This window comes from Pinus tabuliformis, chromosome 3_2 (assembly GCF_031772625.1).
Source record: "Pinus tabuliformis cultivar Carrire ecotype Pingquan chromosome 3_2, CPIR1, whole genome shotgun sequence".
Taxonomy (NCBI): domain Eukaryota; kingdom Viridiplantae; phylum Streptophyta; class Pinopsida; order Pinales; family Pinaceae; genus Pinus; species Pinus tabuliformis.
Window position 1 is genome coordinate 5,301,837 of NC_142302.1, and position 72,089 is coordinate 5,373,925.

General features: G+C 36.5%; 1 protein-coding gene across 1 annotated transcript; it reads left to right on the forward strand.

Moving 5' to 3' along the window:
• Window positions 1-22,934: 22,934 nt before the first annotated feature.
• On the forward strand, window positions 22,935-34,061 carry LOC149179533 (heat shock protein 90-1-like). The gene is made up of 5 exons (XM_089418003.1): window positions 22,935-23,346; window positions 23,564-23,705; window positions 23,839-24,119; window positions 24,226-25,341; window positions 33,615-34,061. The coding sequence occupies exons 1-5, from the start codon at window positions 23,203-23,205 to the stop codon at window positions 34,059-34,061; spliced, it is 2,130 nt and encodes a 709-aa protein (XP_089274129.1). The 5' UTR covers window positions 22,935-23,202.
• The last annotated feature ends 38,028 nt before the right edge of the window (window positions 34,062-72,089 follow it).

A 72,089-nucleotide genomic window follows, 5' to 3' on the forward strand; every position in this document is an offset into this window, starting at 1 on the left:
CAGGCTTGGGGAAAGCTTTGAAAACACTTTGTACTCATGCATAGGTTGTGAGAATTGGGAAATCTAGGATTAAGTTGATCCACTATTACATATATGTTTCTTTAAGAAAATCCAATATTTTATTTAAGTAGTGACAATAATTTTAAATGTTTTCCATATATTAAGTAGATTATATATGTTAATATTATATATAAAAGTGGATTTATATGTAAAGTAATTTCACATTTAAAATATCATATATAATTAAAGGAGCTCCCTAAGATTAGTGGACCTTGTGGACCCAAAAAATGGGAAAGGTGTTTACGTCATCTCATGTTCTTGTGCGACTCCATACATTGGTGAAACTGGACACTCAAGAAATCATAGAATTCATGAGCACGCAATTGACATCAAACATTAAGGACTCTCCACAGCTTTAGCAGAACATTTGAAAAAGAAAAAACATCATATTTTCATTGGAGAGGCAAGGGTCATTGCAAGGATTGATCATTTTCATCACCATAAGTTTGGGGAGGGCATGGAAATTGAAAGTAGGACAAGTAATTTAAATAGTGACGAAGGTTGGAATATTAGCAGGTGTTTGATCCCTTTGTATTTTAAAGTTTTTATTTTTTACTTTTTTTACTATTATTCATTTTATTATCTTTTGATATGTTAATTTTATTTTTATTTTTATTTCTCAATTTTTATCGCTTTCCCGTCATTTACTTTCTCTTGTGAACATTAAAATTTAAGTTGTTCATATATATATATATATAGATATAGTTGTAGTCTAACTTATAAATGAAATGGTTTTTTTCACAAAATTTTTTCATGTTAATTTTAATCAAAATTTGACAGATATTTTTAAAAACTTGAGTTTGAATTGTTTAATCTACATAGTTCGAGTGCCTTTGGGGTATTTTAGGGTGCTAAATCCATATATGAATTCAAAAATTTATTTTAAACAATAAAAAATCTTCAAATTGTATTGTCAGGCTTTGGTGAATTCCGGTGAAAAAAGCTATTTCATTTATATGTTACACTACCCACATATATATATATATATATATATATATATATATATATATATATTTGAAACGTATCTGATGCTTGCAATTAGAGCTTTCAATGATTTAGTGATGGCGCAATCGATGGGCTTTTCTTCTGGCTTTGCATTGAACAAATCTTGGGATGTCTGGTTTAATGATTATTTTGCATTCACTTTGCCGAGAAATGCCGACAAGCCCTCTGTACGCATTGCAGGCCAAACCTAGAAATTAATCTCCATAAGCATAAAAGGATCTGAGATTGTGTGGCGATGAAGGGCGTATGACGACGACGACGATTTCTGATGGATGATCCATGAAGGGAGCAAGGGACCGCAGTCCACCCTTCTAATATGATGTGCATCAGATCTTTATTTATACACAAAGAATGGAAAAAGTTAGGGTCTTGCAACCCTCTACAGCCGAGAAGATTGATGTCATCTTATCTACGTCCCTTACCCAGATTGTTTGATTCAGATACTATGGGCTTTCCACCACATCCTTATGGACATGAAATCCATTATGATCACTATATATGAAGGTGCTTGCTCTAATGATTGTGTTAGACAATGGAATTTTTATTTTTCAATCAATTTGTGGTACTGGATTAGATATTCATTCGTAGAGCTACATCAATGCACCCTCGGATCCCCCTTTTGCATTGCATCACTTTTTAAATTCACACCTGCGACCACTCTAGCTAGGATATTCCCATCCAATTGGGGTTTGTCTCTCTAATCGAGTCTCTGGACCTTTCACATAGGCACCACTGGCAAAGTAGACAGGCTGCATGAAACAAAGATCATCTATGATAGATCCTCCCCTACAAAGGATGATCGGACTAGATCTAAATTTTTTCTCCAGGCAACCTAGAATGAAAACTTAACTATGGCTACTAGATCCCCACTCTGCAGCTTGAGTGTCTTTCATTAGGCCCTCAAAGTAAAATTTTCTGTAGGTATTTTAACTGCCATCATATGCTTCCCTAGAACAAGGAAAACTAAAAGAAGAGAACATTGTACAAATATTCATAAAGTCCCATGCTGGAAAATCAATAACAGTCTGGGTACAGAAATCTGATATTGGTTTTCCAATTGAAGTAGAACATCATGAAAAATATTGGTTACCCACCACATCTCCAAAACTTTATCTATAATGGTAGATATCTATAGGATGAACGAAGTCTACAAGAATACAGCATTCATTCGGCAGTCACCATCATCTTAAATCTTTGACTAATGGGTGGAGCAACAGGATCACGTAAGTCAAAGACAGCAGGTGAGATTACTTGATCTAGTTTAACAAAGGGTACATTACGAAACCAAGAACAGAACAAGAGTGATCTCTCCTACATAAAAGTTCTATAAGGGGAACAAAAAACTACAAAAAATACAGAACAAACACTCAACACTCCCAGTCCCTACATAGTAGAACAAGTGAATTGTGTCCCAGAACTGGTCATGGAGATTCCAGAAACAAACATCTCTGTGTAGCCTTTGCAACACCTACAATCATCTACAGATTTATCAGCTTCTACCCAAAACCGATGGATATTTGTCATTGGTATTCACAAATTGGACAACAAACTGTGAAATTCACCTTTGCTCCAAAGGTTTCTTCATCGTAAACTTTGCATCATTGGAGGTTCGAGAAATAGTACTTCAGAAAGGCCCATGGTTCTTGGGATCAAAAGGACTTTTCATTACCCCATAGTTCCCATAATTTGATACAAACACCATGATTGTATCAAAATTTCTTATGTGGGTTAGACTTCATAAGCATCCCCTACACTTTTGGCATGAACAAGTGCTAGAAGGCACTAGAAATATTTTAGGACCATATATAAAGATAGACAAACAAAGACTGGAGGAACAAATCTATACTTTTGCTTGAATATGCATAGAATTGGACCTTAGTATAGGCCTACCAGATCACATACAGTTGATACACAACAAGGAAAGGTGGGCTCAGTTCCTAGATTTCAAGATACAACCTTTAGATGTAGAACATGCCGAAAAATAGGACATCTACAAAACATGTGCCCTTAAGCCAAGAAAGAATCACGAAGAAACAAGAAGTCGAGAAAGTAGCCCAAAGGATGGAAATTTATCCCAAATGAGTTAGATGAGGAAGAGGATGATGAAAAGGCTCACATTCCTGCTTAGAATACTCAAGAAAAAGAAGGAAAGGATGAACGAATACAAGAACAAACTGAACTACAAGTCACTTCAACACAACTAGCAAGGATACCTAAAGCAAAGGATACTAGCGGTTTCAAATGTCCTCATGCATTAGAAAATTTTGATTCAGACAAGGAAACATCAAGAATAGAATAAGGATATAAGCTCACCATTGTATCCTCCATACCATCTCAACGAGAATGGTGAAAGGTGGAAAAAAGAAATGGAGAAAAGATTCTCCCCACTATTTATTATTTTGTATGAACTCATGATCATGAGTCATTGACTAGATGATGAAAAGATTTCAAGCATCTGTAATATGTAATTTTTTTTCACTAATAAAATTACGATTTTTCCTTGGGAAAATATATATATATTTATATGTTTTGTAAGTTTGACCAATTGTTATTTTTATTTATTTTCAAGTTTTAGAATTATTTGTTTTATTTGAGATATTTATATCATTAGAATTTTACTTTTGACTAATTCAATATTAACATCTATTTATTTATACTAGAATAATTTTAATAAATAATATTTTCTTAGTCACACTAACTATTATATTATAATGTTAAAAAAAAGTTTAATCTATTTAACTTGCTGCCAAGATTGGTTCTTCATCTTGCCTTGGCAATGAACCACACTAGATGGTTCGAAAAGCATCAACAAATTGTTTCTAATGTGATTTTTACGGAAAAACTCTCAACATTCTTAATATGGATCACATGAGCATGAATTTAGATATAAAATGTGATTGTTAAAATTAACTTTGTAAATTGTTTTCAAAAGTTACACATTAGTTAAAAGTGAAACATGGGTTTGACACACTTACTTAGAAATGAAATTTTCATAAATATTGAGATTTTATATCTGTACTATTATGAGACTCGGTGGAATATATATATATATATATATATATATATATATATATATATATATATATATTGAAATTTTCATAAATATTGAGATTTGATGTGTGTACTATTTTTCATAAATGTTGAGTGGGCCTAATGGTTAAAAGCATGTGTTTCCTCCGAAGAGGTCATGGGTTCAAAACCAGAGGGGAGTAGAGTATGTATGCCTTCGTAGACTTAGCAGTCATATCGTTGCACGGAGGTGATTCCCTTGTCCAAAAAACAATGGGGTCTCCTACACCAATTTGGTGTTTGGCTTCGTCATGACCTTAAAATTGGATAATAATAATAATAATTGAGATTTTATGTGTGTCCTATTATGATACTTGGTGGCATATAAATTTTTTCTTATTTTTACACCGAAGGTGTTTTTATTGTTGGGATGGGCTGGGCAAACAATGTTCATCCCAACCAATCCCATCTCTTCATTTTCGTTGTTCTATCAAGTAAAAAATTGAAGTGTAAACATCACTATCGTTGTTCCATCATCATCTCTATCACTATTTCGGTCGGCTTCGTCCTCGCCTGTAATTTCGTGTTCCCGTTGGCTTTGTCCTTGCCTATAATTTCATGTGCTCGAGATCAATATTTTCTATGCCTGAAGGTTGTGGAAGGTCAATGAAAAACCATTGTTCTCCGAGCATGTATGGATGTTGAAGTGGTTCTTCCATGGAAGACAAAGTAGTTATGGCGTGGAAGGACATGGACATGGAGGTTTCTGAGCTAGGGATCTTCACTAATTCACAAGCCTACTAAGTATGAAGCTATATCACTTTGGTGATATGCAGGTTTACATAACATGAATATTGGAGCTAGAACCATTTGGTGGGGCATAGAGGTTTCAATTGATTAGGAACCAGAGATGGATGGAGCTATTAGGAGCTCCAAATATACATAAAGATTCACTCAAAACTTACTATCGACATGCAGGATTCTAAGCAGAGGAAATTGACTTATTCACAGGCCTACTAAGTATGAATTAATATCCTTTTGGTAATATGCAGGTTTGGAGAAGAAGATGTTTTGATTGGGCTTTCAAAGCAACTGGAACCATCCAGCGGGACAGAGACATTTCCACTCATCATGTTACTAGTTTTGGCCTGGTTATTTTTCGTCAATTGAGTGGGTTTTAGAAGCCGAATTACCATGGCAGGAATTTATTATATAGGAGCCAGAGATGGATATAGCGGGTAGGAGCTCCAAACATACATAAATATCTATTCATAACTTACCTAAGGTTGATTGTTGTCCTTCTTTTTATCTTGTATTCAATGTGATATATTTTTCAGCACTAAGGAAGCGGGAATGCAGGGCTTCCAGAAGAGGTTATTAATCTCTATTTAATAGTGAGAGGAAATCATTACATCCTGTATCTGGGGGGCTAAATTATCAAAGAAACAAGATTCAGGAAGGATTACTTAGTAGAATTATCACAATTGTTGACTTTGGGATATATTCATATGTTATTCTCACACTTGTTGTGTGGACATCTATCTTGAGAGTTCATCCCTTGAGATTTGGATTCACCTTACACAATCATGGGGTCTCTCTCATTCTCTTTTGGAAGATGCCTATTATGGACTAGATGCTTTTCAATTTCTCACACGTCTATAAAAGGTTCCAGCTAACTCTAATCCTCCCTCTAGTATCTATTCAGCCCCTTATTTTGTCACCCCTCATGTTTTTACCTCTAATGACCTCCTTAGCGACATTTGTATGGGTATTATATCTCTAGGTATGGATGCTCTGCTCTCTCCTCCTAACACTAGCATACATCTTCCTCCATTGGTTGCTGACTTGGATCCCCTTACTTCATCTTTGCAGCATTCTCCTTTGGGGACTTTGGCTCCCCCCACATTTGCTTTTCAGTTTATGTCTTCCTCTAATGACAGTCCCATCTTGTCGAATTGAGATCTGGACACTCTTTCCTACTCTAATACTTTTTTTAACATTTTTTTACTACATGATATCACCCCACCTAAGATTGCTCCCACTTGGAACAAAATTCAGTCAGGGATTCAATGCATTTTAGAGCGCTTGAACAGGTTTTTGTTGAAATAACACCTCGTTGTGGGTATTGTGGATCTTAACTCTTCTTCCATTCCTTCTTTCACCTCAGATCACCTCCCAATTCTACTCACTTGGGCTAGGGAATCTTGCCATAAGGCTCCCCCTTAAAATTCAACAAAACATGGCTGGTGCATAAATATTTTGCGGATATTGTCCATCGAGTATGGAAGGACCCTATTTTTTAGCAGAGTACAAATTATATGTAAACAATTTGCTGCAAACCTAAAATCTTAAGGAGAGAGATTTGAAAGTGGGGTATGACTCAGACAAAAGTTGAATCACAAAGTCAAATTAAATTAGTCGCTCTGAGTGTTCTCTTCAATACGAATGATCCATCTTTCTCCTTTGAACTTCGCAAACAAAAATTTTGGAGCTAGAAGCCAAGAAAATATTAATTTACAAAACATAAGAAGAGGCTTAGCGTCTACAAAAATTTGGGCACTGTGGGTAGCAGATGGAGATAAGAGCTCTAAATTTTTCCATAGATTTGGCTCTATGAGGAGGCAAGTGAATGCCATTTGGAACATCTGTGATGAAGTGGATACATTATACACTTCCCGATCAGGCATTAAACATGTTCATGTTTCTTGCAGGGTCTTTCCTTTGCCAAATATATCTCGTTCCAAGCTCAAATGGACTTCATTAATAAATTTCCTATGTTGATACAAGAGTCTGAGAATGATAATTTGAGCAGATTGGTCTCGAGGGAGGAATCACATAATTTTCTCCTTGCATGTGACAATGAAAAAAATCCTTGGACTTGACGGGTGGGGGGTGGAACTGTATATTAATTTATTCGAGCTTATGTCCTTGGAACTCCTAGCCGTGGCTAAAAACTCTAGGGTCAAGGGATACATCACTAGAACCATTAATGCAACATTTATCACATTAATTCCTAAAAATAAGCTTCCTATTACTTTTAAGGACTATCGTCCCATCTCCCTCTACAACTCTATCTTTAAAATGATCTCTAAGCTTATTTCCTTGTAGCCTTAAAATTTATCTGACAGACAACATTTCACGAGAGAAATTTGGGTTTCTTGAGGGGAGACATATTCAAGATGTTGTGACCATTGTGTAGGAATGCCTACATTCCATTAAGGCAAGGAACCACACAACATTTCTAGTCAACATTCATTTAAACAACTCTCTCAACGACACTGACTGGGAATTCTTATGATTGATTTTACATAACATCGATTTTTCTCAAGTGAACATCAATTAGATTATAGCATGTCTAATTACAACCAATTTTTCTTTTATTATCAATGACCTCCCGAATTCCTTTTTTAAAGCCTCCAAAGTTTTGTGACAAGGATGTGCATTATCACCCTTACTATTTCTTCTCATCATGGAAACACTTAGCAGAAATATATCTGATTAGAGAGAAAGAGGATTGATTAAGGATATTGAGATGACTCGACAAATCAACACATCCCACTTGATGTTTGTCGACAATCTCCTTTTTGGTGGAGTGATATATGTTCCCAAATGGGATTACTTCCATATTATCCTTTTGTCCTTTGGCTCTTCATCGGGCCTTATCTTGAATAAGGGGAAATCTGAATTGATTTTTTCACATTTGGAAGATGATGTGACTTCGCAGATATGTGATATTTTTTGAATCGCACCTCTGCCATTGGATTTTGGTTTTGTTTACATTAGGTTTTAACATAAATACTAATCATTATTTGAACTTAGATTGGGGCTGGATTATTTAGAAATTTGAGCACAAATTGGTGATTTGGTAATACCACGGGGGATTAACTGAGTGAACCTCTGACATATCACGTGCGTTCGTGGCATATTAAACAATACCCTTAATTTGACTACATATTGGAAAATCCCTCTAAAAATCACATTATTTAACAGCCTACCAATATGAACCCAATACATCTTCCCAATTTAGAAAACCCCTACTTTCACTAGATATTGTAGGTATCCATTTTTTCATTAAATTTTTTTATACCCCTTTATATTTTTTCATTAACTTTAAGTTCGCTTTTTTATATTTTCCAATATAAAAACCCTTTACCCCCTATATATCCCCCAATATATTATGTCATTTTTTCCTCAATAAATATCCCCCAATATGAATGCACGTGGTATGATATTGATTCCCCAGTGAAGCCCCCGTGGGTCATACAAGTGGCTTACAATTAGAGGTAGACTTATTCTGATAAGATCTATCTTGCAGTACCTATCGGTCTACAGGATGCATTTATATATGATGTCGATGGAAATCATACACAAGATAGATGCAACTATGGGAAGATTTTTGGCGACTGACAATAATCAAATTGGGAAAATCCATCTGATTCGCTTGCTCCTAATTGCTAAAATTGTTGAAAAGTGGTGCTGCGAGTAATGGACATGCTCTCTTTCAATAGGCTATTAATCTACAAGAGTTTATGGAGAGACCTGTCTGGTAAGGGCATCTAGTCATAGATAATTAGAGGTAAGTATTTGGATTATAAGGAATATGATGTCTGGATCAAAGATGGCTTAGAATTTGCACATACCTCCTCCTTCATCTAGCGTAGCATGATGAGGAAGTTACATTGGTTGTTTGGGGGGCCTTTTTGGGAGGTTGGGAACGGCACAAAAGTCGAAGTTCGCTTGGATGCAATCTAGGGATTATAGGGAAATCATTTTTTTATCTATTCCTATTCTCCAACATCTTCACGGAAGAGGTATGTTTTTCTCTCTCATATTGTTAAAAGCATGGGTACACAGTTGTTTATGAGAAGAAAACAATAGGGGTTTATACTGACACAACCTGTGAAATTAATGGTTATGCAACATTTTCCCTTCGTGAACATTATTCACATGTCAAAAAATATGGGGTTGAATTTGATAAAGCGGTACAGCCTCTGACAAAAATTATGGTTCCATTAGCTCAGAAAAATGTTTCTCTTATGGCGAAGTCTCTGTTAGAGCTTTTGGATGAGGAGAGCTTGCGTAAAGACACAGATCTTCCTTCTCACGAGTGGTCATATGATCATATTTCACTTTTGGTAGAACTCTGATGTAGGCCCAGGCCTCCTGGCTAGCATAACACTACCAGCAATGATGGTCAATTGCCTTGCCCAAGAAGAACATTAAATTTTTTCAGTTTGAGGGATTTAAGTGAGTTGTCACTTCACCTATGTGCAATGTGTTCATGGTTTCCGGTTTGTATTCTGCAATTCACTTTTCATCCCTTCCTTCTCATTTTGTCATCATGAATATGGTAGTTTGTAACATGAAGAACTGTTAGCTACATTTTTCTTGAGTGTTTTGGATCCCTATAAATTGAAAGGATAATATGATAGAGGATGGGGTTCGAAAAAAAATTTAGTTGTAATGTAGCAATTAGAATTGGTCAAAATTATTTACATCTATGACACACATTTGTTTTACACTCAAACATTTAGCAATGGAATAGAATTGGGGGTTTCTTGAGGTTTTTCCATCCAAAAAATTGTAAGTTAGGAAATTAAAAAGAAAAATTAATATGGTTTTATTTTTTGGCTTTTTCTAAATTGTTTTTTATTTTTATTTTTTCCAACATTATTTTCTTTAAAATAAATTTGTCAATCATATATACAATTAAGAAAAAAATTATAATTAAAAGATACAATTTTTATTATAATCAAAATGATATATAGAACACTCTTATGCGACGAAGAGTCGGGCTGTCTGAGGATGGAGTCATTGATGAGGAACCTGACTCGACCGCAGCCTAACATGGGGTAGAGCCTTTGCAGTATAGTTGGTACATGCCTTCGCTAGACTAGGCCCTTCCCCAGTAGGCACTTGGCTCCACTCCCTTACACTCCTCCCATTCGATATGTGCCTTCCTTACTCCCCACAACCTTGACTGAAACCCTACCGTTTATCGGATATTCGTAGCTATTGATCCCCTCATGTGATGATTAATCTAGAAAACTGTTGTAGCTGGCGTAACCCCCAGGGCAACAATGGAGACTGAGGTAATAGACTACTTTGAGAACCCCCTCAAAGGTATATCCATTTTTGGCAGGAACAGTAGCTCTAAGGTATTCTTCCCTTTTAGCAGAGAGTTAACCGAAGTCATTGCTTCACTTCTGCCACTCACGAGTCCATCCAGTGCAGTCATCAATCTGTCTAAAGTTCCATCCTCTTGGCCGCCTTGTGACATTCCTCTCCTGACATGGATCTCCCTACATTTCATGGCCAGGAACATAGGCCCTGATCCAACGGTAGGCTCTTCTTGACTCTCATCCCTTCAAGCATTTGTCACCTCGCATTACCCCTCACAGTCTCACCAGGGAGTGTCTCCTCCCCTTCTAACTCCCATCATCTCGTGCTCAGCTCCTGTTCCCCCCTATGACTATTACAAGAATGCCCCCCTTCTCCCGGATGCCTTCCCTACTGGACCTAACCTAACTCCCCCAAACCCTAACCCTAATCCTATTAACCCTAATTTCAACGGAGCTCAAGGGTGCATAGAAACCACAGAGCCGAGACCTAGAAAGAGGTTAAGGTGTGTTAAACCCAAGTCGTAATAGCTTTTCATTGACTGGGAGGAGGACTTCTAGTGGAAAGATACCATGGACATGGATGCGACAGTCCTAATGGGCAGAGTTAGGGGACAAAATTACTCTACGACAAGACTAAAGCAATGGGTTGCGGAAATATGTGGCCAGCATCTGGTTGATCTGCCTTTCGTACAGATCTTTGTCCATGGATAGTTTTCTCTATGTTTTGCGCAAGCAGAATGTACAAATTGGGTATTTTCCTCCTTCTAACATATTGAGCAAGCCCCAGTATTGCTAAGGAGGTGGAGTTTGCTATTTGACCCAAACAAAGAACAACTTGGGGCTGGGCCAATTTGGGTTCATCTCCTCGGTCTACTACTCCATTTCTAGACTAAGGACATCTTCAGGAGAATTGGGAACTCCCTAGGCACCTTCTTAGATTATGATAGATCATACCTCTCCACTAGGGTTATGGTTTACGCATGGATCTAGGTAAATTTAGAAATTAGAGGAGGGTCGTAGGAGCAAGTCACCCTGCATTGGACGAATTACAATCTTACCTAGATTCTTGACTATGAGGGGGTCCCCTTTCATTGCAGACAATGCCATAGAGTTGGTAACCTTTATAAATATTGCCCTCGTCTAGGGAAATCAAACACTAGGAACACAGGGAAGTCATCACCTACAATGAAAGCTCAAACATAGGTAGATCACTCAGAGGAGGTAGAGCATATAAACGCTAAAGCAACTCGATCCAGGTCGGTCTCGACAAAACTGAAGAAGTGGGGGAAAACACCCCTCCAGCCTCCTTCACCTCCACTGACCAGTTCTAAGGCAGCCGCTGGAGCCGCGCTATATTTGGGTGTGTCAAATTATGATCCTTTCTCTGCAACATTTACTATTTCTTCGGCATATAATGATTAAGCTATGGGACCACAGTAGAGCCCTGTTACCTTGCAATCCCACCCCAATCACCTTGAATGTTCCCTGATTGCCCCTCTGCCTACTATATCATGTACCCCACCTTCCTTTCCAGAGGAGGTGTCATGTTACTTGAAACCTGGAATTGGTCCCATCTCCCATCGATACCACCTTCGCTCACATTCTTGGTTATAGGCACCATATGCTATAGGCATTGGACTAGTACCTTCCCCCACCTCTTCAAAACTCCCTCGAGGTAGACCATCTTCCCTATCAAAATCTAAACATCAGATAGGGATGGATATTGCCACGGGTAAACAACTTACTCTTGACAGGGTCCTTAGAGCACATAATCCCCAGGATCCATCGCCACCATGAAGGTCATCTCTTTCAACTGCAGAGGGATGTTAGGCCCAAGAAAAAACTAGCACTGGGAAGGCTCCTCCAGACTTAGCTAACTGATATAGTCTTTCTACAGGAAACACTGGGCACTGCCGATGCTATTTCCCCTCTCCTGGAATCCATGCTTCTAGGATGGTATTCTCAAGCCACAGATGTAAAGGGCTACTCTAGTGGCATTTCCCTAGGATATAATCCACACTCAATAAATTTTATTAGCACGTGGGGCGGCATTGGATTTATAACGGTGGATAACTTCCCTACTGAACTAGGAACTGATATCAAATTGATAAATATCTACAGGCTCGATCGCTTGCTCATCACGGAGGGATTCCTAGAGAGAGGATATACATACTGTCAGTGGGTTGGCTCGGGAGGATTATCAGACCACTTGCTGATATACCTTGATATTCGGGGAGATATAATTAAACCAAGATCCCCCTTCAATTTCAACTCCACTTGCTTGAAGGATAATTCCTATATCCGCCTTGTCACAGACTTTTGGAAGGCCAACCCACCTGCTGATAGAAGGAACACCACTGATGGTTTCATTGACAACCTAAAAGAACTAAAGAAGCTATCAAAGATTTGGGCTCATAACAAGAGGATACAAGAAGAATAAAATCTAAGAGACACTGAATTAGAAATTGTTGATATGGAAGATGAAACTGGGGGACTCTTCCCATCAAATGATCATAAGGATGAGCTCACCACCTTAATAACCATGAGGGGAAACATCCTTAAAGAAAGGGAGGAAACTTGGAGATTGAGAAGTAGAGCAATATGGCTGAAGGAGGGATATGACAACTCAAAATTCTTCCATAAATTTTCAAATGGAAGAAAGGAAATCAACACTATCTGGAAACTGAAAAATGAGCAGGGTATTGTGGTGGACATCTTCCCTCATTTGGCAACTCTCGCCACCTTACATTTCAAACAAGTCTATGAGGCTCCTCCCATTGCCATCCCAGTAGAGGTCATTAGAGTATCACAACTTTTCCCTCGATTCGTCGATCAGGAGGATGCTATGGATCTAAATATAGGAGTTTCTCTTAGGGAATTGGAGGCCACCCTAAAATGGTTTAAGAGAGATAAGAGCCCCAGTCCAGATGGTTTGTTGGTGGAGTTTTATTGGGATTTTTTTGATATCCTAGGAGATGATTTACTCAAGGCCATCAAGGAATGTAGGATATCTGGGCAAATGCATGGGGCCATGAATTCCACTTTCATTGCCCTCATCCACAAATCAGGCAATCCGTTAACTTTCAATGGTTTCTAGCCCATATCCCTGTGCAACTACATATACAAAATCATCTCCAAAATCATTGCAAATAGCCTCCATCCCATTCTTTCCACCCACATCTCCTTGGCACAATTTTCCTTCCTGCAAGATTGACAGATACATGAAGCTATAGGAATGGCCCAAGAAGTATTTCACTCAATGTAGACAAAGAAGATCAAACGTATGATTCTCAAACTTGATTTATCTAAGGAATTTGATTGCGTAAGCTGGTTATATATCAGAATTCTCCTGACACATTTAGGATTTCCTGTGGGCGTTATAAAATGGATAATGTGTTGCATCACTAATATATCCTTTAGTGTCCTAATAAATGGTGTTGCTTCTCCTTTCTTTCACTCTGAAAGACGACTTATGCAAGGATGTCCCTTATCACCCCTACTCTTCCTACTAGTTATGGAAGGGCTCAACATACTAATTAAGGATATGCACCTCAAAGGCAAGCTCACGGGAATTAGGATCACAGACAGATGCATGATAATACACCTCATCTTTGTGGATGATGTGTTAATATTCCTCAATTGGGGATTAGAATATCTGACTACTATAGTGCACTCTATCAACCCATTCCAAACTGAAACTCACATGACTATTAATGACTCAAAATCCACCATTACTGTATCTGACTTCTCACCACATGAGATCTAGTTCACACTACAAAGGTTTCCTTTCACCCTGTTCCAGCGGGAAGAAGGCCTTTGGTACCTGGGATACAGGCTGAAGCTACTTGGCTAAAAAATAGTTTATTGGAAATGGTTGATCTCTAAACTAGAAAGGAGACTTAATATATGGTATCACAAGTATCTCTCCAGAGCCAGAAGACTAGTACTGATCAAATCTATTCTTGAGGCCACCTCGATATACTGGATGTCACTAGCTTAGATCCTAAGGGGCATCCTTACAAGAATACAAAATATCTATTGTAGATTCCTTTATAAAGGAAAACAAATAGGGAGTATTTTTGCATGGGAAAAATGGGGTCTATTGTCCATACCAAAGAAATGGGGAGGCTGGGGCATTAAAAAATTGGAAGATTTCTCCACAGCACTAGTGACCAAGTTAGGATGGCAATTAATCACTTCTAGTAGTCTCCGGACCAAAGTAACCTCGTCAAAATACATTGATTCATTAAGGTTGATGGATTGGCTGAGACAAACAAGCTGGAAAAAAACAAGGATCTCAAACATTTGGAAAGCGGTACTGAAATCATTGTCACTGATCCGTGACGGGCTTACCTGGAATATTCATGATTGGACATCTATTTGTATCTGCCTTGACCCTTGGATAGGATGCAGGAATGCAAATTTATTACCAGAAGGACTAATACAACACCTCAAAGAGTCTGGCATCACCCACATCAGTCACATTGCTGACCAGGGGAGATCTACCTTCCTACACCAAGCTTGTAAATCTACCCATAGCCTGCACTTATCACATCAATGGTACCATCTCTGGACAACATACACAGCGGCTCTAACTGAATCTCATATCCGAATCTTGGAAGGGGAGGCTGAGATTATATGGGAAATTGAAAAAAATGGTTGTTACTCTCCCAAAGATGGATATCTTCACCTCGCCAATAGACATAGACCACAACATATTGATACATGGTTGAAAGGTATGTGGAAGCTCAAAGTGCCCCCTAGAACAACACTACTCATGTGGTCAATTCTAAAAAACAAAACCTCGACCGGAGACAACCTGATCAAGAGAGGTCAACATGGGCCGTTTTGGTGTTGTCTATGCAAAGACAGTTCAGAAATAGTGGATCACATGTTTCTCACTTGCCCCATCACTATTGATGTCTGGAATACTACACTCTAACATACCCCTACACCTAACTCATGGAGAGGTCAAGCTATCAGGGAGGTTTGGGCCAATTGGTGGACAACAACATCCCTTTCGAATGCAAGGAACCTCCCCCTCCTCATTAGCTGGGAAATTTGGATTGCTGGGAACCGCATCATCTTTCTGGATATCGCCCCTCACTAGCCCTCCATCTCAGCTCGAATCCTAGCTGACTACAGTAATATACCTGAAGATGATGATAACACACCACCTAGACATATCATTCCTAAAACCATTGATCATTCCCAAACTTGGGCTTATTTTGATGGATTAGTGCAAGAGGCAGGATGTGGGGGGGGTGGCGTACTTTACTTAACTGACTCCCATTACTATCACATACAAATAGGACTTTGAGGAGGCACAAACAACTATGTAGAAGTCATCACAACCAAACATCTCATTCATTTTGCTATTGAAAAAAATTGCAGGAATCTACACTCGTTTGGTGACTCAAAAATTGTTTGCAACTAGATGAAAAAAACATCAACATGTCATGAGTACACTCTGCAACAAATTTTGAATGAGGTTCATAGATATATATCATCTTTTGATAGTTTTTCATGTCGTCATATCTACAGGGAACGAAACTCACTCGCTAACCAACTTTCCAAAGAGGCAGCAATCCGGCCATGCGACATTTAGATGATATAGGAACAAAGAGATGGGGAGCACTACCAGTATTACCAATGCCCTTATATGGACCATGTTGCGCAAGCTCACCAAGAGCCTGATATCATATGATATGTGACCTTTTTCCTGTTTGTATTTATCTTTCTTATATATCTACAGATTCATGTTACAGAAAATACTCTCTGTGTAGAGTAATTTAAATTTTGAGAACTAAACAGTACATATCTAAGGAAATGTCTCCATGCGTGGAGAACACACACACACACACACACATATATATATATATCTGCTTTAATATTTTGAAAGGCTTACAGTCTTTTAAAACTACATATGCACACAACATCTAAAACATGTAATTTTCCTTAATATTAATGAAAATTATGATTCTTCAAAGGGGAAAAAATCAAAATCATATACAAAATTGATGCCAATAAACTCTTGGTTTGATTTAATAAATCATATATAATTTTTTTGTGGATATAACTCATTAGTTTGATACAATAATCCATAGATTTTAATGGAAGAAAATGGCACTGTCACTTCAAATTTCATCTTCTTAGAATATCTTTACTAACCTACTTTATCATAAGTTGATTTTCTTTATATAATTGTATTTGTATTAAATTAAACAAAATGACAATTTTAATCAAATATCCTACCTAATTTGTTAGAAAAAACAACCCAAAAAGGGTATTTTATTAGTTCTTAAATGTACATATAGCATTCATTTCAAATTCAACGATATACTCTTATGTATAGGTAATAAAAATGAAAAATTATATTTTTATTATTAAAAAAATGAAAACTTATATTTTTAGATATTTAATAGGAGTAAACGGTTACTGAGTTATGGATTATTAGAGGATGCATGATGGTGTAGTTTTCATAAATAGTAAAAAAAATTGCATCAGTATTGAGTAATGGTTATCTTGAATATTAATTTAAATTTAACAATAAAAGAGTTTTTTATTATGTGAAACTAAGTAAAGAATAATGTTAGAGAGTAATGGTTATCTTGAACATTAATTTAAATTTAACAATAAAAGAGTTTTTTATTATGTGAAACTAAGTAAAGAATAATTTTAGAGATGAATATTTTTATGTAAAAAAAATAAAATAAAAATTAGATTAAATATGATGTCTCATACCTTTTAACTTAGTATCACATACAATTGATAAATATATCATAGAAAGATAAGCCATATAGAGCATATGCTTAGACACTTTATGACTGTCTCGAGTCTTTATTAGATCTATTATTTACATTTTTCTTATCATTTTAATGGTTTATATATTAAAGATTTGTAATTATATTTTAATTTTCATTTAATTTTACATTAAATTTACATAGAGATAAAAGATGAGAGAGAGAGAGAGAGAGAGAGAGAGAGAGAGAGAGAGAGAGAGAGTGAGTTCTTATTCCATTAAGAGATTATTTCTAAGTTGGGAAAGAATTCATTTAATCTTTAATCTGGAATTGACATGTAATATATTTTAATACATGTGTTACAAATCCAAATATGAAGAAGCATGTGTTAGCATTTAAATGTGGAGAATATGAACCATAAATAAATAAATATTTCAATGTTAGCTATACATATATTATTCAAATCCTCGTCGTTAAAACCACATTTTCTATTGAGAAGTGATGAGCTCAATACAATGGATACTCTTGTTGATGAGCACTGAGTCGACCTTGTCCACGTTAGAAATAAGATCTGCAAAACTACTATGGCATGTTCCACTGAACAATAGACTTTATGAAGCTAAGTTCCTTAAAGAGAACCACATTGTGGGGAGTAAACAGGACAATAAACTGTGGTTGCAGAGCCTGAATGTATAGAATGTAAACTAGGTATTCAGTTTCTTCCTCTTCTACCAATTACAAAGCCCTTGTTCTCTTATTTGGAGTATGTCATGGAGTTAGTGGATTGGGAGAGAAAAAATGGAGATGTTGACATTGAAGATGGGTGGAAGGGATTTATATTTTTGTTCAAAGGAGTATATGATACAATAGCTTCCCTCCAAAAGGCCTAGTCTCTCACCGAATATAGAGATGGTGAATCTATAAAGAATTTGTTGTGGTTGATGTACACAAGAGGTTGATCATTGTCACTATTACAGACTCATATTTGAGTATACTAATTTTCATAGTCGTGTATGGTTTTACTGTGTTTGTCTTCTTTGGATTTTTTTTAAAGTTGGAATGTCACAAATATTTTTTTCATCAAGCACCATCATTGTTTACAATACAGTATATATGATTTTGTGACATTCGAAACCCTTAATCCATTGACTTGGATTAGATTACAGTATTACTTCTTAATCAAAACTAGAAAACCATGGGTCAAAACAACATGTGCCATGGAATTTCTAAAAGAAAAAACCTTTTCTTAAAAATTGCTAACATGGACTTACAAAACTAGTTAAACATAAGCATTGTGTAACATCCCCAAATAGATGGTGTAACCAAAGTGATCAATAAGTTCTTAGAAACCTATTTTTGATTGAAAAACCACGCCACTGGGCGTAATGGCTTCTCCTAGCACAATGGTGGTACAATACCACTTATCATGGAGCTATCAAAACAACAACATATGAAGTTGTTTATGGCCGAAAACCCTTGTTAGTAACCTCCTATTTTCTAAGCATCTCCAAGGACTAGACAATGGATAATACACTTCATAACAAAGAAGGTGTTCTCTACAAATTTAAAGAAAATTTGCTTATGGCTCAAAATAGAATGAAACCACAAGTAGATTAGCATCTCTCCAAATTTTCTTTTGTAAAAGGGGATTAGGTGTTTCTTTACCTACAACCTTATAATCAACCACCAAGCAAAGGAAATAACCCCCAAAAATTAGCACCAAAATTCCATGGACCCTATAAAATCATACAATGTGTTTGAAAAAATCCTATATCTTACCTCTTCTAGCAGACTCTAAGTTTTTTCCTACCTTCGCTGTGTCTCACATGAAGAAGGTCATCATATGAAAGTGCAAGGGGTGCACTAATGTATTAAAAAAATATGAAAAGGACTCAATTTGGTTATTATTCGTAGTAGCGTTGAATACTAAACAATGTCAATTGCACCAATACATGATTCAAGTAGTAATGTAGTGGAAAGATATGTAGCTTGGATATGCAACATGGAAATCGATAACAATTCTACAGCACTTTCCTCATCTCTAGCGTTGACAAAAATGTTTCTTTTGAGGGGCGAGGATATTTTCATGTCTTATCCTAATCGCTATAACTTAAACTACTTAGAAGTCAATCAATTGATGTATGAAAACATCCACTTTGAATAATGTCCATTAGACAACAGTTGATAGTTATTTAATATAAAAGGGTTCACTTTATAAGGACAAATGAGTAGTTGGTACCCAATAATGATAGGTCAACAAGTATTTATGGTTTTCTATTAAGAATCTATTTAACAAGAATAAAAGTCTATGAAATGTTGTCTTATGTTGTTATATATGGAGTTTCGCTTAGTGAAAGGTTTCCCCACTTTAATAGGAAAGTAAAAATTATTTTATTTCTTCAAGTTATCATAATATAAAGGTATATTTCTTGTATTTTTTCTTAATCAACATAATAAACCAACAATTTCCTCATTGCTCAAAGAATTAAATAAGGATTTTTATAAATTGTGTGGCCATTTAGCTATTTATCTATGTAATTTTCCATCTGTCATCTTACTCTTGCATTAACCATATGTTGCAATGGAAATTTTCCATCAACAAGTAAGAAACCACTGAAGTGGAAGCTTCTTCTTTGTACTCCAACATTTCTTTATGTGTTTCTTGTGATATGAACATTAGCCTCATTCATGTAGTAGTGTTTACCAGAGTAGTGGAATATCACAGGATGACTCGTTTTGCAGCCCGGGGAACTTGTTGCTAGGCTCAATGACCCCAACATAGATTGAACATGTGCCTGCACAGGAACCTAGAAATGGCAGCACTAAGCGGCGGTGAAAAATAAGATAGACGGGCAGGAAACACTGCTCATAATAAACCAAAAATTTCCTCAATACTCAAATAATTAAATAAGGAGTTGTATAAATTTCTATGGTCACTTAGCTATTTATTTATGTAATATTCCATTTGTCATCTTACTCTTGCAATACCTAGATGTTGCAATGGAAAATTTTCATCAGCAAGTAAGAAACCACTAAAGTAGAAGCTTCCTCTTCGTACTCCAACATTTTTTTTTTCTTTTCTTATGATATGACCATAAGCCTCATTCATGTAGTAGGGTTGACTAGAGTAGTGGAATATCACATGAGGGCTTGTTTTGCAGCCCGGGGAACTTGTTGGTAGGCCGTAGGACCTCAACATAGACTGAACATGTGCCCTGACAAGAACCGAGCACTGGCGGTGCTGAGTCAGTTGCTCAGGGACAATGTTGCTCTAATTGTAGTTTTGGAGGAAAAGGACACTAACCATATATCGATGCCCTTGCACCGGGAAAAAGTCAACTTATTTGTGTGGCTAATACACACAAATGGAAATCTAGATCTTAAGGATGTCAATCTCTGGCAGGTTCATACTCTTCTTAAAGGACTAGAGAAAATAGTTGTCAGTGTAGACATACCTATGTTAGTCTGTGGTATTTCAACTCAATTCCTGCAAGTGGCCCCCATGCTCTTCTTGCGACAGGAAAAGTTGAATCCTCACATCCAGACTTAACAAAAAATCCCCTTGGTATATTATGTTATGCACGCAAGTTTTTTTACCAACTACCTCTTGTTAGTGTTTATTATTCCTTTGCAAGAATGGTGGGAATAACACAAGGTTTAGACCATCAACAAAGAAGGATGGACATTGCAACAAATGAACCTTTATTCGCCAACTGTACCAAACATTTTTTTGAAACTCTTGACTATATTTTGTATACAACGGATTCACTTATGGCAGATTACCTATTAGAGCTTTTGGATGAGTAGAGCTTCTGCAAAGACATAGGTCTTCCTTCTCGTGAGTGGTCATATGATCATATTGCACTTTTGGCAGAACTTTGTTGTAGGCACAAGGCTCATGGCTAGCATAACAATTCCAAAAATGATGGTCCATTGCCTTGTCGAAGAAGAACATAAAAATTTGTCAGTTTCAGGGATATAAGTGAGTTGTCACTTCTCCTATGTACAATGTGTTCATGGTTTTCGTTTTGTATTCTGCAATTAACATTTTATCCCTTCCTTGTCATTTTGTCATCGTGAAGATGGTAGTTGGTAACATGAAACATTGTTAGCTACATTTTCCTTGAGTGTTTCGTATCCCTATAAATTGCAAGGATAATATGATAGAGGATGGGGTTCGAGAAACATTTTAGTGGTAATGTAGCAATAAGAATTGGTCAAAATTATCTACATGTGTGAAACACATTTGTTTTACACGCAAACATTTAGCAACGGAAGAGTATTGGGGGTTTCTTTGAGGTTTTTCCTTCTAAAAAAATGGAAGTTAGGAAATTAAAAAGAAAAATTAATGTGGTTTTATTTTTTGGCTTTTGCTAAATTGTTTTTCGTTTTTATTTTTTACAACTTTGTTTTATTTTAGAGCACTTTGTCAATCATATATACAATTAAGAAAAAAAATTCTAATTAAAAGATATAGTTGTTACAATAATCAAAATCATATATAAAGTTGTTTCCAATAAACTCTTGGTTTGATTTAATAAATCATATATAATGTTGTTGTGGATATAACTCATTAGTTTGATATAATAATCCATAGATTTTAATGGAAGCAAATGGCACTATCACTTCAAATTCCACCTGCCTAGAATATAATTACTAACCTACTTTATGATAAGTTGATTTTCTTTATATAATAATATTTGTATTAAAATAAACAAAATGACAATTTTAATCAAATATCCTACCTAATTTGTTAACAGAAACAACCCAAAAAAGCTATTTTATTAGTGTTTAAATGTACATATATCATTCATTTCAAATTCAACACTAAACTTGTATTTTTAGATATTTAATAGGAGTAAGGTTTGTCAACACTTTGTACTCATACATAGGTTGTGAGCAATGGGAAATCTAGGATTAAGTTGATCCACTATTACATATACATTTTTTAAAGAAAATCCTTGGCATGGACGAAATCAAAATCGACCATCCTTACTAAATTTGTTGTGGCTACACATGTATGACACTTGATTGATTATTTATAGTCCACTTTGCAATAAGGTTAGCATTATCTGGTAGAGATATTTTCCATTCATTGAATCCACTTTATCTCAATGCAATACATGCTATACCAAGTTGGAGTCATACAATTTATCTATCTCAATTTTTTTTTTCATATAATCATTTTATAATATTTTTTCTTTTAAAAAAAGAGTTCTTATATTTAGTGATTTAGTTTTTTAAGACTATCTTCTCAAATCTTTTATTCCTTTGATGTTTCTTTGAACCTTTAGGGACAATTTCTAGTTTAGTTTTAAAATAATTTGTATCCCTTGTCCCACCCACAAACAAGGGGTCTCATACACCAATTTGATGTCTTGCTTAACCGTGACCTTAAAATTGGATAATAATAACAATAATTGAGATTTGATGTGTGTACTATTATGACACTTGGTAACATATAGATTTTTATTTTTAAAATAATTTTTATTTCTAACAAATTTTATTTTAAAATAAAAATTCAAATTTCAAAAATTATTTTTTATTCTAAAAATATTTAGTTTAATATTTTTTGTTTTACCTTTTTTCTTTTTAATTTTCAAATCTAATTAAGAGTCAAAACATTTTCCCCATAATCTAGTATAAAAATAACATTTTGAAAAATTAGATTCCTCTCCAAAATAAATTTATATTAATCTGTACCAATTCTTATCATAAACCTATTAATATATATTACTAAATTAATATTAATATATATTAATAAGTCCCCAAGGTTAATTCCACTGGATCGAGTCCTAATTGTTGAGTACCTTACGGATGGGGAGGGGGGAAGGTCAATTCTCTTCCATGCCCTTAAAATTAAGCAGTGCTATCATGAAAAAAAAAATTAACCTATAGGGCACACCACGACCCTATTTATAGGGCAAACCAGGTTGTCAAATACGTGAACTCTTGCGAAGCCCCGAGATTGGCCAAAGGTTTCTAGAGACATCCAAAGCCTCACTCGACGTTCATAGATGGGAACGATCATGGAGTCGTAGAATCAGATATAATAAGGTTGTTAGGCTTCATCGCTTGGCTGAGGAAACCATTAGAAGTACGCCTTGGCAAAGTTTTGTGCGAAAGATTGATATCGGCGGAGTTTCTGATATATCTTAGAAGAGATTTCTGCATTTGCTCTAGGTTTCGGGGATCTGAAAGTGTTGAATACTTGTCTGGTTCACTGTTTTATTCTATTTTGATTCGTTGCAATTCCAATTCCAATGGCGGACGTGAACATGCAGAGCGGCGAGGTGGAGGCCTTCGCTTTCCAGGCTGAAATTAATCAGCTGCTCAGCCTCATCATCAACACTTTCTACAGCAACAAGGAGATTTTCCTCCGGGAGCTCATCAGCAATTCGTCCGATGTAAGTATGAAATTTAAGATTTATTAATTTTGAACTTCCATTCCCTTCCCATCCAAAGTATAGGGTTATATTTTCAGAGAATTAGGTGGGGCTCGAAGCTTTGATTACAGGGGAGTAAAATAGGATGAATCAGCAATTCATCTGAGCAAATTAGGTTCATCAATAATCACATGCCAATATATTAAATGCTGATTATTGTTTGTGGCAATGGCTGCAGGCGCTGGACAAAATTCGGTTCGAAGGACTGACGGATAAGAGCAAGCTCGATGCTCAGCCGGAGCTCTTCATTCGGCTTGTGCCTGACAAGGTTAACAAGTCCCTCACTATTATTGACAGCGGAATAGGCATGACTAAAGCGGGTAACTACACTAGAATTCTGATATATGATTCTTATGATCGTATGCTTATGTTTAGTTTAATCAATCTTGAGATTATATTACAGTGGCTGTTTTGTGTGAAATTTTCTGATTTGCAATGCAATGCAATGCATAGATTTGGTGAACAATTTGGGAACCATTGCGAGATCGGGGACCAAGGAGTTCATGGAGGCTCTACAGGCCGGGGCGGATGTGAGCATGATCGGTCAGTTCGGCGTGGGTTTCTACTCAGCCTACCTTGTGGCTGAAAAAGTGATTGTTACCACTAAGCACAACGACGATGAGCAATACGTTTGGGAATCCCAGGCTGGGGGGTCGTTTACTGTTACTAGAGACGTTAACGGAGAGCCCCTGGGCAGGGGAACTAAAATTACTCTGTTTCTCAAGGAAGGCCAGGTACTATAAGCATGCCCTGTTCTAATATGTTTCATCAATTTGTTTCTTTTAACATTTCCTGTGCATATATTTAAATTTAAGGGCATGGCTTGGTTGGGGATGGCAGCTGGAGTACCTGGAGGAGCGGCGGCTGAAGGATCTGGTCAAGAAGCATTCCGAGTTCATTAGCTACCCCATCTATTTGTGGACTGAGAAGACTACCGAAAAGGAGGTAAGCGACGACGAAGAGGAGGCAGAGGAGAAGAAGGAAGATGAAGATGAAGGGGATATCGAGGAAGTGGAGGATGACAAGGATAAAGGGCAGAAGAAAAAGAAGGTGAAGGAAGTGTCACATGAATGGAGTGTGGTAAACAAGCAAAAGCCCATTTGGATGAGGAAGCCAGAGGAGATTAGTAAGGAAGAATATGCGTCTTTCTACAAGAGTCTCACCAATGATTGGGAGGACCACCTGGGTGTGAAGCATTTCTGTGTGGAGGGTCAGTTGGAGTTCAAGGCTATTCTCTTTGTTCCCAAGAGGGCACCGTTCGATCTGTTTGACACAAGGAAGAAGCTTAACAACATTAAGCTGTACGTGAGAAGGGTTTTCATAATGGACAACTGTGAAGAACTTATTCCCGAATACCTGGGTTTTGTGAAAGGTGTGGTGGACTCTGACGATCTGCCCCTCAATATCTCTAGGGAAATGCTGCAGCAGAACAAGATTCTGAAGGTAATTAGGAAGAATTTGGTAAAGAAGTGTATTGAAATGTTCAACGAGATCGCTGAGAACAAAGAGGAGTATGCCAAGTTCTATGAGGCGTTTTCAAAGAACTTGAAATTGGGGATACATGAAGACAGCCAGAACAGGGCTAAGCTCGCGGATTTGCTGAGATATCACTCGACGAAGAGTGGAGACGAGATGACGAGCCTCAAGGACTATGTGACCCGAATGAAAGAGGGGCAGAAGGACATGTATTATATCACCGGCGAGAGCAAGAAGGCAGTGGAGAATTCTCCGTTCCTGGAGAGACTGAAGAGGAAGGGTTATGAGGTCCTGTTCATGGTGGATGTCGTCGATGAGTACGCAGTAGGTCAGCTCAAGGAGTATGACGGGAAGAAGCTTGTTTCTGCTACGAAAGAAGGGCTGAAGCTGGAGGAGACAGAGACAGAGGAGGAGAAGAAAAAGAGGGAAGAGAAGAAAACCGCATTTGAGAGCCTGTGCAAAGTGATGAAGGACATCTTGGTGATGGATTTACATTATGGGTTTTCCTAATTACTTTAAACCCTTAACCAAGATCTACTTCTTTGTAAGAAATCAAAATCAATGCACAGCGGAACTTACTTTCCATCTTCAAGGGCTCCTGGTATTGACTTGAGTTGTTGGCTCTTGAATCCTTCCAAGAACTTGCAATCCTTTTCTCTGGCTATCCTAAATGACAGAGTACCTAGTCTTCAATGGAGCAGACAATTTTTCTGAGTGATAGCAAGCCTTGGAGACTCAGCCCTTTTATAGCAGTGCAAAACCCCAATCCTAGGGCATCCTAAAATTTAGCTGAAACAAGTCTGTCAAGAAATCTGAAATTTCAGATTTTGAAATCAATCAATCAATCAATCTGATTTCCTTATTCAGCTCAAATTTTTTTACTGCTATAATTTTTAATCAATTATAATCGGTCCATTAACAATTGTAATTGATTAACATTATTCTATATGTATTTGTATCCAAATTCTTATTTAAATACGTATGATGCCATAATTTAATTAATCACATTATTTGGCATATTTTAATCATTACATAAATGTAATCTCGCTGACAGTATTTGACATTATAATCACAATGCACGTATGTCCAACTTAATATTTGTAATTAGACGTCTCTAAATCCAACAATCTCCCACATGGACAAGTGCAACCTTTTGATTATATATCCTTAACTTTATTGCATGCAACTTTTCTGTCTTTACTTATCGTATTTCTTAAACAATTCCATCCATCAATTATGCTAACAAAGGACTTAAGCGGCATTTGTCACATTTATTCGCAACTAAACTGACATAAATCACGCTGCCAACATAACTGAATGACATGAATCTGATTTGGACATATAGTTTAGAAATTTCACGCAAGTGTGATTAGACGTGCCTATTTCTAATTGAGTCACCTTTACTTTACTTTATGAGGCCAAAAATTTAAACTTTAAAGAAAGAAATAATGAAACTAAAACTGAATGCAATTTGTATATATCATCAAAATTGTTTACAATTGCATTACATAGAACATCAAAAAACAGAACTTAAAACATATTCAGACTCCCACATTTTTTTTTCTAGTTATCCTAAACAGATATTACACCCATACAAGCAACATGTTGGTGAAACTTCTTGGGTGGTAATCCTTTAGTAAGAGGATCCGCAATCATGGAGTCTGTACCTATGTGTTTTATACATAATTCATTATTCTGCACTCTCTCTTTTACAACCAAAAACTTAATGTCAATGTACTTCGACTTTGACGAACTTCGGTTGTTGGTTGCGTATAACACTGCTGAATTGTTGTCACATAATAATTTGAGTGGTTTCTCAATAGAATCCACAATTTTCAGACTTGTGACGAAGTTCTTCAGCCATACGCCATGATTAGATGCTTCAAAACATGCAACGAATTCAGCTGCCATAGTGGAGGAGGCTACCAATGACTGTTTAGCGCTCTTCCATGACACAGCGCCACCTGCCATCATAAAGATGTATCCTGATGTTGACTTCATGCTGTCGACACATCCTCCAAAATCAAAATCGGTGTATCCAATGACCTCGAGCTGTTCCGATCTCCGATACGTGAGCATATAGTCCCTTGTTCTCTTTAGGTATCTCAACACTCGCTTGGCTGCCTTCCAGTGTTCCATACCTGGGTTACTCAAATATCTCCCTAGCATTCCGGTAATGAACGCAATATCCGGACGCGTGCATACTTGTGCATACATGATGCTACCCACGGCTGAGGCATAGGGAATATCTTTCATGAGGTTTTTATCTAAGTCAGTTTGGGGACATTGTTTCAGACTAAACTTATCTCCTTTTGATATAGGGGTATCTCCTGGTTTGCTGTTTTGCATGCCAAATCTTGTTAGAATCTTATCGATATAGTTCCTCTGGGATAACCTCAGAATACCTTGAGATCTATCTCTAAGTATTTCAATCCCTAGAACAAATGATGCATCACCAAGATCTTTCATTTCAAAGTTCTTAAATAAAAAATTCTTAGTTTGATGCAACATGTCCTTGTTGTTACTGGCAAGCAATATGTCATCTACATATAAAACCAAGAAAATAAATTTACTCCCACAGAACTTAAGGTATATACATTCATCTACTATGTTAGACTCAAAACCAAATGAGCTAATAACTTGGTGAAACTTATAATACCATTGTCGAGATGCTTGTTTTAGCCCATAGATAGATTTCTTAAGTCTGCAAACCATAGACCCTGCATCACTTGATACAAAGTTTTCTGGCTGCTTCATATAGATCGTTTCATCAATGTCACCATTGAGAAACGCCGTCTTTACATCCATCTGATGAAGTTCTAAATCATAATGTGCTACAAGCGCCAATATAATCCTTAAAGAGTCTTTCGATGAAACTGGAGAGAAAGTCTCTTTATAATCAATGCCTTCTTTCTGTGTGAAACCTTTCGCAACAAGACGTGCCTTGTATTTTTCAACATTGCCTTTAGAATCCCGCTTAGTCTTAAATATCCATTTGCAACCAACGGGTTTCTTGTCTTTAGGCAACGGAACGATATCCCAAACGTCATTGTCATACATAGATTTCATCTCTTCATTCATGGCATTAATCGACATTTGAGAGTTAGAGCTTTCCACGGCTTGTTTGATATTAACAGGATCATTTTCAAACATGCCAATGTCAAACTCATGTTCTTGAAGATATGCATAATCCTTTGATTGTGTAGATCTTTTCTCTCTAGTAGATCTCCTAATTGGCACAGGCTCTAGATTTTCTTGAGGTTCATTTACAACTTGATCTTCAACAGGAGGAAGAACATCATTACCAACTTCTGACTCTCCCACAGGCCCTAGGCCATCAACATTTGTCATGTCAATGTGAGGGTTTGGGTTGGGTTCAGGTCCATTTGTGTTCTCTATTCCCTGTTGAGTTTCTAACTGAGTTGTTTGGGATGATGAAGTTTGCACATTGTCAAAAGATGTATTTCTAAACGCAATCGGAATTTGAACAAAACTAGGACTTTGGTCCATAGTCTCATTCGCATTCGTCTCTTCTTCTTCAAAAATACTATCTTTTGTCATATCTCCCCCCACAAACTCATTATCCTCAAAAAATTTTGCACTTCCTGACTCGAAAACTGTATGTTCTGTTGGATTATAGAATTTGAACCCCCTAGATCGTTCAGAATAGCCTATAAAGTAACAACTAACGGTTCTTTCGTCCAGTTTCTTTTTGCTTGGCTTATAAGGCCTAGCTTCACATGGACATCCCCAAACTCTCAAATGATTCAAGCTAGGCTTGCGCCCAACCCATAACTCGTAAGGGGTCTTGTTAGCTGCTTTAGTGGGCACTCTATTAAGTATGTATGCTGCAGTCTTTAAGGCTTCTCCCCACAAATTCTCAGGTAGAGTTGTACGAGCAATCATACTTCTCACCATGTCTTTAAGGGTGCGATTTCGTCGCTCAGCAACACCATTCATTGCAGGCGAACCTGGCAACGTATACTGAGGCACAATTCCGCATTCCTCTAAGTATTTTGCAAAGGGACCTTGACGTTGTTCTCCTGATCCATCATAACGACTGTAGTATTCACCACCATGATCAGAACGAATGGACTTTATACGTTTGTTAAGTTGTAACTCAACTTCCGTTTTGAACTTTATGAACACATCTAATGCTTCTGCCTTTTCTTTTATTAAGTAAATATGACCATATCTTGAATAATCATCTATGAATGTGATAAAGTAACGGTCACCATTTCTTGTAGCCTTTGGAAAAGGACCACAGATATCCGTATGAATCAATTCTAAGACATCATTACACCTTTTTGCATCATACTTACGTTTATTAGTTTGTTTTCCCTTTATACAATTTACACAATCACTTAAGTTTGTAAAATCTAAAGGTTGGAGAATTTCATTAGACACAAGACGTTCTATCCTTTTCATAGAGATATGTCCTAATCGCTTGTGCCATAATGTTGCAGATTTCTCGCAAGTTAATTTACGTTTTCTATTATCTATATGCAGTGCCTCTGAATGTGAAGTGTCTATATCTAGAAAATAAAGATTATCATAAGAAGACAGGATACCAGAAGCAAGAAGCTTAGAATCTTGACACAAACTGAAATTTCCATTACCAAATGAACATACATAACCATTTTTGTCCAAATAAGATATAGAAATTAGGTTCCTTCTGAAAGATGGAACCACTAAAGCATCAAAACTTAAATAAAATCCTGTCTTACATAATAATCTAAATTTTCCTATGCTTTCCACTTCTACTTTATTGCCATTTCCTACGTAAACGTAGCGCTCTGCCTCACTTGGCTTGCGATGGCTTAGGCAACCCTGCAGTGACATACTGATGTTAGTCGTTGCACCTGAATCTATCCACCAAGTATATCTAGATACAGAACTTAAATTAACTTCAGAACAAACCAAAGCAAGAGACATACCTTTCTTTGCCAACCATGCATGATAGTTGGTGCAAAATTTCTTTGTATGTCCTGGCGCTTTGCAGAAAAAACAGTTCCTTTCTCCTGCTTTCGCAGCAGTATCTTCCTTCTTGCTTTTCTGCGCGGCATTGTTTGCAGCTACCTTGGTAGGTCCCTTTTCCTTGGCAGTAAACTTGCGCTTCTTGCCTTTACCCTTAGGATTAGATGTTACTACATGAGCACTTTCTCCCTTAGTCATTTTCTGTCTCTCTTCCTCCTGCACCAACCGAGCCTCAAACTCAGGTAATGTCCATGTCTCTTTTTGACAATTATAAGTCATCTTGAATTGACTAAAGTTAGACGGGAGAGACAGAAAAATGAACTCAATGAGAACCTCATCAGAGATGTCATAATTATGCCCTTTCAAGGCACGTTGAAGTCTTGTCATCTCAATAACATGCTCTCTAACCCCTTCTTTTCCCTTGTATTTTATTGTTGCCAACTTCACAAAGAGTGTACTCACATCAGTCTTTTTACTCTTTGTGAATTTTTCTTCAAGGGCCTTAAGGTATTCAATAGCGCCTGTCTCTGTATCAGGTATGATGCCTCGAAAAGTCTCATGGATCGTTTGCTTCATCACCATTATGCACATGCGATCTAAATGCTCCCATCTAGCAATATCAGCCTTCTCTTGAGGAGTTACCTCACTCTCTTTATTAGGCTTGGGGCGATCAAATCTCAGTGCTGTGTCCAATTGCATGATCCCTGAGACTAATTTCAGCTTTTCCTCCCACTGTTTGAAATTGTTCCCCATGAGGGGCTTAATCTGACTTAGGATTAACATTATGTTTGGATCTGAAAAATTCAAGAACAAGGAAATAATTTAGATACGATGCATCACGATTTAATCATAATTCTAAAATCTATCTAAAGGCATGTGTAAAACTATTTGCTCAATTAAAACTTTAGCCAAAACACCATTCAGTAATGAAACACCTTTGGGTGCAATCATTACCTTCAGGCAACCCTTATGCACCAAACAACTTAGCAGGCGCCAACCCTCCTTTGGGAAAGCTAACACCCACGTCCATTGCCAGCACGTTACTTCAACTTGTCATGAGTCATCCTTGCAATCGTCTTACAGAGAGCGGTTCGTTTGCGAACATCAATGCTTGACTCATGCGAAAACAACACATGTATACCAAACACCGTCTTTAGTTAGATTCAAAAAATTATGTCTAAAACCTAATCTAGGACATACCTATAGAATCTACTCGTCCTATATAGAATACAGTATCTTATAACACTTTTAAATTTAATATGTCAACTATATTCATCAAAAATAATTATTAGGTTTTAGTAAAACTTTAGCAGTTTCTACAATGATTACCTTTTAGAAATGCTTCAATAATTTATTTAGAGAATACTAAATAATTTTATGGTTGCCATGATTAGCATCATTGTGATAAAATCCGAATTTAGTATTATATCAATAATTAACGTTAATACAAATTTTATGCCATAATTAGCATTATTGTGATAAAATCCGAATTTGGTATTATATCAGTAATTAACGTTAATACAAATTTTTATGCCATAATTGTGATCAATTTAGAATTCAGTATTATACCCTTTAATTGGTGTTAATACCAATTTTAAATAATATCTAAATCCTAATAATTAGCCTAAATATAGCATAGTAATTATAGTAATTATAGTAATTATAATTATTATAACCTAAATTACAATCATGGTAAATTTCATTGTACGGAATTAGATAAAGCGTCTTCCATAGTAAATTCAACTCTACACTGACAGAAATACAACAAATGATTCCTTACAAACCGCTAAAGTATTTTAGCTGCAATAAAATATCTCTGTGCAGAATGAGCTAAAAGAAAAGAAAAAAACTTCCATATGTGGGTTGTTTGAAGTGGCATTAATTGATTTATGAACTTAGCCTTGCAAGTACTAAAGCCCTTAACAACTAAAATGCGAGCTGTGGAAATGAGAACATGAAAGAAATTTAACTGGATACCGCCAAAAGAGATCTGGATGAGTTTCCATCATGAACTGTGGGGCCTATGTACTGTATAAACATGCCACGACTCAGCTAGATTTATTATATTACATTGTCAATCAACACGCTTTAGGTGATTCAAGATACAGGTGCTTTCTTCTTGGCATCTTTCTTAAGCTTTGTCAAAAAATGGGGTATACTGTATGCATAAAAAGAAAGTAAGAAGCAATTGGGGCCTGAATCTGCCATAGGTGTTCACTGTCAATAGCCTTATGTGCAGTTCCACCGCTGCAGACAGCGACGTAAATAGGCCATTGATGCAACGAAAAACTTCATGAATGCAACGAGGAATGCATGAAGCAACTAATTTATCATTAATTATAATCATAATCACCGAAATGAATAATGAGATGTTGAAGAGGTTGATCGTCTATAGTAAATAACAAATAGCCAGGTCAACTGTATTTCAAAGTGTTTCTTAGACCGAAGTTGCAACCACACCCTTGTATCCATCCAACTTTAATACTGAGTTATCTGTAATGCGCTTCAGAATTGTCTTCCTTTTGAAATAATGAAAAAAAAATAACTTTCCAGTATTAATTATTATCAAAGTTCTTAAAGATATATTTACTGCTCCATGAAGAATATACGCAGCTCACAAAGCAAATACTACCCAAAACATGGCATGATGGCATAACCTGGTTATGGCTCTTCCAAGGCAGCAGTAACAAATTGAATCATAAAAATAAATGCCGAGTTTAATAATTTAAGATCTTTCCTATCCGTGTGACACTCCACACTTCAAACATGGCAACTAAACCCCAAATTTAAATTTTGACTTTGATATGAAATGAGAATTGTAAACAGAGCGGGCGTTCCTCATGAGACTCCCACAGTCAAACAATTCCAGCAGGTTGGCAGTAAGAATAGGAGGAAGTCTTTCCAGCACAACGCTAAAGTTCACAGACTCAGTGCGTTACAAACCTAAGGATGAAGACAAATCGCCGACTTGGATTTTCAGTCACTCAGTATCTCGCCCAGATGAAGACAGAAAAACAGCGAAGGGTCTATTTTAATACAAACCCTGAAATAATAATTTCTCTTCAAAGAAATTATCGGGAGAGACAGTTCTTACATGAAGCTAGGCTCCGATACCAATTGATGGATTTACATTATGGGTTTTCCTAATTACTTTAAACCCTTAACCAAGATCTACTTCTTTGTAAGAAATCAAAATCAATGCACAGCGGAACTTACTTTCCATCTTCAAGGGCTCCTGGTATTGACTTGAGTTGTTGGCTCTTGAATCCTTCCAAGAACTTGCAATCCTTTTCTCTGGCTATCCTAAATGACAGAGTACCTAGTCTTCAATGGAGCAGACAATTTTTCTGAGTGATAGCAAGCCTTGGAGACTCGGCCCTTTTATAGCAGTGCAAAACCCCAATCCTAGGGCATCCTAAAATTTAGCTGAAACAAGTCTGTCAAGAAATCTGAAATTTCAGATTTTGAAATCAATCAATCAATCAATCTGATTTCCTTATTCAGCTCAAATTTTTTTACTGCTATAATTTTTAATCAATTATAATCGGTCCATTAACAATTGTAATTGATTAACATTATTCTATATGTATTTGTATCCAAATCCTTATTTAAATACGTATGATGCCATAATTTAATTAATCACATTATTTGGCATATTTTAATCATTACATAAATGTAATCTCGCTGACAGTATTTGACATTATAATCACAATGCACGTATGTCCAACTTAATATTTGTAATTAGACGTCTCTAAATCCAACACTTGGGTGACAAGGTGGAGAAGGTAGTGGTTTCGGATCGCATAGTGGACTCCCCTTGTTGTCTGGTGACGGGCGAGTATGGATGGACGGCGAACATGGAGAGAATAATGAAGGCCCAGGCCCTCCGCGACACCTCCATGTCGTCCTACATGTCCAGCAAGAAAACGATGGAGATCAACCCTGAGAACGCCATCATGGAGGAGCTGAGAAAGAGAGCCGAGATGGACAATCATGACAAATCGGTGAAGGATCTCGTGATGCTCTTGTACGAGACCGCCCTGCTCACCTCGGGGTTCAGTTTAGAAGACCCAAACACTTTCGCTGCCAGAATTCACAGGATGCTGAAGCTCGGCCTCAGCATCGAGGACGATGCCACAGGTGAGCTGGATGCAGACATGCCGCCTGTGGAAGAGGACGACGCCTCCGTTCAGGAGGAGAGCAAGATGGAGGAGGTCGACTAAGTCTCCCATTGACTCGTATAAAAAAGAAATCAAATTTTCCGGGAGAGGTTTCTTTTCTTTTGGTGGTCTTGTTCAATGCGTGTCACTGTGTATGCGCCGTTTGTTGTGTTGCATACCAAGTCCGTTTCACAAATTAGAATTTGTTATTTTCTTTCTAGTCATGGGCTGATTTAGAATTCCTTGCTTCAGATTAGAATTATTAGTTTTTGAAACACTAACTTGGTGAGGGATAATGATGAAAAGTATAATGATGGTGTTAAAGAAATGAAAGGAAGGAATGGTTGGCCTTAGCCATACGACATGCTTATGTCTTTTTAGAGAATGTCAATACTGATAGCGATTTTAACAAGTTTATTCATAGTTAGTTTAGAATTTCTTCTATTGACAATTATGGTAGTATTAAGTAGAAGTAGTGTGTTTTTAGTTTTAGGGTGCCACATTTCTTTGATGTTTGTTGTATATGATGTTTGGTGTGCGGTATGTGGTGAACATCATTTTTTACTCTTGTATTTTCACATTGTTTATGCTCAATTCATGAGTTCAAGGTTGAGGGTGTTTTTTATCATAGATTTTATAGTTTGCTATCACATTTTGATTAAATTGCATATTAAATATTTGTTTACTTTGTATTTATTTATGTTAAATCATCAATCAAGTTGGAGTCGCTAGAGATCCTTGCTATGAGTAGGATTGTTGTTGCAAAAAGCACTATAGATCCATGATGTAAATCACTACACACATGTTATGTATCACTACAAGTCCTTGTCATAGATTGCTATAGGGTTATTGCTACAGATCAACTTTGTTAGTAAAAAACAGAGAAATAAATACATGATAAACACATCACAACAATAATACATGGACACGAATACCATATTTTACCTTAGAAACCCTTGTGAGAAAAGTAGCAGAAAATAAAAGATCCACTATTCTTCATGGTTTAAATGCATAAATGCCTTCACTTAAAAGTAGCCAAGCCGACCAACTTCTAGGCTTAGCCAAGTGAGCCTTTTTCTCAACTCAAACCTACTATAATGGAGAATCTGTTCAATTTTAAAAGGTTTCATCACATGTAATCCATGTCCTTTAATACCACAGGCCACCAAAATGATGTACCTAGACCTAACAAACTTGAATTTTTCATGGAGTCTTGAATTTACACTAACATTCCCCCCTTTAAATTTGAGAAGTCAAATATTCATGCTCGTTTCCCTTATCACTTAGGTCTATTTGAGATTTTATTGGTAGGGATATGGAAGCCTAACTATGGCTTATAGTTGTGTGCCCAAGTATATGTAATTTACAAATTTCATCTCCAAGTAATTTTTATTTTTTTAATTGTTGTTTGGAAACCATTTTTTCATTCTTTCACATCTACACATTTTCTCACACTAGTTGTTCTCATCAAATTTCGCTTTTGTGGTTGCATTTCACCTTTTTGGACCTCTATGCCCTCTCAATCTTCACATATGCAGTTCAAATCCCAATTAGGGATTATCTATGTTATCTTCAACCTCAACATACATGTGTTGGCAATTGCAACCATCGCATCCTTCCAAAAGCCACAATTTCCTAGCTTTGATAAACACATCACAAAAATAATACAATGGACATGAACACCATATTTTAGTTAGGAAATTCTTGTGGGAAAACTAAATATGAATAATAGATCTATAATGCCCCATGGCTTAAAATCATCCATGCCAAGCCAACCAACAATAGTCTAGCCAAGTAAAACCCTTGCTCAACTTAGGCCCATTACAATGAAGAACCCCCAAGATTTTAAAAAGCTTCATCACGTGTAATCCACAAGATCTAATAGCATGGGCCACCGAAACCCTATTCCTAATGTTCGAAGAATTCTTGTTATTGATGTCAAAGGGATCACCAACTCAAGGAGTCATATGCGTATGGGTTGTGCCTACTTTCACAGAATACAAGGCAGACAAAAAGTAAAAAAATAAAAAAATTGTCTACTGTTTTTTCCTCCCTTTCTTCTTTTCCACCTTACGCCAACCTCTAGTGTTGGGAGTGGCCGTTACAAAGGAAAGCTGATTTTCACTGAGAGTATCTTTGTCAAAATCGGATCCTTCTGATCCATGGGTTTGATTGATACCCGTTATTTTCATCCGTGTTAATTGAGATGTTTTACGCTGTGTTTGGCTGCTGGAATCTTCCTCCTCTTTTAGTGAGCTCTTCTGGTTCTTTTGATCCTCTCTTTCTGCTTGGAATGCTGCTATTTCTGTTGTTTCTACTTCTTCCTCCAAAGGCATTGTGCACTGTCATCCTTTTGGTTGTTTCTGTTGGGGTTGTGCATCACGAACTCAAGAAGTCAATAACACGAGCGTGTAAAGGACTTCAAGCCCTTTTCATTGAGTATTTAATCACCTTCTAACTCCTATTCATTAATAAGATATTGAATTTACAAGTTGGAAACCCATACTTTCGTCAAGCATACATGAGTGACCCACATGAGTACAAGTTGGCCTTTTGCATTTATGTAGGCCCTTAGTCTAGGGTGTTTAGCCGAGTACTTACCTTTATTTTGGTTAATGATAAGTTCAGAATCCCCATGTATTGAAATCCTTTTAGCTCCCGACCTCTTCAAATTTTTCAATTCTAAAAGCAGTGTTTCATATTCAGCTATATTATTTGTACATTGGAAGTTAAGCTTCTAAGAATGTCCCTTCGCTATACTTGTTTGTGAGTTTGACATCCAAACACCTGCCCCTACTCCTTCCTTGATCACAACCCCATCAAAATCCATGTTACAAAGGTATTCTCCCTCTTCATCTTGTTTCCTAGTATCTAATTTTATCTCCTCTGTCTTGGTCAATTCAACATCCAAGTGTGACACATCCTCGTCTACACATTCATCATTATACAAAATAAAGGAGTCCATATTTGAATGCACATAACACATGGGATAATTATTTAGTTTGTCTTGGCTTCTCACCATATATTTCATTAATGTTTCCCTCCATAAACTTCTATGCTGACCAAAAATGGGAATGGTAGAATAGGTCATGTGCATCTACAACATACCGTGTAAGTTTGCTCCTCATGATATTGATAGCAGCATTTCATACTTGGGAGGTATGTTTGCCACTACAATATCCATTACCACACTCTTTGCTGGTATTTGGATCAGAGTAACACATAAATATTTGATGAGACCTAAGCATCTCAATTTGCTCGAACCAAAAGAATATAAATCTTTGTAGGGACATGTTATGTCAAATCTTAGCTTCTCCATGATGGCTGTAGGCATAAGATTGTGTGAAGCACCAGAATCAAGCATAGCATTGTGTAGAATTTTGTCACGAATGTTCAAACTAATATAGAAAGGTGGCACACTACCATCCTGAGACTTCCCTTCAACTTCAGGCCCAAACAATAACTCTGGTTAGTCATCAGTTAAGTTGATTGTGTTTGTCCCTTCCCTTATCTTCAGAGCCTTCATGACATGAGATCTAGATGCATTTGTGTTAATTAATTCAGTCACAGGAATAGAAATTTTTACCTTGGCTGATTCATTTTCAATACTGAAAGATGTATGAGGTTTATCTATTTATTTGATATTTACATCCTATTTTTTAGAAGTCTCCTTTTGAGAATCATCCTTTGACTGGCTAGTGGAAGGGGTGTCACTCTGAATTTTCCTGGGAGGATTTTCAGCAGCCTTTTTACTCCTCAAATTGTATTATCTGTGCACCTCCATGATAGCATTTTCGTATCCTTGTTAATAATCATCTGACTCTGAAGGGATGACTTTTGGTTGTGATAGCAAGAATAGATCTTGTTCCTCTTTAGTTAAGAAAATGTGGTCAATTTTACTTTCCTTAAATAAGTTTTTCATTTTATTCAAGATCCTCTGGTATCTCATCTTTTTCATAATTCTCTTGGAAAGGACGTCTAATTTGTTGCTGATCAATTTTTCCTCTCTATTCTCTTTGTTTAATTTGAGGTTGATTTTTCCTAAAATTAGGATTTATAATTGGAGGACCACCTTTATTTTCCCTTGGAGGAGCCTTGTCAGTTATACTTATATTTTCCATCATTCTTTCCATGGTTTTAACGAAGGTATTCAACTTAGCACATGATGAAGAAGAAGCAGGTTCTTCTTTAATAATGACTCTCCTCTCAATCTTTAACCTAGCTATGTTTTCCAACAAGTTTGCCTCCACACCGACTTCATTCCTTTGCATCTCCTCAAGGATAACATGATTTCTCTCCCTCCATTGGTAAGACATCTCTGGATCAAAACCATCTGGAAATTTGATCAGAGCTAGTCCTAGTGGGGGTTGTACTGCAATTGCGATAGAATTGGAAATATTATTGGATCTAGTGCAATAGTCTTAGACTGTTTCACTAGGGGCTCCATTTATATTCTCATATTCATCCAAGATTTGGAGAGGATTCTTCTTTATTTCCCATATTTTGAGGAATGTTTGATGAAATTGTATGAGGTTTGGGATAGAGGTAGCTGGTAATGCCTTAAACCATTTCTTAACTTCTCCTATGAGACTTTGAGAAAATAGTCTCATCTTCACATCATCATCATCAATTTCTTGAAAATCTAAATAATCATTCATTTTGTCTATATGTTGTTGAGTAGTGATTGGCCCTGTGCCATCAAATTGAGGTAGTCAGATATGATAATCTTGTGGGATGGCATTTAGTCTTATAGGTAGGACTAGGAGGGCATAACGAGTTGCCATGATAGGTAATTGGGAATGAGAAGATGACAAAACTACAATAGGTGTGGATATGGGGGGTATTAAAGGGGGAGGGGTTGTACTTTGTTGAGTCGATGTAGTGGTGGTAGGGATAGTAGATGAAATGGGTACAATGGTAATAGCGGGAGTTACTGGAGGAGCCGTAGTAATAGGGGGAATCATTGTAGAGGAAGAAGTTGAAGAATTAGGTGGTTGATGAATAATAACTTTGTGCACAACCTGATCTAATTTGGTCACCAAAACTTCAATCTTATTAAACTATTTTACAACATCTTCATTAGAGTCTAGATTAACAAGTTGATGCTCTGAGACATAAGGTTTCAAAATACTTTCATCAAAAACTATCTTAGGTACAAAAGTGTCTGACTTGGTATGAAAAAGGCTATGCTGAACAGGTAAGTAAAATTCAATATCCTCAAAAGTTTAAAAAAATTTAGGGAGAGAATTAACTCCAGGCAATGGATTATTACTTTCTTGGCTCTCAGTAAGACTGCTCTTTTTGATAAGTTTTTCAGGATTATCTACAACTTTAGGAGGTTTAGGATTTGGATGAGCTCTAGTGTATATCGTTCTAGGAGCTAAATCTGTAATATATTATTTATAGATAGAAATATGTACAAAATTTAGGTGGAAAACACCCTTAGTAACATCTATTTCACAACCACACACTTGAAATAACCTTTCAGCTCTAAAATAATTTTTTACCAGGGAAAAATTCAATTTATATCAGATTTTTGTGAAGTCCCCAGTATGGTTTCCATAATGTTTTGACTTTGTAAATTCCCAAGGGTGTGAGAGAAACCCAGAGGTAACAACAAAACCACTTTGGATGTGGGGATCTATCCCTTCCAACTTCAAATAGGGATCTCTCTATATGATTTAGAATTGTTTACAAAAATAGTACAACAATATATGAAAACTAAAACTACTGAATCTCTCTCGAACTGACTTCGAGGATTTTGTTGATGGCTTGGCCTAAAAAAATTGTTTCTTTGTTGCTAAACATGAATACCTATTTACTCAAGAATTTGACATAATTTACCCCATCTGCCTTCATCTGGGGTGGAGAATTTGATTAACTTTCTGTAGGCTTCATCCATCTCATTATATTTATGGAAAGTATGCTTAATTATAAACACATGTTTTATTTTTTGTTTGATAAGTAAGTCGAACTTCAAACCTTCCATGAAGGCTTCACCTGTAATGGTTCTTTATGTTGGAAAATTTAGATTTAACTCTTCCTATGGAATATAGATTTTGTTGATAATTATCTAGCTGAACTAATTTATCTCCAATTCCCTTTAAACTAGAAGCCCCTTTTGGTGCAGTACATTGGACTTCTTGTGGAATTTTTGAATACTAGACTCCAAATTATGACATTTATTCTCTAACAGTAATATTACATTCCTTTTTGTGATAAATATTCTTACCTCAAGTATTGTTTCAATTCTTTCTGTAATCTAATATTCTTCATGTTCTTATTTTGTATTTGAATTCAAGGTTCTTATTAAGGAACTAGCTTCAACTAGCTTCTGACCCGCACTTTCCTTTATCCCTTCGATGTCCTCTTTTGATTTATGGACAAATTCCTCTTGCTCGAAAATAATTTCAGTGGAAGGTCAAATTTCAGACATAGCTTCATTAATTTCTTCCCAAAAGTTCTCATTTTCCTGTGCAATTGTATATGCCATGACATATCATTTTCTAAAACTTCAATTCTCTAATTTAATCTATGAGTCTTTTGAAGCTCTAACACATACATATTATCAATTTTTAATTTCAGCACTGGGAGGGTTTTAAGCTAAGCTTTCAACTTTTCAATCTCTTGCCCTCTGTTGTTGATGTACCTGCAACTGGAACTGTTGGGAGAGGAATGACTGATAATTTAGTTGACTTCTCTTTCTCTTTTAGCAACTTTTCTATTTCGGTCTCCATTTGTTTAATCTATCCATTATGTTCAATAACAATTTTAAACATATCTTATTTCTCCTTCTCTAGTTGACCAAATTCCTTTGTTTGTGGATTTTCAGTTGATGGAAGTCTGAGTTGTTTCTTCAGGGATTTAATGTCAACATTTTTTATTTTAATGATCTCCTCAACAGCTTTTACATTACTAGGATCATATCCCAGTTTAATGACTAAATCCTGTAAAGACATTGTCTTAGTGTTTTTACCTAAAGAAGACATTTTCTCTAATTTTAATTGAGACTAAATATTGTTGACTTAATCGTGATGTTTGGATGCTGCCATTGCTGAGTTTGTCAGGGTAGAATATGAAATTTCACTTGTTTTCTTATGCAAACCCATGTGATCAATAGGATGGATTTGATTAATGTTAAAATAAAAGATATGCGTCTTGTATTCATCTGTACTTTTACGAAAAGGAACTTGAGCTTCAAGGACTGCTATCTGCATTTTCCCTTCCTCGGTGTCAAAAGAAGAGAGAAGTTTGTGTTGTGATGAAGTTGTCTACTTGGTTCAACTTGATCATGGACCAATTCTCCTTATTGAGTTGTTTCCAATGGTTCTTGAGAAGCTGAAGATGATGGTGACCCTATGAAAATGTCATCCAGTCGAGGAATAGTAGAAGTATAAGGACCTGTCAAAACTATTGTAGACTGAACATTTTCTTCTTGTGAAAACTCCTCTACTGGATTGGTTTTCTGCCTCTTTTTATATATTTAGAATTATTTCCCGTGAATTTCTGAGACTGAAGGGGAAACATCCTCCCTTGGTATTTTATACGTTTTTCCTGTGGCACTGGTGTCTGTGATGTCATAGTAGAAAGTACATGTTCTTTTGGCTCCTGCAATGTGTCTTCATGCAATTGATTTTGATTCATATATTGCTCAATTTTAGGTCTTGTAGTATGAGTGTGAGGAGTAGTTTTATGCTCTACTCTCAACATTTATATTACTCCCAAAGGATCATATGACCAAGTGAAACTGAGTTTAAATTTCATCTGTTTGAGCAAAAGAACTGCTTCTTTTGTTGTTGTCCTGGTATTACAAATGAAAGGTCCAACCTGTGGTTTGATTTTGAATTGATATTTCCTTTTGGCTGCCACAAAGTGGAGATCATCCACATTTATCATTTTCCTAATATACTCTAATGCAGAAATTCTTATAGGAACAAATTTAGGCAATTTATATGGAGGAAATTTGCATCCATACACCCTAATCTTAGTGTAATTTTGAAGGATCTAGTGATGCTCTTATATGGGAGCTCTACTTACCTCCGGGTTTAGCCTGGAGGAGCTAAACACATTCCCTGTCAGAATTCACAGGATGCTGAAGCTCACCCTTAGCATCAAGGATGATGCCACCGATGAGCTAGATGCAGACATGTCGCCTCTAGAAAACAAGGATGCCTGTGATCAGGAGGAGAGCAAGATGGAGGAGGTCGACTAAGTCTCCCATTAACTCGCATAAGAAAGAAAACAAAATTTCCGAGAGATGTTTCTTTTCTTTTGGTCTTGTACAATGTGTGTCGCTGTCTATGCGTTGATTGTTGTGTTGCATACCAAGTCTATTTCACAAATTAGAATTCTTTATTTTCTTTCTAGTCGTGGATTGATTTAGAATTCCTAGCTTCAGTTTAGAATTATTAGTTTTCGAAAAACTAACTTGGTTAGGGATAATGAAAAGTATAATGATGGTGTTAAAGAAATGCATATGGTTTAAGTTGGTTAACGTCTTGGATTTAGAAGGAATCCCTGGCCTTAGCCATATCACATGGTTACATTTTCTTAGAGATAAGGTCACTAGTGATAGCGATTTTAACAAGTTTATTGATAATTAGTATAGAATTTCTTCCGTTGACAATTATGGTAGTATTATTTAGAAGTAGTGTGTTTTTAGTTTTAGAGTGTGACATTTCTTTGATGTTTTTTGTATCTGATGTTTAGTGTGTTTGATGTGCAATATGTGATGAACATTATTTTTTACTCTTGTATTTTCACACTATTTATGCTCAATACAGGAGTTCAAGGTTGAAGGTGTTTTTTATCATAGATTTTATAGTTTCCTTTCACATTTTGATTAAATTGTATATTAAATATTTGTTTACTTTGTGTTTATTTATGTTAAATAATCAATCAAGTTGGAGTTGCTAGAGATCCTTGGTATGAGTAGGATTGTTGTTGCAAAAAGCACTATAGATCTATGATGTAAATCACTACACACATGTCATGGAACAACACAATTCCTTGTCATAGATTGCTATAGGGTTATTGCTACATATCAATTTTATTAGTAAAAAACAGAGAAATAGCTACATGATAAACACATTACAACAATAATACATGGACTCGTATACCATATTTTACCTTAGAAACCCTTGTGAGAAAAGTAGCAGCAAATAATAGATCTACTATTCTTCATGGTTTAAATGCATAAATGCCTTGACTTAAAAGTAGCCAAGCCGGCCACCTCCATGGCTTAGCCAAGTGAGCCTTTTTCTGAACTCAAGCCCATTACAATGGAGAATCCATTAAATCTTTAAAGGTTTCATCACATGTAATCCATGGTCTTTAATACCACAGGCCACCAAAATGATGTACGTGGACCTACCAACTTTGAATTTTTCATGGAGTCAAATTTACACTAACATTCTCCCCTTTAAATTTGAGAAGTGAAATATGCATGCTCATTTCCCTGGTCACTTAGGTCTATTTGAGATTTTATTGTTAATGGTATGGAAGACTAACTACGTCTTATAGTTGTATGCCCATGTGTATGTAATTTACAAATTTCACCTCCAAGTAATTTTTTTTTTTTAATTGTTGTCGGAAAACCATTTTGTCATTCTTTCACATCTACACATTTTCTCACACTAGTTGTTCTCACCAGATTTCACCTATGTGGTTGCATTTCACCTTGTTGGACCTCTATGTCCTCTCGATCTTCACATACATAGTTCAAATTCCAGTTAGGGATTATCTATGTTAGCTTCAACCTTAACATACATGCGTTGGCAATTGCAACCATCACCTCCTTCCATAAGCCACAATTGCTTAGATTTGATGCGACTCTTAGTAAAAATGAGAGAAATAAATACATGATAAACACATCACAAAACTAATACAATGGACATGAAGACCATATTTTAGTTAGGAAATGCTTGTGGGAAAACCAACTACGAATAATACATCTATAATGCCCCATGGCTTAAAAGCATCCATGCCAAGAAAACCAACATTAGCCTAGCCAAGTGAACCCTTTGCTCAACTTAGGCCCATTATAATGGAGAATCCCCAACATTTTAAAAAGCTTCATCAAATGTAATGCACAACATCTAATAGCATGGGCCACTGAAACCGTATTCCTTATGCTGGAAAAATAATTGTTATTGATGTCAAAGGGATCACCAAATCAAGAAGTCAATAACATGAGAGTGTAGAGGACTTCACGCCCTTTTCATTGAGTATTTAATCACCTTCTAACTCCTATTCATTAATAAGATATTGAATTTACAAGTTGGAAACCCATATTTTCGTCAAGCCTACATGAGTGGGCCTACATGAGTACAAGTTGGCCTTATGCATTTCTGTAGGCCCTTATTCTAGGGTGTTTAGCCGAGTACTCACCTTTAATTTGGTTAATGTTGAGTTCAAAATCCCCATGTACTGAAATCCTTTTAACTCCCAACCTCTTCAAAATTTTCAGTCCTAAAAGCAGTGCTTCATATTCAGCTATATTATTTGTACATTGGAAGTTAAGCTTCTAAGAATGTCCCTTTGCTATACTTGTTTGTGAGTTTGAGATCCAAACACCTGCCCCTACTCCTTCCTTCCTCACAACCCCATCAAATTCAATGTTCCAAAGGGCTTCTCCCTCTTTATCTTGTTTCCTAGTATCTAATTTTATCTCCTCTCTCTTGGTCAATTCAGCATCCAGGTGTGACACATCCTCATCTACACATTCATCGTTATACAAAATAAAGGAGTCCATATTTGAATGCACATAATACATGGAGTAATTATTTAGTTTGTCTTGGCTGCTCACCATATATTTCATAAATTTTTCCTTACATAAACTTCTATTCTGACCAAAAACGGGAATGGTAAAATAGGTCATGTCCATTTGCAATGTACCCTGTAAGTTTGCTCCCCATGATATTGATAGCAGCATTCCATACTTGGGAGGTATGTCTGCCACTACAATATCCATTACCACACTCTTTGCTGGTATTTGGACCAGAGTAATACATAAATTTTTGATGAGACCTAAGCATTTCACTTTGCTCGAATCAAAATAATATAAATCTTTGAAGGGTCTTATTATGTCTAATCCTAGCTTCTCCATGATGCCTCTAGGCATAAGATTGTGCGAAGCACCAGAATCAAGCATAGCATTGTGTAGAATTTTGTCACATATGCCCAAACTGATATAGAAAGGTGGCAGACTACCATCCTGAGACTTCCCTTCATCTTCAGGCCCAAACAATAACTCAGGTTAGTCATCAGTTCAGTTGATTGTGTCTGTCCCTTCCCCTATCTTAAGAGCCTTCATGACTTGAGATCTAGATGCATTTGTGTTAATAAATTCAGTCATAGGAATATAAATTTTTACCTTGGCTAGTTCATTTTCAATACTGAAAGATGTATGAGGTTTATCTATTTATTTGATATTTACATCTATTTTTTAGATGTCTTCTTTTGACAATCATCCTTTGATTGGCTAGTAGAAGGGGTGTCACTCTGAATTTTCTTGGGAGGATTTTCAACAGCCTTTTTTCTCCTCAAATTGTATTGTCTATGCACCTCCATGATAGCATTTTGGTATCCTTGTTAATAATCATCTGACTCTGAAGGGATGAATTCTGGTTGTGATAGCAAGAACAGATCTTGCTCCTCTTTAGTTAAGAAAATGTGGTCAATTTCACATTCCTCAAATATGTTTACTTCATTTTCTCCAACATCCTTTGGTAGCTCAACTTTTGCATAATTCTCTTGGAAAGGAGGTCTAATTTGTTGCTGATCAATTTTGCCTCTCTATTCTCTCTGTTTAATTTGAGGTTCATTTTCCAAAAATTAGGATTTATAATTGGAGGACTACCTCTATTTTCCCTTGGAGGAGCCTTGTCAGTGAAAATTATCCTTTCCACCATTCTTTCCATGGTTTTAACTAAAGTATCCAACGTAGCACATGATGAAGAAGAAGCAAGTTCTTCTTTAATAGTGACTCTCCTCTAAATGTTTAACCTAGCTCTATTTGCCAACAAGTTTGCCTCCACAATGATTGCATTCCTATGCATCTCCTCAAGGATAACATGATTTCTCTCCCTTAATTGGTGAGACATGTCTGCATCAAAACCATTTGGAAATTTCATTAGAGCTAGTCCTAGTAGGGGTTGTATTGCAGTTGGGATAGAATTTGAAATGTTATTGAACCTAGTGCAATAGTGTTGCACTGCTTCACTAGGGGCTCCATTTATACTCTTATATTTAGCCAAGATTTGGACAAGATTCTTCTTTACTTCACATATTCTGAGGAATGTTTGGCGAAATTGTGTGAGGTATGGGATAGAGGCAGCTAGAAATGCCTTAAACCATTTCTTAAGTTCTCCTGTGATACTTTTGGAAAATAGTCTCATCTTCACATCATCATCATCAATTTCTTGCAAATCTAAATAATCATTCATCTTCTCTAAATGTTGTTTAGTAGTGATTCACCCCATTCCATCAAATTGAGGTATTCAGATCTGATAATCTCGTCGCATGGCATTAAGTTTTCCAGGTAGGACCAGGGGGCATAAAAAGTTGCCATGATAGGTAATTCAAAATTAGAAGATGATAAAATTACAATAGGTGTGGATATGGGGGGTATTAAAGGGGGAGGGGTTGTACTTTGTTGAGTCGATGTAGTGGTGGTAAGGATAGTATATGAAATGGGTATAGTGATAATAGGGGGAATTACTGGAGGAGTAGTAGTAATAGGGGGAATCACCGTAGAGGAAGAAGCTGAAGAATTTGGTGCTTGATGAACAACAACTTTGTACAGAACCTGATCTAATTTGGTTACCAAAACTTCAATCTTATTAAATTATTTTACAACATCTTCATCAAAGTCTAGATTAACATGTTGATGCTTTGAGATATAAGGTTTCAAAATACTTTCATAGAAAACTATCTTTGGTACAAAAGTGTTTGACTTGGTACAAAAAAAGCTATGCTCAGAAGGTAAGTCAAATTCAATATCCTCAATAGTTAAGAAACTTTTAGGGAGAGAATTAACTCTAGGAAATGGATTATTACTTTCTTGGCTCTCAGTAAGACTCCTCTTTCCGATAAGTTTTTCAGGATTATCTACAACTTTTGGTGGTTTAGGATCTAGATGAGCTCTAGTGTATATCATTCTAGGAGCTAAATCTATAATATATTATTTACAAATAGAAATATGTACAAAATTTAGGTGGAAAACACCCTTAATAACATCTATTTCACAACCACATACTTGAAATATCCTTTGATCTCTGAAATAAATATTTACCAGGGAAAACTTCAATTTCTATCAGATTTATGTGAAGTCCCTAGTATGGTAACCATAATGTTTTGACTTTATAAATTCCCAAGGGTGTGAGAGAAACCTAGAGATAACCAAAAGACCAATTTGGATGTTGGGATCTATACCTTCCAACTTCAAAGAGGGATCTCTCTATATGATTTAGAATTGTTGTCTTGAGATATTAGGCTATTTATTCAGTTCTGAGTTTGGTTTTTTCAAAGATTTAGTTGAAACTACAAGGAAAGTCCATTCAGAAATGGAGGCATAATTCTTAGGGTGATCAAATACAAGAATTCTAGAACAAATGTAATAGGGCAAGGTAGGCAAGCTTTTATATCTTTAGAGCATTTATGGAATGAATGGGATGAAAAGATTCAGATTCAGTTAAACATAGAGCATACTAGGATGAATTCTATATTTAATATTAGAGTGAAAACATAGATATTGTTTATAAGCCAAGGCATGGTGTATTTAAAAAAATTCAACCCTTAATCTTCTTTAAACAATAGAGACAAAAATAACATATTGAAAACTGGAAAATAATCATTTTACAAGAGAGGAAATTTCACTAATTGTCTGACACAGGAATCCTAGAGCAAGCTTTCTATATTAATGCAAATGATCACTTCATTACATGCACATCCTTACATCAAATATTTTCTTTCTTGATACAAGTTCCAACCCTTTTTACATCAAAATATGAAGTATTTATACAAATTTATAAAAATATATTGATTTAAAATATCAATACATTTGTACAAAATATCCTAAAATATTGTTTACAAAAATAGTACAGGAATATAGTAAAACTAAAACTACCGAATCTCTCTAGAACTGACTTCGAGGATTCTAGTGGAACCATGTCAGTTAAAATTATCGTTTCCATCATTCTTTCCATGGTTTTAACTAAGGTTTCAACTTAGCACATGATGAAGAAGTAGTTTCTTCTTTAATAGTGACTCTCCTCTCAACCTTTAACCTAGCTATGTTTGCCAGCAAGTTTTCCTCCACACTGACTGCATTCCTCTGCATCTCCTCAACGATAACATGATTTCTCTCCCTCAATTGGTAAGGCATCTTTGGATCAAAACCATCTGGAAATTTGATCAGAGCTAGTCCTAGTAGGGGTTCTATTGCAGTTGGGATAGAATTGGAAATATTATTGGATCTAGTGCAATAGCCTTGGACTGTTTCACTAGGGCCTCCATTTATACTCTCACATTCAGCCAAGATTTGGAGAGTATTCTTCTTTACTTCCCATATTCTGAGGAATGTTTGGTGAAATTGTGTGAGATCTGGGATAGAGGCAGCTAGTAATGCCTTAAACCATTTCTTAACTTCTCTTGTGACACTTTGGGAAAATAGTCTCATCTTCACATCATCATCATTAATTTCTTGCAAATCTAAATAATCATTCATTTTTTCTATATGTTGTTGACTATTGATTGGCCCCGTGCCATCAAATTGAGGTAGTTAGATCTGATAATGTTATGGGATGGCATTCAGTTTTTTAGGTAGGACTAGGGAGCATAACGAGTTGCCATGATAGGTAATTGGGAATAAGAAGATGGAAAAACTACAATAGGTGTGGATATGGCGGGTATTAAAGGGGGAGGGGTTGTACTCTGTTGAGTCAATGTAGTGGTGGTAGGGATAGTAGATGAAATGGGTACAATGGTAATAGCGGAATTACTGGAGGAGCCGTAGTAATAAGGGGAATCAACATAAATGAAGAAGCTGAAGAATTAGGTGGTTGATGAATAACAACTTTGTGCACAACCTGATCTAATTTGGTCACCAAAATTTCAATCTTATTAAACTATTTTACGATATCTTCATTAGAGTCTAGATTAACAAGTTGATGCTCTGAGATATAAGGTTTCAAAATACTTTCATCAAAAACTATCTTAGGTACAAAAGTGTCTGACTTGGTACAAAAAGGAATATGCTGAACAAGGAAGTAAAGTTCAATATCATCAAAAGTTAAAAAAATTTCAGGGAGAGAATTAACTCCGGGCAATGGATTATTACTTTCTTGGCTCTTTGTAAGACTCCTTTTTTGCATTTCATCATTTTTTACATTCACCTACGACCAATCTGGCCAGGATATCCCATCCAATTGGGGTTCATCTCTCTGATCGAGTCTCTAGACATTTCACATAGGCACCACCAGTAAAGTAGGTAGGCTACATGAAACAAAAATGATCTATGATAGATCCTCCCCTATAAAGGATGATCGGACTAGATCTAAAAAATTTCTCCAGGCAACCTAGAATGAAAACAAAACTATGGCTACTAGATCCCTACTTTGCAGCTTGACCATCTTTCATCAGGCCTTGAAGGTAAACTTTGCTGCATGTATTTGAACTACCATCATATGCTTCCCTAGATCAAGGAAAACTAAAAGAAGAGAGCATTGTACAAATATTCATAAAGTCTCATGCTGGAAAATCAACAACAGTCTGGGTACAAAAATCTGACATTGGTTTTTCAATTGAAGTAGAACATCATGAAAAATATTGGTTACCCACCACATCTACAAAACTTTATCTATAATGGTAGACATCTATAGGATGAACAAAGTCTACAAGAATAAAACATTCATTCGGTGGTCACAGTCATCTTAAATCTTCGACTAAGGGGTTGAGGAACAGGATCATGTTAGTCGAAGAAAGCAGGTGGGATTACTGGATCTAGTTTAACAAAGGGTACATTACGAAACCAAGAATAGAACAAGAGTGATCTCTCCTACAAAAAAATTCTATAAGGGGAACCAAAAAATACAAAAAATATAGAACAAACACTCAACACTCCCAGTCCCTACATAGAGAAACAAGTGAACTGTGTCCCAGAACTAGTCATTGAGATTCCAGAAACAAACAATCTCTACATAGCCTTTGCAACCCACGCCATCATCTGCATATTTATCAACTTCTACCCAAAACCAATGGATATTTGTCATTGGCATTCACAAATTGGACAACAAACTATGAAATTCACCTTTGCTCCAAAGGTTTCTTCATAGTAAAGTTTGCATCATTGGAGGTTTGAGAAATAATACTTCAGGAATGCCCATGGTTCTTGGGATCAAAAGGAATTTTAATTACCCCATGGTTCCCAGAATTTGATACAAACACCATGATTGTATCAAAATTTCCGATGTGGGTTAGACTTCATAAGCTTCCCCTACACTTTTAGCATGAACAAGTGCTAGAAGGCACTGGAAATATTTTAGGACCATATATAAAGATAGACAGACAAAGACTGGAGGAAAAAATCTATACTTTTGCTTGAATATATATAGAATTGGACCTTAGTATAGGCCTGCCAGATCGCATACAATTGATACACAACAAGCAAAACGGGACTCAGTTCCTAGATTTTGAGAACATAGCCTTTAGATGCAGAACATGCCGAAAAATCAGACATCTACAAAACACGTGCCGTTAACCCAAGAAAGAATCACGAAGAAACAAGAAGTCGGGAAAGTAGCCCAAAGGATAGAAATTTATCCCAAATGAGTCCGATGAGGAAGAGGATGATAAAAAGGCTCACATTCCCGCTTAGAATACTCAAGGAAAAGAAGGGAAGGATGATATAATACAAGAACAAACTGAACTACAGGTCACTTCAAAACAACTAGCAAGGATACCTGAAGCAAAGGATACTAGCGGTTTCAAACATCCTCATGCATCAAAAAATTTTGATTAGAAAAAGGAAACTTCAAGAACAGAATAAGGATATAAGCTCACCATGTATCCTACACACCATCTCAAGCAGAATGGCAAAAGGTGGAAAAAAAGAAATGGAGAAAATTTTAATCTTTTCTCCCCACGATTTATTATTTTGTATGAACTTGTGATCATGAGTTGTTGACTAGATGATGAAAATATTTCAAGCATCTGTAATATGTAACTTTGTTTTCACTAATAAAATTATGATTTTTCCTTGGGATATATATATATATATATATATATATATATATATATATATATATATATATATATATATATATATATATATATATATATATGTAAGTTTTACCAATTGTTATTTTTATTTATTTTCAAGTTTTTAGAATTATTTGTTTTATTGTTTTGATTATTTCAGTTTCACACACACAAACATACACACACACACACATTTTAATTCATTGTTTTATGGTTTTTATGTTTTACGTTCATTCTAAATATTATATTTATTTGAGATATTTATATCATAACAATTTTACTTTTGACTAATTCAATATTAACATCTACTTCTTCATACTAAAATAATTTTAATAAATAAAATTTTCTTAGTCACACTAACTATTATATTATAACGATTAAAGAAAAAACGTTTAATCTATTAACTTGATGCCCAGATCAGTTCTTCATCTTGCCCTGGCAACAAACCACACTAGATGGTTTGAAAAACATCGAAAAGTTGTTTCTAATGTGATTTTTATGGAAAAACTCTCAAAATTCTTAATATGGATCACATGAGCACAAATTTAGATATAAAATGTTATTGTTAAAATTAACTTTGTACATTGTTTTCAAAAGTTACACATTAGTTAAAAGTGAAACATGGGTTTGACACAATTACTTAGAAATGAAATTTTCATAAATATTGAGATTTGATGTGTACTATTTTTCAGAAATATTGAGATTTTATATCTGTACTATTATGAGACTCGGTGGAATATATATAATGAAATTTTCATAAATATGGAGATTTGATGTGTGTACTATTTTTCATAAATATTCACTGGGCCTAATGGTTAAGAACATGTTTTTCCTCCTAAGAGGTCATGGGTTCGAAACCAAAGGGGGGTAGAGTATGTATGCCTTTGTAGACTTAGCAGTCATATCGTTGTGCGGAGATGATTCCCTTGTCCAAAAAACAATGGGGTTTCCTGCACCAATTTGGTGTTTGGCTTGGTTGTGACCTTAAAATTGGATAATAATAATAAGAATTGAGATTTGATGTGTGTCCTATTATGATACTTGGTGGCATATATATTTTTTCTTATTTTTAGACTGAAGGTGTTTTTATTGTCGGGTTGGGCTAGGCAAACAATGTTCATCCCAACCAGTCCCATCTCTTCAATTTTTTTGTTCTATCAAGTAAAAAATTGACAAGTGTAAACATTTCTATCATTGTTCCATCATCATCTCTATCACTATTCTAGTTGACTTCGTCCTCGCCTGTAATTTCATGTTCCCGTTGGCTTTGTCCTTGGCTATAATTTCGTGTGCTTGAGGTCAATATTTTCTATGCCTAAAGGTTATGGAAGGTCAGTGAAAACCCATTGTTCTCCGAGCATGTATGGATGTTGAAGTGGTGCTTCCATGGAAGGCAAAGGAGTTATGGCGTGGAAGGACATGGACATGGATTTTTCTGAGCCGAGGATCTTGACTAATTCACAGGCCTACTGAGTATGAAGCTATCTCACTTTGGTGATATGCAGGTTTACGTAACATGAAGTTTGGAGCTAGAACCATCTGGCGGGACATAAAGGCTTCAATTGATTAGGAGTCAGAGATGGATGGAGCTATTAGGAGCTCCAAATATACATAAAGATTCACTCAAAACTTACTATCGACATGGAGGATTCTATGCGGAGGAAATTGACTGATTCATAGGCCTATTGAGTACGAATTAATATCCTTTTGGTAATGTACAAGTTTATAGAAGAAGATGTTTTGATTGGGCTTTCGATGCAGCTGGAACCATCCAGCTGGATAGAGAGGTTTCCACTGATCAGGTTACTGGTTTGGCTTGTTTATTTTTTGTCAATTGAGTGCGTGTTAGAAGCTGAATTACCATGGCGGGACTTGATTATATAGGAGCCAGAGATGGATAGAGTTGGTAGGAGCTCCAAACATAAATAGAAATTTATTCATAACTTACCTAAGGTTGATTGTTGTCCTTCTTTTTCTCTTGTATTCAATGTGATCTATTTTTCAACACTAAGGAAGCGAGAACGCATGGCTTCCAAAAGAGGTTATTAATCTCTATTTAATAGTGAGAACTAGTTATTACGTCCTGTATCTAGGAGGCTGAATTATCAAAGGAACAAGCTTCAATAAGGATTACTTAGTAGAATTGTCGCAATTGTTGACTTTGGGATATATTCAGATGTTGTTCTCACACTCGTTGTGTGGACATCTATCTTGAGAGTTCAACCCTTGAGATTCAGATTCACCTTACACTGTCATGGGGTCTCTCTCATTCTCTTTTGGCAGATGCCTATGATGGGCTGGATGATTTTCAATTTCTCACAAGTCTGTAAAGGTTCCAGGTAACTTTGATCCTCCCTCTAGTATCTATTCAACCTCTGATTTTGTCACCCCTCATTTTTTTCCCTCTAATGACCTCCTTAGTGACATTTGTATGGGTATTATATCTCTAGGTATGGATACTTTTCCCCCTCCCCCTAACACTAGTGTACATCTTCCTCTATTGGTTGTTGACTTGGATACCCTTACTTCATATTTAAGACATTCTCCTTTGGGGACTTGCGCTCCCCCCACATCTGCTTTCCAGTTTTGTAGGTTTTAACCTCGTACAGAAATTACCTGCATATGAATTCTAAAACACATGAAATAAACAATGTGAGACCGTAACACATAAAACAAATATACACAAAGGTTTTCCACTGGATCCCAAAACCAGGACTACCAGCTTGATTTTTCATTATGTTCCTTTCAATGTTACAATACATATTTATACATGCAGAAACATCCAATACCATGGACCGAAAAACATCGCTTCCAATACCATGGACCGAAAGCCATCACGTCCAATACCATGGACCAAAAAACCATCGCGTCCAAAAAACATGTGCGAAAATCATGCACAAAACCATAGGTGTGTCCGTCCAACCTAACATAGGGTCCAAAACCAAAATTTTCTGGGGCGCTGCCCTGAACCTCATAAAGTGGGGTTACAGGTGCCCTTCAAACCCCTTGTTAACTACGTGGAAAGAATATAACACAACCCAACATTCTCCCACTTGTTGTCTTCTTTCCATAGGGGGCCACAAAAGAGCTTGGTCATTTTCCTAGCCCTGAAATGCCCATTGTCTCTCTACACCAACAGAACTTCTCAGAGCTAACAGATTTTGTCAAAGCATCTACATTATTCTTCAAAGTGTCCACCTTTACCAGCAACACCTTTTTGTCTTCTATCATATCCCTCACAAAGTGATACTGAACATCAATGTGCTTTGTCTTTGAATGATATGCAGGGTTCTTTGCCAAGATAATTGTACTTTGGCTGTCACAGTCTATCCTTATAGATTCATGTACTAACCCCATACTTGAACACAATATTTGCAACCAAACTGCTTCCTTGCTTGCATGAGTGGCTGCCATGTATTCTGCCTCTGTAGTTGATAGTGCCACTGCAAATTGTTTCTTACTCATCCAACTGACTACACCTCCAAATAGGTTAAACACATATCCACTTGTAGATCTTCTCTGATCCATATCTCTAGCCCAATCTGCATCAACAAAGCCACAAATATCCAACACTCTGTCCAATCCTGGTCTTCCTTGCTAGCATAGACCATAATCACTAGTGCCACTCAAATACCTGAAAACCTGCTTCACTACTGTCTAATGCTCCTTTCCTAGTTTTGACATAAACTTGCTCAATACTCCCACTGCATGTGCAATGTCTAGTATAGTACAAACCATTGCATACATCAAGCTACCGACTGCACTTGCATATGAAACATGGGACATGTCCTCTTCCTCTTCTTGTGTCTTGGGACACTATTCAGCAGATAACCTCACACTTACAGGAATTGGAACCTTCACCGATTTACTATCCTGCATATTAAACCTCTGCAGTATTGTCTCGACATACTTCCTTTGGTTTAACCGGAGCTTCCTCTTTGCTCGATCTCTTTTAATTTCCATGCCCAAAATATAGTTTGCAGCACCAAGATCTTTCATGTTGAATTTGAAGGACAATTGGGTCTTCAAATCCTTGATAATTTCTTTGTCATTTCCAACCAGCAACATATCACCCACATATAAGACCAGATAAATAACATGGTCACCAATTAATTTAAAATACACACAGTGATCTGCTTTGCTTCTCGTGAATCCAAGTCCCCATATAAATGTATGAAATTTCTGATACCACATCCTTGGTGATTGTTTTAACCCATATAGAGACTTCTTTAACTTGCATACCAATTCTTTCTTACCCTTCGCTGCAAAGCCTTCATGTTGCTTCATGTAGATTTCCTCTTCTAAATCCCCGTGAAGAAATGTTGTCTTCACATCCATCTGTTCTACCTCAAAATCAAAAGCAGCAAAAACAGATAAAAGTAATCAAATAGAAGTTACCTTGGCAACAGGAGAAAAAATATCACCAAAATCAATTCCCCGCACCTGGGAATAATCTTTTGCTACCAACCGAGCTTTGTATTTCTCCACATTTCCTTCTACATTTATCTTCTTTTTGAACACCCATTTGCTGCCAATGGGTTTCCTTCTAGCCGGCAACTCCACCAGATCCCAAGCCTCACTTTTGTGCAAAGATGCCATTTCATCAACCATGGCCTATTTCCAAAGTTTTCCATCCTCTGAATCTACTGCTTCCTTCACAGTTCTGGGATCATCGTCAGTAATAGATAAAGTAAAATTTGAATAGGAATCATATGGACTATACATTTCTGGCTACCTTCTTTCTCGAACTGATCTTCTCACAGCCGTAGTTTGTGGCTCTTCATCTTCTGATTCCTCCTTTGTTGTAGAGTCTGATTCTTCCTCCTTTAGCTCGAACTCTATCTTCTCAGGTTCCTTTGGTTGGAATTCATGTTTAATAACATCTTTTAACTCTCTAAACACCACTCGACTGTACACAACCTTCCGTGTGACTGGGTTCTGTTGTGGCCAGCAACAACCCCCCTTTTTATTTAGTGTTATTCCTAATACTAAATAAGTGGGGACTCTTAGTTAAAAAATCTAAGAAATCAAAGTTATGCTTAAATTTCCTTTTCAAATAAACTTACCATCATAAGCTTAGGAAAACCCACTTGAAAAATCTAAAAAATCTAAGTTTTATGATAAGGTAAGACACAAATCCCTCCTTAGGAAATATCGCATCGCAAAAAGATGACAGAAGACCACCTTACAACCATAATTCCAACATTGCAAGATTGCAATACGTGATAATATCGCATCGCATGCAGCAAATAGAATTTACATTGAAAACATTTTAATTTGCCGATATGCGACGACGCCGATCGCAAATCGCATTTCACAGAAAACAAAATAACAAAGATTGTCATATATAATGTTCCTGCGATCTGCGATATTGCGATATTGCGATCTTGCGATACAATGACAATGCGATAATGCGATACCACGAGTGAGCAACTTTGCGCTGTTATCATTTCGCGATGTTGTGGTTTGCGATATTGCGAAGCAAATCGCAAAATCACTTCATCGCAGATCTTTCGAGCTTGTTATTCAAGAAAAGCATTTTCCCAAAACTGACACCTAGTTATGCACTTTAATGCTAATAAATGAGGTAGTTGCCAATTATTAATGGAATATAGGTTCGTGCTTATCAAAAAATCATCTCATGTAAGGTGGTATATTTGATGTGTCTCTGGCATTTAAAACTTTCCCATCACCCTTCCTTGTTATTTTTTTCACTTCACTTGTGAATTGTAGGAACGAAGAATAGAGGACGATACAAAGCAATACGCAGGATAAAATGGGAAAGAAAAGCAAAGCTCCGAGCTCTGAAGAAAAGGAAATGGCACCCTTATATACAGAAACGGCCTATAATAGAGACGCGGGAATTACTACGTGGGAAGGCATGTATATTCTTCTTGAAGAGGAGAATCCCAGAGTAATGGAAGTTGTTGCTACCACGGGCTCAAATAGTTCTTCTGAGGCATCTATCATAGAGCTAGCTTGCTCATTCTTACACCGGATAGCAGCGAGACCTAAAATTCTACCATACAAAGACTTGGTTAAGTGGATACTGGACAACATAGATATCATAAATAGACAGTTTAAGACTTAGGGTCAAGAGCTTGCAGAAATATTATTTTCACAAAATTTGAACTTTATATCACCTAAAAGGAAAAGGCGCAAAAGGTGAAAAACGCATCAAGGAAATCAGATCATGAAACGGAGGTAGTTTCCGATGCGCGATTAGCGCTAATCGCACATCGCTCAGAAAGTTTTCTAAAAAAGGAAAGCTGCTAATTGCTCAGTCACCTGCAAGCCCCGAAAATTGCAAGAAGGAAACGATAGAGACAGATTGGAAACAGAAGGCAAAAGAAAAGGTAGAAGCAATCCAAGTGTTAACCAAGTTAAACTGGGATTATTATTGGGCATACTTGGTAAAGCCACATAGCCAATGGATGACTCTTAAGTGTATCATCAATTCAACCGAAAATATGGCGCTAGCTCTCGTCTATTCTGTTTTCTCAGCTTAGCTAAAATCGAAAGTCGGCCACCCGACTCTTCTCCAACAGATGCTGCATGTGTGCGATTTCAAGGACGAAATACATAAGTAGTTTTAATTTTAGATTCAATTTTAGTTTTAATTTTGTTTTATTTTCTTGAAATGAGGACGGTCATTTAAACCGCATCCTACTTTTTTGTAATAATTTATTTTTAGATTTAGTTAGTAGTATTTAAACCCTTCTCATGCATTTAGAGAAGGGTCCTGAAATTTATCAAAAACTTATCCCCAGAACATGCACTTCTGTACCCTCTGAGGAGGTTTTGATGAATGAATGGAACAAGATTTATTGATGTTTGCATTTGATATCTGCTACTGATGTTGCACTTTTGTACTCTTAGTGGATGTTAGATCAAGAAGAGATAAATCGTTATCGCTTAAAGCTCATGAGTAGGACTAGTTATAAATGGTATTTATATCTCTTAACTATTTCTGCCTTGTGTTAGAGTGATTTTCATGTTCAGTTATTTATATATTAATGTATGAATGCTTGAGTTATCATTTGGCACTTTTGTACAGTGATAGCTATTTATTTATGCTTAGTGTATGAATGGCTTACTATGCGATATGTTTTTCACAACTGTTTCGTCTAACCTTTTATACGAAGTGGTTCATCTTTATTGAATTCTTTTCTCATAACAGTTGAATGATCTTTATTACCAGTTTTTATTTGAAATCATTTTAGATCGCATAAAGGAAAGATTACACCCCGGGTTAGCATAGATTTAGATATTTTTGCTTATTAGAATATAATTTCCTTATTATTAGATTAGAATTAGAGTAGAAGTATTTCATTTAGAAACTGTTAGATCAGAAATATCAATATTTCTCACACACACAAAAATTGGGAAACTGGTCCCATATCCCTAGTCGGACCCGCTATACCAAACGGAAAAGGAGTTGCCAACCAAGGTCCGGATCGGGCGAGTATCCTTGTTTTAGAACCGATTTTTGGGGCTTCAACATATTTGGCGCTAGAAAAAGGGCCAAGAACTATGAATGGCAAGAAAATCTAAATCTAAATACCATTCTGAGAGTAAATCGCCCTTACCATCTCCCCCGACTTCTCTGTTGCATTTAGAATCTTTAAATCCAGAGTTAGAAGTCATTGGAGCAATAGCCGCTGCTACAAACCCTAACTTTTCAGAACAATCTATTATTGAACCTCCTGAAGTTGAATCTTTAATTCACAAACTTTAGTAATTTTCTATATCTCCTCAAAAATCTGATAAATCTCAAGGCAACGTGACTTCGCAATATAACCCTGCTCATCCTCTTACTAGGTTAAAGAGCGAAAAGTTTGGTGTTCAGCCAACAGAATTACCTCTATCTACTAGGAAGAGAGCAAGAAAGTCTCCTAAATGATCCGATAGCGAGACTGTTTCATCATCATCATCCATCTCAAACTCTTCACCGGGAAGTCAACCATCCACTCCTCCACTTCAGATCATTGTCCATCAGCCTACTGGAACTTCCCAAACTCCTTCTCAACCATCTGGAATCATAATATCCTCATCCTCTCAGCCACAGGGATCATCTTCCGCACTTTCCTCTGTTAGTAGTTCAGCGATGGCCCAATCTCCATGGAATAACCCAGGGGCAATCTTAATGTCTGCACCCTTGAGTCAGTTACCAGCCCATCCTGAAAAATGGTTGCCTAAGTTTAATCCTGAGGCAGGCATGCTAGCAGAAGAACATATAAATAACTTTATGTTATCTATAAATGTCAATGGAGTTGTTAATGAAGATGCTGTTGTTCGACTTTTTCCTTATACTCAGCAAGGAATAGCCAGATCATGGTATTTCTCATTACCATCTGGATCTATGACTAGTTCGAACATCTTCCAAGAACAATTCCTGACCAAGTTTGGTGATGACAGGTCTACAGCGACACTGATCAATGACTTGTCTAACCTTAGGGCTGAGTCAAGAGAACCTATCAAAGATTTCAATTTACATTTCAACAAAATCTTAAACAAAATTCCTACTGCTGCTCAGCCTAGTGAAGAAGTGTGAAGTGAATGGTACATTACTGCTTTACCATCAAACTTAGCAATCTTTGTTGATAGGGCTAACAAAACAACCTTAGTTGAAAATATGAAAGAAGCGATAGCAGTAGAGAAATGTATTATGGCCTTAGAAAAGAAAAACGCGATGGAAGAACGAAAATCTAAGAAGGTCTCTTTCAAAGAAGATCCCAAGAAAAAACAACCAAAAGATCCATTCGATTTAGAGGGATTACAAAAAGTTTTGAAGACCATGTCTAACGAAATGGTCGACATTAAGAAACAAGTGGCAGAAACTTTTTCTAAAAAGCCATACAGGTCTTTTAAAAGAAATCCTTCAACCGATTCTAAACCCCCTAACGCTATTTCAAATGCTGAATCAGAAGAAGAAGAAGAGGAAAATGCTACTGAAGAACACACCGATGAAGAAGAAGTTGTAGAGTTACAAGGTATGTGGGATTTCATCCTCCCAGATGAACAGGATCAAGAGGCATTCCCGGTTAGTACTCGCAACAGAAATCAACTTGATCCTCCTCAACCTACACCTAAGCCAAAGAGCACAAGCTCGATGACTAAGGATAAAGTCGCAGCCAAGAAAACATCACCTAAAGAGACTCAAACCAGCCCAGTCCAAACAGACACATCAACTCCATCTAAAACGCTAATCGTTTCGGATGAAATGGAGTATAACATCGTGGAAGATATGAAAAGGACTAGGGCCAATATTACTCATTTTGAATTGAGCAAGTTAAAACACCAGCAGAAAGTACTTTTGAAAGAATTACATGTTGTACCAGTTGCACCTCTACCAGCTGCCGTAATCTCTCAAGCTTCCCATGATATGGGAAGACCTCCAACTAATGAGATGAATAAAGTTGATCCAAATGATATCGCATTAATTGAAGGAAGATTGAGATCGCATACTCCCCCATTTCTCCTTACTTATGAAATCTTCAATAAAAACGTGCATAATTTCTTAGTCGATTCTGGAGCTTCATCAAATATCTTACCAAGATCAATTCGTGCAAAATTGAACGTTCAACCACAGAAATCGGCTGTGCGCATAGTTCAGCTAGATCGAGCACAAGTCGAAGTGATTGGCGAGTTAAATTAGGTTACCATAAGGCTATCATCCAACCCAAAGGTATGCCAAGCTATTGACATTTTAGTTGCTGATATTCCTGAATTTTATGGCTTAATCCTTAGCAGAGATTGGTCAGAAAAACTTCATGGATATTTTTCAACTGACTGGTCGCACATGTGGCTGCCCTATAATGGTAAACCAAACCAAATAAAAGTTGAACGTCAGCGACAGCAGAAATACATAGTAACAGAACTCGAGGGAGAAAATGAACCAGTAGCATATAATTCTAATATCATAGGCAAATATTCAGTAGATTCTTTCCTAGGAAATTTTAATGCTCACACTTCACCATAATTAGAACATTTTGTTTTATCTCAAGTAGAATTTTTTTCTCAAACAGATAGTTCTAAATGCATTAATTTTATAGATAGTCCTGTAAATAAATCTTTGTTTTGGAAACTATTTTTTGATGGTTCTAAGTCTAACGAAGGAGCAGGAGTAGGATGCAAATTAGTAAGCCCAGAGGGAGATAAAACCATGCTAACTTGCAAAATCAAATTTGAGTGCACCAACAATATTGCAGAATACGAATCTCTAGTCCAAGGTTTGTACAAGGTAATCGGATTAGACGTCAAATACCTGCAAGTTTTCAGAGATTCTGAAATTGTAATAAGACAGGTACGTAATACTATACACTATTTATCAGGTCATTTAAAGCATTACCAATCATTAGTTCAAGATCTTACTGAACATTTTATAGCATTTAATATTTCATCAATTCCTAGACTCCAGAATGCTAGCACATACCTCTTAGCCAATGTAGCTTCCAAGCTCATTCCTTCATAAGATTTTAGCCCTGACCGATTTTCAATTGAGTTAATTTTTAGACCATCTATTCCTGATAACATTACCAATTGGAGAATTTTCAACGATGATCCTAATATCGTGAGTTTCTTCACATCTGAAGGATCCTACACCAATCAAATAATTGACGAAGACCAACATGACCAACAATTGCAACAGGATAGTACTAACAATGCTATACCTAAATCAGTAGTCAAATTAGAATACCTTTATGATTTGAAAGATCGATTCAAGAGATCTACCAATTCAAAACTCCAAAGTTCAACTTTGAATTATGAATTAGTAAATCTAGGAACTAATGCTAGACCGCAGAATATCAACCTAGGCCTTGGCCTAGCCCCTAAAGAGAAATTAGCCTATATCCGTCTCTTGAAACAGTACAAAAGTGTATTTGCTTGGAATTATGATGAACCCAAAACGTACGACACCTCCATCATTCAACATATTATCCCAATGATCGATAATGAAAAACCTGTCCAACAAAAGTTGAGAAAGATCCATCCAAATTTAGAAAATCAGATCAAAACTGAAGTCAATAAGTTATTGAAAGCCAAAATAATATTTCCCATTAGACATTCTAAATGGGTCTCCAATATGGTACCTATTAGAAAGAAAAATGGAGATATTAGAATCTGCATTGACTTTAGAAACCTTAACAAGGCCTGCCAAAAGGATAATTTTCCTTTGCCCCCCATGGAAGAAATACTGCAAGCAGTTGCGAGCTCAGAATTAATGTCATTATTGGATGGATTCTCAGGATACAACCAAGTCCTAGTACATCCCAACAATCAATTAAAAACGAAATTCAGAACTAAACGAGGCACGTACACATATCAAAAGATGCCATTTGGTTTGATTAACGCGGGTGCCACATTTCAGAGAGCCATGGACATCGCATTCAAAGAGTTAGTTAATAAGTCAGTGGTAATCTATTTGGATGATATAACTGTTTATTCTAAGAAATGAAACAACCATCTCAGGGATTTAAAACAAATCTTCCAACGTTGTTTAAGGTATGGAATTTCGCTTAACCCAAAAAAATCCTTTTTTGGATTAAGTGAAGGAAAGCTTCTAGGATTCATTGTGTCAAAATCTGGAATTCACATTGATCCTGACAGAATTAGGGAAATTTCCGCAGCACCCCTACCTCACAACAAGAAAGCCATGCAATCATTCCTTGGCCAGATTAACTTTGTAAAGAGATTTGTGCCAGATTTTTGAAGAATCGTATCTCTTTTACAAGCCATGATTAAAAAGAATGCAAACTTTAAATGGGGCCAAGATGAACATGAGGCATTCAATCTTATCAAACAAGCTATTATTAATGCTCCATATTTAGCAACTCCAAATTTTTCCGATCCTTTTATTTTGTATACATTTGCCTCGGATAGATCATATGCTGCAATACTCACTCAAGCAAATCAAGAAAAGGCGGAAGCCCCAATTGCTTTTTTCAATTCCAATTTACAAGGAGCTGAGTTGAATTATTCAGATGTGGAAAAACAAGCTTACGCTGCTTTTAAAGCAATTAAATATTTCAGACCTTTTTTACTCAAAACACATACCAAGATCGTAGTACCGTTTCTAGCGGTAAGAAATCTTCTAGTACAGAAGGATGTGGGTGAGAAAAGGGCCAATTGGGTTACTGCCTTACAAGAATACGACGTAGAAATAAAATCAGCAAATATTGTAAAAGGTCAAAGGCTTTTGCAAAATGCTGGCAGGAGCATCACTAATGCCCGAAAATCCATCTGAAGAGGTACAAGTGTACGAGGTAAGCCTAAACGATGTTGAGTCATTGTACGCTGATATTATTTATTATTTAAAGAATGGATATGCTCCTCCAAATCTTATCATACCAAGAAAAGAGCCCTGAGATTAAAAGCAAAACAATATCAACTTGTGAATGACGTTAATAAATTATGATTCTGTTCTCCTTAGACATCTTGAGAAAGCTGAAGCTGAAAAAGTCTTGGAGGAACTCCATGATGGGCCAGCAGGCGGACACTACGGTAGAGATGCAACTGCTCACAAAATTTTACGCGCAGGCTATTATTGGCCCACATTATTCAAAGACGCACATAACTACATAAAGAAATGTCAAGTCTGTCAAACTACTGCTAGGAGACAAAAGAAACCATCCTTGCCTCTGCAACCAGTTACCATTGAAAAACCTTTCGATCAGTGGGGATTGGATATAATAGCTGAGATCGTTCCTCACTCTTCTAAATAGCATAGATACATCCTTACAGCAACAGATTATTTTACAAAATGGGTAGAAGCAGTTCCAGTCAAGACAACTAACGCTGAAAATATCATTGAATTCATAGATCACTTCATAATCACCAGGTTTGGATTTCCTTCCGCTTTAATGTTTGATAATGCATCATATTTTTTTGGTAATACAATGACTGAATTTGCACTCAAAATTGGTTTCAAGCTTAAATACTCGGCAAATTATTATCCACAAGGGAATGGGTCAGTTGAATCTACAAATAAGAACTTAATTAGAATCATTAAGCGAACCATTGACCAAAATCATAAAAATTGGCATAAGTCTTTAATATATGCTTGATGGGCAGACCGAATAACGCAAAAAGCATCTATCGACACTTCTTCCTTCAACTTAGTTTATGGGAAAGAAGTAGTTCTTCCAACACATCTGGCAATTCCCTCTTTAGCCTTAGTTCAACACATTGATGAAGTACCAACTTCCTCCTTACAACTAAGACAAATGGAAATAATCAAGTTAGAAGAACAATGAGAGCAGGCCAAAAGAACTCACGCTCATCATCAAGCATTGGTAAAAGCCTCTTTTGATTCCAATATGGTATCCAGAAAAGATTTTCAGATCGGAGATCTAGTTTTAAAATGGGACAAGGCTCATGAGGAAAAAGGAAAACGTACAAAATTTCAAAGCATGTGGCTTGGTCCTTTTCAAATTGTAGAAGTCGTAGGTCTGTCTACCTTCATGTTACAAGAGTTAATAGGGAAAAGAGATTCTTTACCTGTTAATGGTCAGATACTCAAGAAATATTTTCCATAGAAGATTATTCTTCTATTTTGTAGAATAGTTGATTTTCTTCTCATAATAAAACCAGTTGTGAATGGTTACAATAGGCATTTACGAAAAAGACACAAATTCTCTTTCAAATTTTGATCTTTCGCTTGTATAAATAGAAAATCTTTTGGAAAATTGATCTTTATTATTGAAAGAAACAGTTAAAAATTCTAGCCTAGATATGATACTAGTTTTAACTTCATAAAATTTGATGAAAACAACCTTTAGTGAGAAATAGTTTTATATCAGTGCAATGAAAGGTATCAATAACAAAATAAAGATTCTCTGTAGAACAGCTATTTCCAAAACTCTACTATTGTCGTCCAGAGCTATCTTAAGGAAACAATGACTTCCTCCCTACTAAGGAAATCACGACTTTCAGAGGAACAATCCAAGGATACACTTTATCTTAAAGAGTGAGAGGTCTCATCACGAGCCGGCTTATCATGATCACAGATATTATAACTTCCTAACTTTGCCAATACTGTATACCACAACAGCGCAATGACTCAAGATTGTTGCAATCAAAAGACAAGAGATCTCATCGCGAGCCAGCTTGTTCAGCGAACTTATAAATCAAGTGAATGATTATGTCATAAATTGGCTATCAAACCAAGAAATTGTTCTTTAAGAGTAAAAGAAAATCAAAGCAATAAGTGTGGATGTGGATTCTTCTTTTGGAATTGTATGTTTCTTTAAGTAGGATACAAGATCATTGCTGGGTAACAGGTAACCCTGTCGAGGCTATAAACACTTGCTGGCAGCATAGGCTCTACCTACGACAAATGAGCATATTTAAAACTGGTTTACAGAGAAGAATTTGTTTTATATTTACAAGCCAAGTAATGACTAATGTAAATACAAGGACTAGCTTGAGGCAGCAAATAATCAAAGTTGAAAATAGTTGAAACAAAATGTCATTGACAAGTTAAAGTATAATGTACTTTATCTTTCTATAATAAAGTTTAACTTTCTGGAAAATTTTCTGCTTTGGAAGTTTTGAAAATTCAAAAAGCAGCAGAGGTAACTGGTTCTTCCAAGTGAATTGCCAATTGTTGTGGCCAACAAAACCCCCCCTTTTATTTAGTGTTATTCCTAATACTAAATAAGTGGGGACCCTTAGTTAAAAAATCTAAGAAATCATAGTTATACTTAAATTTCCTTTTCAAATAAGCTTACCATCATAAGATTACGAAAACCCCCTTGAAAAATCTAAAAAATCTAAGTTTTATGATAAGGTAAGACACAAATATTTCCTTAGGAAATATCGCATCGCAAAAAGATGATAGAAGACCACCTTACAAGCATAATTCCAACATTGCGAGATTGCGATACGCAATAATATCGCATCGCATGCAGAAAATACAATTTACATTGAAAACATTTTAATTTGCCGATATGCGGCAACGCCGATCGCAAATCGCATTTCGTAGAAAACAGAATAACAAATATTGTCATATATAATGTTCTTGCGATCTGCGATATTGCGATCTCGCGATATAGCGACAATGCGATAATGCGATACCACGAGCGACCAACTTTGTGATGTTATCATTTCACGATGTTGCGATCTATGATATTGCGAAGCAAATCGCAAAATCGCTTCATCGCAGATCTTTTGGGCTCGTTATTCAAGAAAATCATTTTCCCTAAGCTGACACCTAGTTATGCGCTTTAATGCTAATAAATGAGGTAGTTTCCAGTTATTAATGGAATATGGGTTCGTGCTTATCGAAAAATCATCTCACGTAAGGTGGTATATTTGATGTGTCTTTGGCATTTAAAACTTTCCCATCACCCTTCCTTGTTATTATTTTCACTTCACTTGTGAATTGTAGGAACGGAGAATAGAGGACGATACAAAGCAATACACAGGATAAAATGGGAAAGAAAAGCAAAGCTCCGAGCTCTGAAGAAAAGGAAATGGCGCCCTTATATACAGACACGGCCTGTAACAGAGACACAATAATTTCTACGTGAGAGGGCATGTATAATCTGCTTGAAGAGGAGAATCCCAAAGAAATGGAAGTTGCTGCTACCGCGGGCTCAAATAGTTCTTCTGAAGCATCTATCACAGAGCTAGATTGCTCATTCTTACATCAGATAGCAGCAAGACCTAAAATTCTTCCATACACAGACATGGTTAAGTGGATACTGGACAGCGCAGATATCATAAATAGACAGTTTAAGACTCAGTGTCAAGAGCTTGCAGAAATATTATTTTCACAAAATTTGAACTTTATATCACCTAAAAGGAAAAGGCGCAAAAGGAGAAAAACACATCAAGGAAACCCGGATCAAGAAACAGAGGCAGTTTCCAATGCGTGATTAGTGCCTAATCGTGCATCGCTGAGAAATTTTTCTCAAAAAGGAAAGCTGCTAATTGCTCAGTCACCTGCAAGCCCCGAAAATTGCAAGAAGGAAACGATAGAGACAGATTGGAAACAGAAGGCAAAAGAAAAGGTAGAAGCAATCCAAGTGTTAACCAAGTTAAATTGGGATTATGACTTGGCATACTTGGTAAAGCCACATAGCCAATGGATGACTCTTAAGTGTATCATCAATTCAGCCGAAAATATGGCGCCAGCTCTCGTCGATTTTGTTTTCTCAGCTCAACTAAAATGGGAAGTCGGCCACCCGACTCTTCTCAAACAGATGCTGCATGCGTGCGATTTCAAGGACCAAATACAGAAGTAGTTTTAATTTTAGATTCAATTTTAGTTTCAATTTTGTTTTATTTTCCTGAAATGAGGACGGTCATTTAAACTGCATCCTACATTTTTGTAATAATTTATTTTTAGATTTAGTTAGTAGTATTTAAACCCTTCTCATGAATTTAGAGAAGGGTCCTGAAATTTATCAAAAACTTATCCCCAGAACATGCACTTCTGTACCCTCTGAGGAGGTTTTGATGAATGAATGGAACAGGATTTATTGATGTTTGCATTTGATATCTGCTACTGATGTTGCAATTTTGTACTCTTAGTGGATGTTAGATCAAGAAGAGATAAATCGTTATCGCTTGAAGCTCATGAGTAGGACTAGTTATAAATGGTATTTCTATCTCTTAACTATTTCTACCTTGTGTTAGAGTGATTTTCATGTTCAGTTATTTATATATTAATGTATGAATGCCTAATTTATCATTTGGCACTTTTGTACGGTGATAGCTATTTATTTATGCTTAGTGTATGATTAGCTTACTATATGATATTTTTTTCACAATTGTTTCATCTAACTTTTTATACAAAGTGGTTCATCTTCATTGAATTCTTTTCTCATAACAGTTGAATGATATTTATTACCAGTTGTTATTTGAAATCATTTTAGATTGCATAAAGGAAAGATTACACCCCTGGTTAGCATAGATTTAGATATTTCTGCTTATTAGAATATAATTTCATTATTATTAGATTAGAATTAGAGTAGAAGTATTCCATTTAGAAACTGTTAGATCAAAAATATCAATCTTTCTCACACACACATAAAAATTGGGAAACTAGTCCCATATCCCCAGTCGGACCCACTATACCAAATGAAAAAGGAGCTGCCGACCAAGGTCCGGACCGGGCGGGTATCCCCCTTGTTGTAGACCGATTTTTGGGGCTTCAACAGGTTCCAAAGCTTATAACCTTTTAAACCATCCTTATACCCAATAAAGATGCACTTTTTAGATTTACTATCCAACTTGGTTCGTTTCTCCTTTGGAACATGTACATATGCATCACATCTAAATACCCTCAGATGTGAAAGAGAGGGTTTCTTACCAATCCATACCTCTTATGGAGTCTTATCCTCCAACGCTAATGAAGGTGACCTATTGACTAGGTAACATGCAGTATCCATCGCCTTTGCCCAGAATTCCTGTCCTAACCCAGCACCACTGAGCATGCTTCTTGCCCTTTCCATCAACGTCTTATTCATTCTTTCTGCAACTCCATTTTGCTGAGTTTTATATGGAGTAGTCTTCTACCATGCTATACCACACTTCTTACAGAATTTTTCAAATTCCTTACTGCAAAACTCTCCACCGTTATATGTCCTCAACACCTTTATCTTCTTCTCTGTCTGGTTTTCCACCAGAGCCTTAAATTCTTTAAACTTGTTAAAGACTTCAGATTTCTTCTTAAGGAAATATATTCATGTATTCCTTGAGAAGTCATCTATAAATGATACATAGTACACAGAATTACCCAGTGATGGAACCTTCACAGGTTCAAACACATCACTGTGCACAAGCTCTATTATATGTTTCACCCTCTTACCACCAGAGGGGAAACTCACCTGATTATGCTTCTCGTATACACAATTTTCACAGCAATCAAAATCCAGAGAGCTATTACTCATACCTTCTACCATACCTTTACCATGAAGTATTCGAAGGCCCTTCTCTCCAATATGTCCAAGCCTTTGATGCCACATCATGGTATTTTCTCCAGAGACCACTAGATTTTCTGCTCCACTTTCAGGAACCATAGAACTGTTGCACCCATCAACAACCGTGCTACCTTGCACCTTGTACAGAGTTCCAATCCAAAATCCATCCATCAATACCAGTGCTTCCTGAACCATCTTGCAGGTATCCTTCTCGAACATTGTTTTTACACCTTCATCATCTAGCTTGCTTACAGAAATTAGATTTCTGGCCAATGCAGGAATATGTAGAACACCTGGAAGTGTTCTAACTCTTCCAGCTTGCAACTTCAACTTTACATTTCTACGACCAATGATTTTATCCTTCCTGTCATCCCCTAAGAAGACATCACCACCATAATATTTCTCATACTCGCAGAACCACTCTCTATGGGGAGTGAAGTGAAAGGATGCACCTGAGTCAATCAACCATGCTTCATGATCTACATGTGTACTTGAAGAAGCCAAGTACACATTCCCACCTTCATCTGAGGTGGTTTTCGCCTCTGCAGAAGGAGCCTCATCAAATCCCTTTCCTTTGTCAGGAGCTTTAGATTTACAGTCCCTTTTGTAGTGCCCTTCCTTTCCACATTTCCAGCACACCACCTTTACAGGTTTTCCTGGGGATTTAGATCTCCCTTTAGATTTAGATCTCCCACTCGATGACTTATTTTTGTTTTTGTTCTGGGTCCACCCTCGTACAGACAAGGAATCACCATTTTGGCTCTCCATTTTTTTCCATCTCATCTCCTCCATCGGGAAGGATGAGACTATTTCATCAAAATACAAGGCAGTTGCATTGCTACCTATTGCAATAACCAGACTATCCCACGAATTTGGTAGAGAACACAACAAACTGATGCACTTATCTTCATCTAAAATTTTAATATCAATTGATGCTAACTGACTTACCATAGTATTAAATGCATTCAGATGCTCTGTCACCGAGTATCCATCTTTCATCCTCAGGTTATACAGCTTTTTCGGCAAGAACAGTTTATTCACCAGAGACTTAGATTGGTGCAAATTCCCTAACTTGTCTCAAAAATCCTTTGTCGTAGCTTCCCCTGATACATTCAGCAATACTGAACCTGAGACACACAATTGTATTGTGCTCTTTGCCTTCCGATCCAAATTCTTCCATTCTTCATCAGACACTCCCGTTGGTTTAGTACCCAGATCTACTGCGATCCACTAGTCTTTATCCACCAACAGATCCTCCATCTTGAGTTTCCACAACTCAAAACTTTGACCATTAAATTTGTCGATCTCTATCTTTCCACTGCTCGCTATCTTCTTTCACCACCAGAATCGATCTCCCAGATCTTCCATTGAGCAAGGTCTACCACAAGCCCGAGCGAAACCCCTCAACAACAAAAGTGTCTCCTTGAAGCTAAAACAGCTTTGATACCAAATGTAGGTTTAACCCCGTACAGAAATTACCTGCATATGAATTCTAAAACACATAAAATAAACAATGAGTGAGCATAACACATATACACAGAGATTTTCCCCTGGATCCCAAAACTGGGACTACCAACTTGATTTTTCATTATGTTCCTTTCAATGCTACAATACATATTTATACATGCCGAAGCATCCAATACCATGGACCAAAAACCATCGCATCCAATACCATGGACCGAAAACCATCACGTCTAATACCATGGACCGAAAAACCATCACATCCAAAAAACATGTGCGAAAATCATGCACAAAATCATAGGTGGGTCCGCCCAACCTAACATAGGGTCCAAAACCAAAATTTTCTAGGGCACTACCCCGGACCCCATAAAGTGGGGTTACGGGTGCCCTTCAAACCCCCTGCTAACTACGTGGAAATAACACAACCCAACAAGTTTGTGTACTCTTCTAATGATAGTCCCATCTCGTCGAATCAAGATCTGGACACTCTTTGCTACTCTAATATTTTTGATATGGACTATCTAACCATCAAAAATTCATTCTTCCACTTGAGGGAGGAGCAAGGAAAGGGCCACTACCCTTCTGTCATGACTCCCAAAAAATCCTCGATCCTCTAGAAAAATAAACCCACTAAATACAAAAATCTTTCTTCTTATATGACCTCAGATTTTCCTGTGGATGATATTGTGCTTGCTGAATTATCAGCTCCAGAAACATCAATACCTGGGTCCTTAAAGTAGACAAGCCTAATTCAATGGTTTCTCCATGATCATCATGTCCCTTAATATAAGGGGGTTATCAGTGGGGACTAAATCCCATTCTTTGAGATGTCTTATTCTCTGACACAAACTGAATGTTATTATTGTTCAAGAAGCTATTATTACTAAGGAAAATTCATGGGAAATCCTACTTAGAATATGTCTAGTGTGTCCTGTTTGTGCCACTAATTCTTGTGGTCTTTCTAGAGGTTAAGCAGTGGCCTAGAAACCCTCAAGTCTCAAGTTTCTAGATTTTTTTTACACCTGCAAGTATCTTTCTATCGACTCAACATCATCAACATGTATGCACCATATACGGGTAGGGGATATTATTAGGGTCGAGTCTCAAACCTTCTATTGTTGGATTTAACTGCCGTCATTATGGATGAGGACCTAAATTTAACAATTGATAGTAATGAGATTTGGGGCGACAAGGCCAAGTCCGACAATCTGGGGTCTCGTTTCATCTCTTTTTTTAACATTTTCTTACTACATGATATCACCCCACCTAAGATTGCTCCCACCTAGAACAATAGTTGGTATGGGATTGAATGCATTTTAGAGCAATTGAACAGGTTTTTGTTGAAATTACATCTCGTTGTGGGTATGGTGGATCTTAACTCTTCCGCCATTCCCTCTTTTGCCTTAGATCACCTCCCAATTCTGCTCACTTGGGCTGGGGA

Excerpts from the sequence above, each read along its gene's own strand:
- LOC149179533 (XM_089418003.1), top strand. The coding sequence starts at position 23,203 with ATGGCGGACGTGAACATGCAGAGCGGCGAGGTGGAGGCCTTCGCTTTC. Across the intron at positions 23,706-23,838 it reads AATAGGCATGACTAAAGCGG|ATTTGGTGAACAATTTGGGA; the intron begins GTAACTACACTA and ends TGCAATGCATAG. Across the intron at positions 25,342-33,614 it reads AAGTGATGAAGGACATCTTG|GTGGAGAAGGTAGTGGTTTC; the intron begins GTGATGGATTTA and ends TTGGGTGACAAG.